The sequence below is a fragment of the Hyalella azteca genome, unplaced genomic scaffold (genome assembly GCF_000764305.2).
Source record: "Hyalella azteca isolate HAZT.00-mixed unplaced genomic scaffold, Hazt_2.0.2 contig14876, whole genome shotgun sequence".
NCBI classification, from domain to species: Eukaryota; Metazoa; Arthropoda; class Malacostraca; order Amphipoda; family Hyalellidae; genus Hyalella; species Hyalella azteca.
Genome location: NW_025944746.1, coordinates 27964 through 91024, shown reverse-complemented (window position 1 = coordinate 91024; position 63061 = coordinate 27964). Strand labels below are relative to the sequence as shown.

General features: G+C 38.8%; 4 protein-coding genes across 4 annotated transcripts; 2 read left to right on the top strand and 2 right to left on the bottom strand.

Moving 5' to 3' along the window:
- Nucleotides 1-47: 47 nt before the first annotated feature.
- On the top strand, nt 48-1505 carry LOC125179071 (the record flags this gene model as incomplete). The annotated part of the gene is made up of 1 exon (XM_047884209.1): nt 48-1505. A coding segment is annotated over one exon (1458 nt), but the record flags the coding sequence as incomplete, so codon positions are not given.
- Nucleotides 1506-4719: 3214 nt separating this feature from the next.
- LOC108666492 (Bardet-Biedl syndrome 7 protein homolog) lies at nt 4720-15284 on the bottom strand. Its single transcript, XM_018153378.2, has 17 exons — nt 15080-15284; nt 14870-14993; nt 14431-14545; nt 13904-14033; nt 13341-13537; nt 12827-12948; nt 12013-12116; nt 11032-11116; nt 10365-10470; nt 9122-9239; nt 8621-8773; nt 8235-8372; nt 7450-7662; nt 7070-7135; nt 6211-6358; nt 5412-5551; nt 4720-5278 (listed from the first exon to the last, which is right to left on the bottom strand). Exons 1-17 carry the CDS (start codon nt 15179-15181, stop codon nt 5276-5278), a joined length of 2064 nt encoding a protein of 687 aa, XP_018008867.1. The 5' UTR covers nt 15182-15284; the 3' UTR covers nt 4720-5275.
- A 411-nt stretch (nt 15285-15695) lies between these two features.
- LOC108666491 (cell division control protein 45 homolog) lies at nt 15696-27868 on the top strand. Its single transcript, XM_018153376.2, has 14 exons — nt 15696-15787; nt 19344-19496; nt 20623-20760; nt 21338-21409; nt 21728-21874; nt 22051-22112; nt 22671-22835; nt 23244-23375; nt 23727-23806; nt 24307-24490; nt 24910-25042; nt 25807-26009; nt 27068-27144; nt 27519-27868. Exons 1-14 carry the CDS (start codon nt 15737-15739, stop codon nt 27581-27583), a joined length of 1662 nt encoding a protein of 553 aa, XP_018008865.1. The 5' UTR covers nt 15696-15736; the 3' UTR covers nt 27584-27868.
- Nucleotides 27869-29156: 1288 nt separating this feature from the next.
- LOC108666493 (apolipoprotein D) lies at nt 29157-32531 on the bottom strand. Its single transcript, XM_018153379.2, has 4 exons — nt 32147-32531; nt 31814-31947; nt 31044-31234; nt 29157-30125 (listed from the first exon to the last, which is right to left on the bottom strand). The coding sequence occupies exons 1-4, from the start codon at nt 32279-32281 to the stop codon at nt 29989-29991; spliced, it is 597 nt and encodes a 198-aa protein (XP_018008868.1). The 5' UTR covers nt 32282-32531; the 3' UTR covers nt 29157-29988.
- Nucleotides 32532-63061: the final 30530 nt, after the last annotated feature.

The window sequence follows — 63061 nt, the reverse complement described above, 5'->3', positions numbered from 1 at the left end:
CACAATGAAAGTTCACGAGGTCGCTTAGATAATATATATTTTTTCAGGTTTTACTATCGACGGGCACGACGAATTACAGACCGCCCCTGGAGCGCTCCAAGAGCGCCCCCAAACTCGGTTCCATCGAGGAGACGATAGAGGAGGAGGAAGAGGAAGAGCAATCCCCTATAGAAGAGGAGGACAGCGACGAGACCAGCGTGCGGGGTCAGAATTTCCACGCGTCCCCTGTGGGGAGTCTTGCGATATCCGAGACGATGTCGGACATCGTGCAGTACGGTAACCGGACCACGGAGCTCGGCACGTCTCTCGCCCTCAGCAGGTCTACGTCACAACGCGGCAAGTCTGTCGACCAGGACGACGAGTTCGCCTCGTCGGAGGACTGCGTCTCGTCGGTGACGTGCAATGGCGGCGAGCTCACAACTAAAATAAACATCACTGATAGTCATTTAACTGTTAATAGGCAATCAAGTTGTAGTAATAGTCTTAACACATCCAGTCATAAGGAACCTATGAATTTTTCTTCCAAACCAACCCACAACATGAGGCCTCCTGTTATACGAAGGCGATACTTGAGGTCCATCAGCGTTGACACAGGCAGCGATAACGGCGATATCGACGACTTCGACGATAGCGACGATAGCGGCACTCCAGTTCGCAGTCCCGCCTCTGCGCCTCCATCTCACGTGACGCTTCGCATCGCTTATTCTTCAAGTCAGCCCTGCAGGGTGGATGATTCTGCGGACGAAGAACTCTGCAGTTCCTTGACAAGCACGGACACAACAGAGACGGTTTTAGACAGAATCTTACCCGCACATTCTAGCACTTACATAAGCAGCGTCGACCACACCGAAGCAGTTTTAGAAAGAATCTTGCCAACACATTCCAGCACTCTTATTAATATTGAGAGCAGTTCTCGAAGCTCTTCCGGAGTAGATTTTAGAAGTAGCACTCGCCCTAAAACATCCCATGCTTCTTCCATTGAGGTTGACCCCGAAAGCCAAGTTTTGAGCGACCCCCAAACAGTAGAAGACACAATCACGCTCATCAATTGCTTGAGTCACTCTTTCTCACGGCAAATGAGTCTTCCAGCAGAGTCCCACCATCCCGACGAATCTTTAACATCTGACCAACCTGAGTCTTTGGGATCACATTGTGATTCTTGTAGCTCCTCTTGTGGCGGCTGCTCCGACGCTGGAGGCGGAGGCTCGGATGCTGGAGGTGGCGGTTCTGACAACGGCCATTGTGTTCATGCAGACAGAAGTTCAGGACGAGGTATTTCTTCGTCGTCGTCCGGTGTGTCTGGTCGGCTTCTTGGTGTAGTTGTCATTGGTAACTTGGAGAATCTTGGTAACCTGAGCAACTTGAGTGCTCAGGCTGAGGAAGCCGATAACATTAGTGAAGAAAGTGGCTACGCGGAAGACAAAGACTTCCTGCAGTGCGCTGCNGACCATACCTCTAGAGCGCATACCTCTCTACCGTCAACCGCTTGCGTTGGTTCATTTTAAGCTAGCAGTGCATGTGAACAATGTAATCTCTGGCTTACTCATGCTTCACTTTGTTACTCGATGCTAAAGTGACTCATCGGTGAATGAGTGTAAGGATGTTTAAAGCTATGCATCTATAAGAAATCTAGACTATTTGCATGAAGCTAGAGTTGCGTCATGGCGCTGCGAGTTTCCAGATCCGAGTTCTTATATTCAACAGTTCCTCGAGTTGAACATTATTGCCGAAACATTCCGGTGCTGTACCCACCTGCAGCACAAGAATTTTTTTGCATATATTACTTGACCAAATATTTTCTTCCATAGTTATTGCATATGTGTTCATTGCTTATTTGTGCCCATGCATGGGTATTTTGTATTTGATTTCCAAAAATTATTATAAACATTTTGATTTTCTTAACGTTCAGGAATATCGTTTTATTGTGACCTTTCTCAATTATACACGCATAAATCGTGAGCTTACATGATAGTTCATATTCCAAAGACTATTCCATAGTTCAGCCTTGTATAAGCTTGACTACTTTCACTGGATTTTTGCTCTTCGTTTCATTCTTGCATGGCCGAGAAATAATAAACATTTATAAGCATGCAACGTTATTGTGTTTAATGATGATGAATATCTCGGTAATATTACATGAAAGTTCAACCTAGCATACCAAGTACCAGGAATTGTGAAAAGTTAAATGTTGCTTATCGTTCCCCACGCGTGTTACGATTCTCGTATTTAAATTTAAAACATAATTGACGACCTAGCGGAAAAATAGTACTTAGTTTACTGACCAAGGTAAGATTTAGCAGATGTCTGTTGTCGTCTAACTTGTCACATTATTGTACGTCGAACGTCTCCCTCCTTATATTAACCAAGTATGATGAGGTTTAGCTCGCTTGAATGAAACCTTTGAGGGTCCCGCGTTGTTGGCTTCATTGAAGTATGACTACCACAAAAATTATCCTAACCATTAAATAACTCCCACAAAAATGATCCTAACCATTAAATAACTCCCACAAAAATGATCCTAACCATTAAATAACTCCCACAAAAATGATCCTAACCATTATATAACTCCCACAAAAATGATCCTAACCATTATAAAATCGAGTCGTAAATTGACAGTATATATTATAATTCGTTTAGATTATATAGTATATAGCGTAGCAGGTCAGCCCGGCTTTGTACGAAATAAATGCCTCTTTTTATTTGATGATCCCGTAAGTCAGAGTCGCGTCATCCCGAATCCCTTCACCCGGAATCCGGAAAATAAGTTAAAACTTGAGTTCGATATATAAGACAACCCCGTTAAAATCCACATTTAGCACGAAACTCCCATTCATCCCTTCAGCAGTTTAACGGTCGCTGGAACTGTATTATATACTATTTAACCTCATGGCAGTAAAATTTTGTAATCGAACTCTTTTCCGGTTTTCATGATATAATCACTTGATTCATGATATGAATCATGAATCACTTATATCATTCATGAATCACTAGTGTCATGATATAATAACTATAAATAAAATTTCGTTCCCAGATAATATCCAGATACCATAAGTACCTTGGACACGCTCTCGCTCTGCCCTCTTGTTATGTTCTAGCGCCAGGCTTCACAAACAATCTTTCACAAATATACAATTGGTAATTTACCACCAAAGGTATTTTATAATTTAAAAAAACACTCTTTCTTGGTACAGACTCGTATATGACGTGCCAGCATTTACATCTCGCAAAAGACCGGCGTAAAAATTTCCTCCTGACGCCTGAAATATCACGTAAGAGCTTAAGGCCGCGGTGATAACTGTCCCGAACAACGATTTTTGTGGTGTTTTTAGATCCACTGCCTGTGTAATGTGTTTGTACTGTGCGGTTCTGTGTGCCCAACTCTTGCTCGTGCCTACCGTAAAAATATGAAGTATTAGGATCGGGTCCACACTCGTTATAACATTGACTTAGCTTCACCTTGAATCTGCTGACAATATGTTTGTGGTAGAATGTGTCACGCACTCTTGTGTCTTTTTTGGACTGAATTCTCGCTGAAATAGTGTATGGAAATAAAATTTCGTTTCAATTTAAAATTAAAACTGATGAGTATTTCACGTGAGGCTTATTTGTAATTCCGTTGTGGTTTGAGACGTTTGCAACGGACTATTCTTTAAATAATTATGGCTCATTAGAATAAATGCTAATCTTATTATTGTCACTCGTTGCGGAGCGTCGTGTAGTTTGCGCAAATCACTTGTTTCACTTGCGTAAAAATTGCCTCTAGGAGGTAAAAATTTTTTAACATTATATAAAATTTAACATAAATTGCGTCTTTTTTTGAAATTGATGTAGGGTGTGAAGATAAGTGTAAAAACTGTACGCATCAATTATGTACCTGTTAGTTCTATCGGTTGAGCCACCGTCATGATGGCATGATTAGTCTTGTCCAGCGTAATGCTGACATTCCCACTTACATTCCCAGAAGTCTAACATTCCCAGCAGTCTAACATTCCCACTTACATTATATACCAGCAGTCTGACATTCCCACTTACATTCCCAGCAGTCTGACATTCCCACTTACATTACCAGGAATCTGACATTCCCAGTTACGTCTCTTCTTACACTGGCCGGATGACTGTCATAAATATGTGATTATTGTCAGTCTTCTTTCTTTGGGAGAATCGATAACTGAATATCAAGAGGTATTTCTCCATTATATAGTCTCATTAAAAGATCTTGTCATCTTAACTCTACAAAAATTTTCGACCTGAGGATGCACCAGCTATACGCTGCGGTGGTCGCTCTAAGCGCATATCTTACAAGACATACCAGAACATCTGGCCTGTACTGTTTGTTTACAAGTCAGACTAATTTAATATTATATCTATCCATATTATATTATTTTATTCATATGATGGTATCTATTCATAGATATTACCTATAATATCTATTCATAGATATCCTAGATTTGTGGCCGCGCTCTCGTTCTTATGAAGGTCCGAAGTTAACAAATACTTCAGCGAAGCAAGCAAACCTGGGCGTAAATTTGGAATATGAAGTATGGACAAGCAATGTACATAGCGCATGTAATTTTTGTATCAAGTTACCCAAATGTATTGTACTCTATTTGACGAGTAAATATTGAACCTCTACTCCTTGTTATCCCTGACATTCTTCTGTTTGTTATTTCAACCGAGTATCTAATTCTTCTCCATATGTTACGTCAAATACAAAAAGAGTTATTATGACGAACTTTTATTTATACGTCTGTAGTCGTCCGTTAATTTGCCACATAATATTGTGACTGATTGACCACTTTAAGAAATCTGATTTGGTTATAGCGAGACATGTATGCACTTTACTAGTTGTTCACACCTGTTCATCATTTGTGCATTTATTCTCATTTAGTACAGAGAGGCGTCTAATTAACTAAACAGCGGGATTCATAAAGTGGTTAAATGACTCTATGATATAACAGAAACGTCCGTTGATATACATAAACACAAGTCAGGTGATAGAAATAAGAACTAATTCTAGTTTATGAAATCATATTTTCGGCGGTAGAAAACTCAAACTGCAGAAAATGGAAAATTAAAAACCATGAGAAATATAGTGATAAATTGACTAGTTGGAAAACGAGCGATATTAATAAATACACTAGAGAATAATTCGATTATCTTTTTGTATAAGATTATGTAAAAGCGATTGCCGATATAAATAACAGTAATAATAGTAGAGAAAAATCTGAAAACTAACTTGAATTTTAAAACCCCTATTTAATCATTGTAGAGAAGACTATGATATTCATAGTCTATCTGTCTATGATATTATTATTATTATTAGTCTATGATATATTATTATTATTATTATTAGTCTATGATATATTATTATTATTATTATTATTAGTCTATGATATTCATAGAGAAGACTAGCTGGCCTGGAAGAAGTTAATGAGATGCTGGAGGTCCAGAGAGCTATAGTTGTCGAGTATTTCAAGCAACTGAGGCACTCTACTCTTCACGTTGATGCCTTTGAACTTATACTTGTCTATGTAGAGGTCCGTGATCATGCCTGTATGTCGGGCGAAACAAATATCATCAGTTTGATTGAACTGAAAATAAAAAATTAGATCAGTACTCACTGAAGTGAATGACAGAGAGTGCATTTTCTCTCGTCCGTTCGTCCGTCACGGACGGACGGACGGTCATGACGAGCACAATAGCGCATTTTTTTCAATAAATGAGAAAATGCGCTAAAAACTACCACTATTAATAGCGGTAGTTTTTCGTGATGGAATTAATAATAACAACTGGTAAATTAATAAGTTCGTAACTCATTACAGATATAATCACGAAAGAAAAATACAGCGCATGAACTAACGCTGGAGACTCCTTTTGTATGGCTGACACCGTTAAATCAGTAGAGCGTATGCAATTTATCCACTATCAAGACGTTAGCACTGAAAATATGAGCGCAATTCTGTAGTTAAAGCTTAAGCTGTGTTACGTACATTATGTCAGTACCCGTGAATCGCTCACCGTATAGATAGATGTTCGAGATGGCAAGGCTGTTCTGAAAATATGTGCATAATTCTGTAGTATAAGCTTAATTTGTGTTACGTACATAAGGTCAGTATCAGTGAACAGCTCACCGTATAGACGTTCGAGATGGCAGGGCTGTTTGAGGTAACTGTGTGACGTATATTAGGTCAGTATCAGTGAACAGCTCACCGTATAGACGTTCGAGATGGCAGGGCTGTTTGAGGTACTGCTGCTGAAGGTTGTCCGCGTTCTGCAGGATGTACTGATACTCTGGAGACAAGAAGCTCGTGTCTGTCTCGTGCGCCTCCAGCTCGCGTAGTGCGTCGATGAGGGAAACCTGCAGTTCATGTGGCGAGTCAACAATTTTTTATGACGAAACCGTTTGGTACGCAAGAACTGAGAGTGTTTATTATTATTATTATTATTCGGATTTTAGGACATAACGAGCTAAAATGAATTCATTTCTAAGAAATGTAAATGAATTAGTCGATTGTTATGAGTTATTGATGGTGGAATACGATAAAATATAAGCCTTAAGCGTGTTTGCACTAAATATTTGCGGCAATACAAGAAAATGCATAAATATTCCTATAATTAAAAACTGTTTTGCAATTCAATCTATAACTTGGACTTTGAATTGCTATGGCAAAACATCACGACGGGGGCAGTTAAAAGTAAAAAAAAAAAACAGAAGAAGTCATAACAACGTCTGTCCCTTGAAAATTCATTTGTAAAGGTACAGAATTTTAAAGTAAAGAAATCGAGATATGTAAAGAAATAAACAGCAAGATGATAATTACGGATACATTGCAGCAAGTTGAGCGTGTACACAACGGACTCTTCGTTCACTTCACAGCTGATGCTTAGATGTACCTGCTCCCAACAATCTATTCAACTTTATTGTTTCAATTTAACAGTTTATTTAAAATTGGTTTTAAATGGTGATATTTTCAAGTGAAAAATTATAGTTCACAGATGGATAAGTTTGCATCAAATTGGGTAGATTACATCTTCCCATAATTAATTGGAATTAATTGGGTAGACGCACCTGATTATCAAGTGCAAANTTGTCTGACTTAAAGACCGCCTCGCCTGCTCGGTAGCGACAATTCAGCTGCAGAATCAGAGTCCAGGTATGATTACATTTTCTGCTGAGCAATTTTATCTAAGGGATATGTCATAATTAATTCCATGTCAACAAAGGTAAATTTCTGTCTAGAACCAAGCATTAGTAGTTTGCGATAGATAAAATTATTTATCTAAGGGATATGTCATAATTAATCCATGTCAACTAAGGTAAATTTCTCTATTACCAAACTCTAGTAGTTTGGGATAAATAAAATTAATGTTAATAATTAAAATTATTAAAATTATGCACTAAAACTAATTCACGGGATATATAAACTAAAGATATGAAAATGTATGTACCTGAGTCTGTAAAAAGGTTGATATGAAGGTAAATTCAGCAGTTTCTGTAGTTGGCGCTCGATCTGGCAGTTCGGGCAAACAGAAACAGACCCAAGCATGCATTTCTGGCAGCGTGAACTGGCCTCTGAGCGTGAGCACGCTAACCGGCCGCATTGTGTCGAAGTTGTGGATGCGAGAGTGCAGCGACAGCGGCTTGATGTGGAATTGTCGAACCTGAGAGTGAAATGAAAGTTGAGAACTTTTTGAGCGTTGCTGAGAACTTTGCACTAATATAATAGAATAGAAGTGTTGGCACTGAAGAAATAGGCCCATGCCTGTTGCCGATTCTTGTACTTTTCGTGACTTGATTCCACAAGGGATCCGGCCTTTGGAATCCAATCTTTCCATAACTGACGACTGTTTGAGATTGCAGCTGGACTTATTGCCTGGTAATATTCAGGTAGAGAAGATATAGAAAGAAGAAAGGAATTGAACTTCATGTGGAAACGTGATACCTACTTGACGGCACTAGAGTAAAGACCAGCAATTTGAGATATATCATTATTCACGTGTTTGCGAAGACCAAAGCCATAGAATCCACATGTTTAACTTTCTGATTTAGTTTAGACTCAGCAGGGATTAGTAGCTTCATTATTTACTAAATTAAACATTTTTTCATGAAACCGAGGTTTGATATATCGACTCGAGTACTCAAACTGAACAGTCCCCAGGCACCAGAGGCCGAGGCACCAGACTCAGAGGTAACAGAGGCAGAGGCAGCAGAGGCAGCAGAGGCAGGATCAGACCTGACAGCACTTGGGCTGCAGACGCGGCGTGATGTAGGCGTGCAGGCTGCCGAACTGTCCCTCGATGGTGCGGATGCGGACCTCCAGCCTCGTCGTGTTGGCCTGGCAACGGTAAGTCGCCAGCAGGAAGTTCCCGCTCTGAAATTGTCGGAATTATCGCGTAGTATGTGGCGGATCGGCATGTCGTCATTATCTTCACCAAAATGTTGACCATTAATTCTCAAAATCACGGAAAATTCACCATCGCAATCAAGAGGTTATAGTAGAATTCTATAGTAGAGTCGTAGAACTTTGTACCTGGCAGTACTTTATCGACGTGCACATTCTCGATAATAGTAAATTATCGCCATTGTTAGTAGTCAATTAGTGGAGGAAATTATTATCACCTCAGGGTCGCATGTGGAGTAGCTAACAACGGACGCATTGCGCTCCACATCCAAGAGGTCAATGGGTACGTCGCTCTGCAGTAGCACGTTATCGATGGCAGTCTGCACCTCCAGACATAGCAGGTACGAGGCGTCCGAGGTGTTCAGCGACATCTACATGGTCGAGATATCATCATAAATGTAAATTATTTTTGCATTTTGTGTTACACAACTGATACGAACTTCGTTTTTAAATTTTAAATAGTAAGTTACATGAATAAAAAACAAGTAAGGAACAGGATAATCCGAGAGATGAAAAAAATACATATCATTTCCAATAAATCGTTGCGTTACATCCGCAACTCAAGCAATGAAAATTTTAATGCTATGGTAAAACTAATAATATTATGTTACGGCTGATATTTTAAAAATTAAAATTATTTTCACGTGATATTGAGGATTGCATGCAACTGTTTACATATAACTCTACGTTCATTTCAAGATGAGTGACGTGATCGCAACCTTTTCGTTGACGGAGAACGTGGGTACAGCGGAGATGCCCGGGAAGGCGCTCTGCGTGGAGTTCTGGTAAGCTTCCCTCTCTCGCACCACAACCTGCTGTAGCTCCTCTACCTCACGCCTGCGTGGAACTCAACAGCTCTCATGTTCAGTTTAAGCGGTCAGTAGTTGACATAAATAGAATATCTTTTCTTATTTATCAAAGTTCACGCCTGCGTGAAACTCAACAGCTCTCATGTTCAATTTAAACGGTTTCAATAGCTCTCATGTTCAATAGCTCTCATGTTCAATAGCTCTCATGCTCAATAGCTCTCATGTTCAATAGCTCTCATGCTCAATAGAATAGAATAGAAGTGTCGGCGCTGGAGAAATAGGCCCATGGCCTGTTGCCGATTCTTGAACTTTGAATAAGCTCTCATGTTCAGTTTAAACGGTCAGTGGTTGCATAAATAGTATATCTTTTCCTTTTTATCAAAGTTCATTCCTGCGTGTAACTCAATAGTTATCATGTTCAGTTTGAACGGTCAGTAGTTGACATAAATAGAATATCTTTTCCTAATTATCAAGGTTCACGCCTGCGTGAAATTCAATAGCTCTCATGTTCAGTATATCTTTTCTATATATCAAGGTTCACGCCTGCGTGAAACTCAATAGCTCTCATGTACAGTTTAAACGGTCAGCAGTTGACATAAATAGTATATCTTTTCATATTTATCAAGGTTCACGCCCGCGTGAAACTCAGATAGCTCTCATGCTCAGTTTAAACGGTCAGTAGTTGACATATATATAGTAAATCTTTTCCTATTTATCAAGGTTCACGCCTGCGTGAAACTCAACAGCTCGCATGCTCTGTTTAAACGGTCAGTAGTTGACATAAATAGAATATCTTTTCCTATTTATCAAGGTTCACGCCTGCGTGAAACTCAATAGCTCTCATGTTCAGTTTAAATGGTCAGTAGTTGAGATAAATAGAATATCTTTTCCTATTTATCAAGGTTCACGCCTGCGTGAAACTCAATAGCTCTCATGTTCAGTTTAAATGGTCAGCAGTTGACATAAATAGAATATCTTTTCCTATTTATCAAGGTTCACGTCTGCGTGATACTCAATAGCTCTCATGCTCAATTTAAACGGTCAGTAGTTGAGATAAATAGTATAGCTTTTACTGTTAATAAAGATCATTTGTTTCTTTTGATAATTAGCAATATATTACACTGCAGGCATGAGATCTCATCGCAACATGCACCTGAGTTTGTCGATTTTCTCGCGGGATTCGCTGGACAGGTTGACGACGCCGGACTCTGACGTGACATGGCGGTCGACGGGCTCAGTCGTCAGGCCAAACACCCAGCCTTTAGGCCAGCAAACAATTAATTAATACCTTATTATGCGTGTGATAATTGTGTCTGATGATTAAATATTGTTAAAAGCAATTTGAAACAGGAATGTGATTCAGCGAATAATGGAAATTGTATCTTATGAAAGAAAAAACTTTTAAAAGCAATTTCAAACAGGAATGTGATTCAGCGAATAATGGATCGGTCAGAAAGACGGAAAATATTTTTACGAATTGATATTTCATAATCAGTGAGTCGCGTTGTTCCGATAAAATTGGTTGGAACCCTAATGTATATACATAACCTTATGTGTATAAAATCAGCTCGAATAGTTAGTAAACAATTCATCATCATCGAATGTACTTTAAATTTCGTGCTCTTATTGTATTTACTCAAAGATTATGTGCGTCTAAAAGTAGCCTTATGCCATTGCAGGACTCGTGCTATTATAAGCAAATACTATTATAGGATATTATTACAACAGATGACAATGGTAGGAACACAAGAGCGATAATCAAGATAGTATTCGATTATTATAAATGCAAAATATATGAGCACCGTCGTGCCTACATATACCCGTGTACGTGGACGCAACAATCTCATCGTAGTCAGCGTTACCGACCACACCTCCGGCCACCGACGTCACGCTCTCACTGATGGCCTGCGCACCACATAATAATATTAATAATAGTGGTTTCAGCGTATAGTAGGCCGTAGGCCTGTCACCGATTCTTAACATCGCAAAACATTCACAGCATTTTGCGGTCTCGAACTCGCAACTCACTGCTACAATTCTGCTGTGCTCAACCGCCCGGCCTCCTCGCCGATTTTGACCAGAAACTGGCGCACAGAGCTGGGATCGAACCCGCGCCTCTCTGCTCCAATCTTGGTACTCTGAACTGTAACCACTGGGCCACCCTGCCAACGTGCTGATGCAGCTTCAATATTCAAAGCTAATTTTTACTTTATAATCAAGGGAATTGCTTGGGGACAGATTGCATGAAAAGAACCTACATTTTAAACGATATTCAACATCTATAATCTTTTCGATGGAAAAATTTCATGGCCCCTGAAGGAACATCCTCATTATTTAATAATAAATGATTAGAAAGTTATTCTCATAATTAATAAAGTTTGCGCTTGGTTTCAAACTCAGTCAAAATATTGCACTGCACGTTACACACATAATACAAGACTGAAAATTAATTAAAAATTAACGCAAGTTTGATCTCCAACTAAGTTTAGAATATCGAATAAGACAGCCAGCTAATTCATTTTAGTTCCTCCTGCATTGGACGGCCAGCAAATTCATTTTAGTTCCTCCTGCACTGGACGGCCAGCAAATTCATTTTAGTTCCTCCTGCATTGGACGGCCAGCAAATTCATTTTAGTTCCTCCTTCATTGAACGGCCAGCAAATTCATTTTAGTTCCTCCTGCACTGGACGGCCAGCAAATTCATTTTAGTTCCTCCTGCACTGGATGGTCAGCAAATAATTTATTTAGTTCATCCCGCATTGTTAATAATTAACAAGGAACGCAGGACACGCGGCACTGACCGTAGTGAAGCGCAGCGTGGGCTCCATCTCGTCGCCGTCCTCGTAGGCGAAAACCTGCACGGCGCCTCCGTCCCGCCCTACGATGAGGTCCTTGACACCATCACCTGCCGCGTGTGTTGTGGTCATTGTATACGACGTGTGTTGTGTTGATGGCAGCCGACGTGTGTTGTGTTATGGTAGGCCTGTACGACGTGTCTTGTGTTGATGGCAGCCGACGTGTGTTGTGTTATGGTAGGCCTATACGACGTGTGTTGTGTTGATGGCAGACGACGTGTGTTGTGTTCATGGCAGTCGACGTGTGTTGTGTTCATGGCAGCCGACGTGTGTTGTGTTCATGGCAGCTGTATATTCTTTGTGCGTTATTTGTTCATATATTTCAAGCGTATGCGTAACACAAAGAACATTGTCCGTGGTAATTTTTTTCAGATTTATATGCATATAGGTACGTAATATATATTTTTGTTTAGAAATTAAGTACTTTGAATTCGCAGCATCTGTATTTAGCATTTATAATATTATTTTGATGGAACAACTAATAATTTCAAATTAAACTGTAATTATAAATAAAGTCATATTTCACACAGTGTATCGTAAGACCACGCGAAATTTTGTTGATGCTCAACAATATTAAAAAAACTCTGCGAAAAAGCTAGGCTCATTGATGTCATTCCAGCATAAAAAGAATATATTAATGCTACATTAAAATCATTGTTGCATCATAAGCTCATCAAAAAGACGGCCCCTGACATGTATCATCCACAATCCTGCCCAACAAATAGCGTTATAGTTATAAAAAGTTAACAAAATTATGAACCCGTCATGTCGTGGTGATCCATGCAGGTGATGCCCCCCGCTGTGGTGGTGGCTGCTGCCCCGCCTCCCGGTCCACTCCCCAGGCTGGACGTGTCGCACACCCAGCGGTGACTGGCGGCGCTCCTTCAGTTCCAAAGAGTTCAGAGTAGTTTGAATTAATTAAAAATATAAAGCAAGAAACACATGGACAGTATAAATGTGTTAATTGAAGTCATTTGTGGTTTATTATTGGCTTTACTTTCAGCTTTTACTTAACCCTTTCGTCACGGATACATTTACATTTGCTATTCGTGCTTCGTGGTTTGGGCTCGAGAAGCCCGGCCAGTCACGAAAGGGTTACACTTACAGTACTTAGGGCATTGTAGATTTTCTCGTACTCGTGCCTACATTGATAAATTATTTTATATAAACATTCAAAGCAAGGATTACCTGCCAAGTTGGATGAGCCCCAGCCTGCCGTCAGTGGTGCCGTAGAGCACCAGGTCGCCGGTACTTATTACCTGTACTTATATTACCTGCCAAGTTGGATGAGCCCCAGCCTGCCGTCAGTGGTGCCGTAGAGCACCAGGTCGCCGGTCTCGCCAGCGTCGCCGTAGAAGAGGTGCAGGGCGGAAGGAGTGCCGGGCAGCTCGAGGCTGTACAGGACCTCGTGATCACGCAGCACCCGCACCAGGCGGTCCTCGCCTGCGATGACTGGCACCATGTCCTTCACCTGCACATAAAGTGATGTATTTTAAAAGTATTTTCTGATTTATGGCGAAAAGGCACTGTTGTGCTCGTCATGTCCGTCCGTCCGTCCGTCCGTGACTTCACGAACGGACGGGCGAGAAAATGCGCTCGCTTTCACTCGCTGCAGTGAGTACTGATCTAATTTTTTCAGTGAAGGTTTGATGTGTCGTGCCACTTGCTTATGAATATGTTGTCCTAGTTTTGAAGTTGAATGTGTGAAGCAGTTAATGTTCATATTTTTACTTAAGAATGCGGTCGTAAAATTTTATTCATTTCATTTTTTGAAGTGAATATTCTACCCGAAGTGCAATATGAAGGTACCGGTGCAGCATATATATTGATTATTTACTTTTTCGGCTGGTAGAGAAAGAACATCGGAAATTTTGTCTGGACATAGAAAGTCGTTGGCTTCCTGGCAGTCATTGTAGTGGCTGTAGACGTAGTCCCCGCACACCAGGAGATCACTGCCACTCACGTGCCTTGGAAGCGATTCATTCTGGATCAGTTATAAACCAAAGTTTTATGGTCATTAAAAAACAATCTCACATAATGATGCAGCACGCCCAGACCAGCTAGCCAGCTGTAACATTATAAAATATCAACTCAGAGAGTCCACTCTTCAGCATGTAGGATATCATTATGGACAAGCGCGCCTGGATGAGGTCCCTGCTCATTATATACACAGTTCCGTTAAAGTTTATCAATGATAATAGATAAAAAATTTTTAATGGTATCAAACATGACGAGGTCTATTTTGTGTAATTAATTTCATGGTATACATGTAATGGATCAAATTGAAAAATATTAAATGGTTCATTATAGCCCCTCTAGTAATTGTCAGAAATCTCATTGGTGAGGAAAGTTTTATGAACTCACATGGATTTAATGTCTTCTGCGAGGTTTGTGTCGAATCCTAGAAACTGTTTCCCTTTCTTTGTGTAGCCGCGAACTTCGTTGCCAGCTGACACAAAAATCTTGTCCTTGGGAGTGTCTGTAATAAAAGATAATATGACTGTGATAAATTATGTTCTTCGGATCTGCTCGACTGTGACTCCATAAAATTTGATTCAGATAACAGATTTATTTACTTAATGTAGTTAATGACCTAATGAACCTTTCTTACTGTGAAGTTGTGAACACGTACGAACGAATGTATTCGCATTTCGGTCACGAGAACGGAGATGTCGGACTTTCTGGGGGGAAGTTCCCTACAACAATAAAGAGCAAGTAACAACTTTAAAGACTTCTAATATAATTACTAGTGGCAAGTTTCTGTATGCATTCCGTCATGCTGAAGTTAAAATAATTTACTCACTCAGCGCGCCTCCGAGCTCAAGTCGAGTAATGGATTTGCCAGGTACGGTTTTAAAGGCTAGCTGCAACGCTCCCCTTTTCATTGAGAATAATTGCAGCAGTCCGTCGCAGTCGCCCACAGCAACCTGAATAAAACATAAATTAGTTTAACGAAAGTCATGCATATGGCAAGGACAAGTATGACAATATGTCTTTTCGATCAAGGGCTTACTTTTTGTTGAGCTCGAGATGCACTTGCGGGCAAAATTTTCAAACATTTTGTTGCTGTTAGACCGACTTGCTGATAATCGACCCTTGATAGCTGTAGCTCCATAATTTTTCTGACAAAAAAGACACAAAAATTTCAAAGTAATATAGCAGAATGATAAGCTTTTTATCACATCTATTTGATTATAAGTGTACACCGTGCCACCGCTGCTCAGCCATTTGTGTTTTGTTTGATTCTGTTGTCATGGCATCTTAGAATTCGAGTTGAATGATGACGGATGAACACTTTTTTAATTAGTTATGTTATTACAGGGATTTGATTATAATTATTGCTCAATTTAAATATTCATTTGATTATCAAGTTCATAAAAATTGTTTGGTCTTAATGGAATTATATTTCTGAAATACGATAGACCTATAAATTTGGTGTATGAAAGGCACATGAATATATTGAAATAAACTATTCGATTAGGGAATAGAACTCATTTTTGAGATAACATTCAATATGAGTAATTAAAATCTAATTGAAACGTAAAAAATTATACTCTGTTAAATCTCACATCATTAATAGAAAAACTGATCAAAACAAACGTTTCTTTCGTCTATAGTTGAAAGTTTAAACTGCGCGCGTGTTGTTTAATGTTGCTATTCGTACACTAAAATGTTCGTCACGAATATCATTAAAGAATTTTACGATTGCATATCGGGGAAGGTAAAGTACTGTAAAGGATCAAAATCTTCCTCTAATATTTCAACTTTTAGACTAATTTTCACGATCCTTAGTTGAATTTAACGTCAAATTTTTTTCATTAAGATTTAGACTACCGGTAGTGGTACTCTATTAGTCAATACTATAGCTACTAAGACCTAAGTCAAGTGAGTAGTGACTATTATACAAGATGAATACTCCCGTTTCCTCACCTCATCATTCATGGGTCTTGCAGGCTGCAGCCAGGCAGAGATTGCTCTGGTTACTGGTAGCTGCCATGGTTGTGTTACAACTTACAAGCTTTACTCATATTGATATGGGACATTCTCTTTCATTGCAGCAAGTTGAGAAACTAGGTAATTGAAAATTTAGAACTTCTATCAGTTCTCTGAAGTTGTCTTATAGACTATAGTAATAATGTTATTTTATTTAATATTCATTTATCCCCATTCTGAAATATTTGGTAGCCTACAATTTACCAGTAAACTGCCAGTATAAAGTCTATAAACTATCAATTGCTGGAGATTTTTTTACAAATTCTATTTAAAAACTGACCATTTTTAATTAAAAAAATAAAAATTGGTCATTTTTCATTTTCTACTAAAACAAAGCTTAATATAAAGGAAAAACTAGAGAAGTGACGGAATTACCTACGATGTCGGAATATACCGCGTTTACCCTATTGGGTACAATTTACCAGTAAACTGCCAGTATGTATAAAGTCTATAAATTATCAATTGCTGGAATTTTTTTTTTACAAATCTTATTTAAAAATTGGCAATTTTTAATTACAAAAAATAAAAATTGGTCATTTTTCATTTTCGCTAGAAATAAATTGGCCATTTATTTCTAGTGAAAAAATTAGTCAGAGACAAAAAAACTTGGATAAAATTGACTGCTAATATTAATAGGATTAGAATTTCCTAGTTCTGAATGAAATTTTGCATCTCTAAAGCAATCAATTTTGTATAATTTAGAATCTTGCTACACTTGCCCTTGGTGCTTGGTGGCAAAGCAGAGACTTTTTATACTCTTTCTGTCCCTCAATCCTAACTGGAAGAAACAGGATTATTTATGCAAATATGCTTGTTTGAACTCTTGCTGTCTTGCATACTTTTCAAGTGAAAAAATTATGTATGTTAATTCAATTTTTCAAATATACCTGGACAGCATCATTCAACAAAATTGCAATTGGGAAATAAAATCTGTTCAAAGCAAGGAGTAAGAAGGATCTCACCAGTCACCACCAATACAGCATGGCCGTTTTTAAGGCATGGCTGTTTACGTCTCTGACTGGTTGGCAGTCAAGAAACTGGCCGTGGCTCCTGGCAAGTCCTCGGTCATGCTCTTCACCCCAGATACGCACCAATCCCGTTACCACCCAGCTGCCACCATCTGCAATGTCAGTTCGACTCGCGTAGTCAATATACTCGCGTATATTGTCGACTAAAATAGTAGAACTATTTTAGCTTTCTAAAGTACGGCGCACGGCGCATTTTTTTACCAACGTAGTATGGCGCACCGCGCAGATCGTTAAAATGACAAAATAAATTCCCGCGCACCTGGCACATCTTCCTGACCATGAACTGGAAGAAACAGGATTATTTATGCAAATATGCTTGTTTGAACTCTTGCTGTCTTGCATACTTTTCAAGTGAAAAAATTATGTATGTTAATTCATAGTATGTTAATTCAATTTTTCAAATATACCTGGACAGCATCATTCAACAAAATTGCATTGGAAAATAAAATCTGTTCAAAGCAGGAAGCAAGGAGTAAGGAGGATCTCACACTCACCAGTCACAACCAATACAGCATGGCTGTTTACGGTTCAGAGTATACCAAGAATCCAAGCTGGCATGAAATATATCTACTTGGCGAGCCGCAAATGAATTTTTCGAGCCGTGGTTTTATAGATTTGCCAGCCGTGATTCCATTTCTTTGAGCCATGATTCCATTTCACCGAGCCGTGAATTCCATTACTCAGCCATGAAAAGCCATTTACAAGGCGCGAATTTATTTACAAAGTCCATGCACGTGTTACCCCAAATCTCTAATTTTACCCTAAAACAGGCAAATTGCAACAATAAAATTTGTCTTTACTGTAATTTGAGCACGTGTTAATGCAGTCTGACCACTTTGACATGACTGCAACTATGCGCGATCTTCAACAAAACGTTTAGTTGATTTGTTTACATTACGATGTTTATGTTTTTTCTGCAAGATATTTTGGCGGGAACGGTAAAGCAATGCGAATTGCGCAAGTTGAACATTTTATGAAATGACATGTTTGCAAAGTGCAAACCGCGATTTTTCAATTGAACAAAAATTTATGACATTCAAGCCACAAGATTTCATACCTACTGAAATTATATGATATTAGAGCCGCAATATTTCAGACAGAAATAGGACTTTTCCAGCCCTGTGACCAAGAATGTCATAGTCAGAGAGGTGCGGGTTTAATCCCAGCTCTGTGTGCCAGTTTCTGGTCAGAATAGGCAAAGCGGCCGGGCGGTTAAGCATAGCAGAATTGTAGCAGTGAGTTGCGCTTTCAAGACCGGCAAAATGCTGTGAATGTTCTGCGATGTTAAAAATCGGCAACAGGCCTGCGGCCTACTCAACGCTTAAACTGCTATTATATAATTATTATTAATAATATAGTGAATTCCTATATAATTAATATATTCTATGGTGAGATGTAGTTATTCCTTCTAAATCCATTATTGTATGGTAAAACCCAAATCCCTTACAAGTATGAAAATTATTAGGTCTGTCAGCAAATTAAAATTTCCAGTTGAGCTCTCATTTTAAGTACTATAAGGACCAATAAAGTGTCATGGTTACCAGTATTATCGAATACATAACACAATTATGGTACTATAAATCTGAAGTAGATGAGGAAATTCAAAATGTACTGACTGTAAAAAATGTATGCTTTTCCACCATGTCTCCAATTTGAAATATTGGGCAGAAGTTTCCTAGAATTGTAGGTAAAAGGGAATTTTGCAAATTGCAGAAATTTAAAATAGATTAGCTGTTTTTCTTATTTTTCACTGAAGAAATTGTAATAAGGCCTTGGGAATGGATGAAATTAGCCCAATTTACAGGCATTTTTGACTGATTCACAAGTGGTTTCTGCCAATTTTCTACTTTGGCTATGTCCCTCTGCCCAATTATGCCATGGTTTTGACTTTGGCAAATGTGTTGCCAGGATATGGTTTTTAAGCCCAAAATGTCACCAGCATTATTCAGGATGCATTGTGACATTGCCAGCAGTAGGTACCGACATTGCCAGCAGTAGGTACCGGTATTCAGGATATGTTGCCTCATCACCAGCAGTTTTCAGCCATCACCACATGGCACATGCAATGCTGCCATGGCATAGGTATATCTCCCACTTGTTTTGATTGCTTGTATCTGTCACCCACACCAATTGTAACACACCCATGTCCATGCTGATCATCTCAGGGATGTAGTGTGCTCTAAATCCCATTTAATTATCAAAACATTCTTTTGGTGCATTTTTTTTGCATATCTTCAGCAGAGTTTTTATTTACAGAGAGTGCTGGTGTTGGTGCATTCTGACCTGGATGCCATCTGCTCAGGCAAGATACTGCAAGCTCTATTCCGAGCTGATCACATTCTCTACACTCTTTGTCCAGTCCTCACATTATCAGATCTACTTACAGCTGTTAAGAGTCATAAAGAACAGGCAAGTTGAACTGTGCAATTATGAATGTTAAATATCATCTTGTATGTATGATTTTTACCTCATGATGTTTGAAATTTTGTTCTATTAAAAGGCTGGTGGCAGATATTTTGTATTTTTTATCTACATCAACTATACCTGTATAAATACAACTGTTTGTCTGGAATATTAGTAGGTACCTATGAATGTGATTAGGAAATTGTTCATATATGTAGGTATATAATATGGCTTTCATGAATTGTGAGGAACTTTTCTGGGATAATGTGCTTGGTTTGATTACATTCTTTCCATTGACGAGTAGTATATATTTGCAATATTGATTCAAATAAACTCTGGAAGATAAAATGAACTTGAGACAGGAAGAAAACTGGATTTCAAGTTGTAATTGGTTTTGTGTTCTTGTAGAAGTTTTGTGTAAAAAACATGGACATAGGTAACTTTCTCATTGGCAATCAATAGCTCACTGTTTATTTCTTGACATCATAAAATTGAATGAGGTCATATACATATAAAACAAATTGGTCTTAATGAACAATCTCTGTTTATTCTGCAGGTGTGCAGTAATCTGACTGCCAGTTTGTCAGAACACCAGCTAAATTTTCAGGAATCAGAGCATCTTGCTCAATAAATCATGTCCAATTCTGACAATTAAAAAAATTTCTTTCAATATTGTCAGTTATGTATCTGGAAAAGGCTAGCAAATAAAATAAATAGTTTTTTAACTAAAATTTGAAAAATTCAAGAAGTGTTATTGCTCCATCATGAAGAGATGTCTAAGGAATAAAACTGCCTTAATGGTTCTTGATAATTGTTAGGTTTTTGCAGTGCTCTCATACTTTGCTTGGTAACCTGGTTTGCACATGTTCAAATGTGATGTCAGAAATACATGCATCTCTGCAATTAGGATTTTTTCTTGATCACTAGCAAAATACCACCTTGCAAGATACATTAAATTTGGGCTCATCTCAGTAACATCTATCAGTAATGGAAATGTTATAGAGCTTTTACATTATTTTCAGAGGGAGTCAAAATTTAGAATTTGTCAGTATTTGCCATATAGCTGCTGGCAAATGCTTTTACTGTACTTTAATAATACATTTTCATATAACTATTACTTGTTTCCTTCCAGATAAGTTCAATAATTCTCATCAATTGTGGAGGAACTTTAGATTTGGTTGAGTTCCTGGAATTACCCCCACACATCAAGGTATTTCTTGCAGACACTCACCGTCCTCTCCATGTTTGCAACATTTACAGTGATGATCAGGTGAGATGTCATTTAGATAATGAAATTATTCATTTACTGACATAAAATTACTTTCTTCATTAAAGCACAGTTTTGATTCACTATCTTTTACAGTGGTGCCCCAACTGAAATCTGTGAGTAGGTACATTTAGTTTCATTAATTATTATTATTTAATCATTTTTAATTTCACTATAATGTTTAATGCCTTACATGAGTTAATTTGGTGATGATTTGCAGCAGTTGCCACATGGCAAGCACCTGGTCCCAGTGGACCAATATTGAATTCAAACAGTACACATAATTAATGCCCTGATTATTTTGCTTATTATTGCGATATGCAAGTAATTGTGAACATTCTATTATTATTTTGAAAATGGGCAGTATGAAAGAGAACTTGGTGCATTATTGGGTTAGTGAGAAAGGAAACCTGTTATGATATGGCCTGTGTTAGTACCATACTGTATGTTAAAAATGGTGCCATAGTTTTCATAAGATTATTTATTGTTCATGTTTAGGGCTGTTTGTGCAAAGTTTTTCATATATTATTTCTCCTTTGGTCCATATTTTTCATTTATGGCTCATTTTTTCTAATTACAGATAAGGATTTTGGGCCAGTTGGATGATGATGAGGAAGTTCCTGCTTTTGGTGATGTTTTCAGGGATGATGAGGTAAACTTGCTCCATAGGTACACATACATTAAATTGGTCAGATTAAATGCTATGATTTATATGAATTTTGTTTGGTTTTGTGGAATTTTATTTTATTTCTACAATTACCTATCTCAATAGTTGTGGATTTTCATTAATTAGGAAATAACTGATTTGTATAATAAAACAAAGTAGGTACTCGCAAATATTTTTTAATACTGACGGTCAATTTACGGTTTATTAACAGAATTTATATATAGATATTTCCTTAACAACGGAAAAATACATTTGGTTCAAGCCTTTCTCTGATTAATGATGCTATTTTATTGATGTGTGCAGACATCTGAGAGTGAGGAAGAGGATGAAGATGGTGTCAGCAGAATATCTGAATCACGGTTAGAGAAGCAGCGGGAGCGGAGGCTGTGGGAACAGAAGCGCAACAAGCTACTTTTTGACTACTCACAGTTCTCCTACTTTGCTGGCTCGGTTAGTAGCCAACTTATTGCTGTTTAGCATTTATTGGAATGTTACATAATTGCTATTTAATATAATTTTCTGTCTGATTAACTTGCTGGCATCCAAGTATACATAATTTTTTAAGTGGAACTTCTACTGGTTCGTATACATGTTATATTTGCTAAAATTTATTTCATTTTGTGCAGACTGCAACTTTGATGTTTGAACTGGCATGGAAGCTCTCCAAGGATACCTCTGATCTCCTGTGGTCAGTGCCTGCACTAATATTTTGTGGTATATTTATATATATTTTCAATTGCAAACCATCTTGACATTTTTTGTTTCCAAAAACTGTTGAATGTCGAATATTGGCTAGTGTCATATTCCAACTGAGAAAAAAACATTAAAGCTTTACCCTTGATCTGTAAACATTAAATATACTGATGTAGAATAAAATGGTCGAAAAAATTCCTGAAACTTTTTTTATTTGAGACCAGCTCTAACATTAGTTCTAAATTTAATAATACAAATATACGGTAATCAATTGACTACTTAATTTATAAATCAGAGATTAAAACCTTAGAGATCAAAGACATAGTATTGTGAATACTTAAATTACGCTCTTGTTGACAATTTCAAGCTAATATTATTGATATTATGCAGTTAGAAGTCATTCAGACAAGGTTTCTATTTGAAGACATGCAAGACTTTCGAAATCACCAAATCAGAAAATAGGCTGTGTGATAGGCGTATGTAAGTTTGTTGGGGTTAAGCAAAATGTTCACCCCATGTCAGCTGTCAATGATATTCCATCTGATGTTTGCAGGCTGGCAATTGTGTCTCTGAGTGGTGAGCAATTATGCAGTATACGCGAGCAGCACAAGCTGGCATTGTGTGCTGCAGATCTCAACACTCACGTGGCTCGTCTGCACCACACCAACCATACCGACACCACAGAGCCAGCCGCTGATACCATCACATTCCAGAAAGAGTGCGTGATTGAAAAGACTTATATATCCTGAGTCTGTTTGTATAGCGATCCTAGATTTCAAACATTTGGGTTATTTTTATCTTACTTTTTAGTTTATTTTTAAATCGTGTATATCAATTAATTGATTCAACTTTTTTTTCTTGTGTGCTTTATGGTATAGCAAGATGTATCCACTTGATTGGTAGGGTTCATTCAATGAATTGATGTTTTTCTTGCTTTTGTGTTAATTACTTATTATATTCTAAATCTTTATCAAAACTTGTACTTGTTAAACTTGCATATTTTTTTGTTAAATTGATCTTTCTAATTTAATAATGTATTCATCTGCAGTTCCAATATTCTAAGCTATGATAATTGATCCCATGAATTACCAGACTCACAGCACTTATGATGACATGATATTGTTAGCGTGCAGTTGTCACTCTACCGGCACTGGAGTTTGGTGGAGAGCATGAGACATTCGCCGCTCACAGCCACATCTCTCAAGCTCTGGACTCACAAAGGAGAAAAGAAAATGTTTGAGCTGCTCGCAGAATTAGGGTGAGACTCTTCAGTTAGCAAATGATTTTCTGTGTCATGTGACAGAAACTTGCTAGATGTGTTGAGGTGACCACGAAAAAACTTTGATTCAATTGTATTAACTGAAATGGCCTGAGCTTTCAGTGGTATTCATTGTTTTTATTTTTTCTTGTGTCATCCAATTGTTCTTGATGATTCATTGGCTTTGAATGACTGATTTTATTTATTTTTTCAACATTTGAACTAATAATTTTTTAAAGCTTGATAAGAACGCCTTGATTGACTTCTCCGATTCTCTTCTAACTATCACTTTTATATATGGTTCAACCAGTTTCGCGCATAAAGTTTATGGATTTGACTTTTTTAACACAGGTTACCTCTCACTGAGTGTCGCCAGCTGTTTTGTGGCATGGACGTCAAACTCAGGAGTGAATTACCCACTTTACTAGAAGGTAATGTCTTTCACGCATTTCCTATTTCACATAGAAATGCATCTTCATTTGTGTGCGACCATGTAATTGATTGCATTATTATTATTTGAGGTAGTTACATTTCGCCCTCTAATGTTATTTCATTCTACTAACATTTATTGAGATTTCTCAGTGCTAGTAACTAATGTTATTTTTGCTACCATTTTCTTGGGTACATGGCTATTATTGTCACTTATTTGTAGTTAGTGATTAATGCTGATATTTCTTTTTGTTTCAATTTTTCTGTAAGACTTCATATATGCTCATTTTGGTGTTCGTTCATTTGCATATCCACATTAGTTATCAATAGAAAGATCTTTTTCATTTGATGTTCACACCGTACAGGTAAGGCAGATAAGTACGGCCTGGGCGGGCTTGTGACGCCTTCGTTCTCGCGCAGTTTTTGGTGTTCGTTCATCTGCATATCCACATTAGTTTTCAATAGAATGGTCTTTTTTTCATTTGTTTTTCACACCGTACAGGCAAGGCAGATAAGTACGGCCTGGGCGGGCTTGTGACGCCTTCGTTCTCGCGCAGTCACGTCTTCCACTCGCGCTGCAGCGCCAGCGACTTCGCGCACGCCGCTCTCGCGCTCCTCGAGCCGCCATCCACCGACGGCCTGTCCATGAGTCATGCCTTTCTTGACGCTTCCGACTGCTTGAATGGGTGGGAACTTGATATTTAGTTGCCAGAATGATCGTAAAATGTGTTTAGCTTATAACGGTATGCAGACGTAAGGTACCTAAATCAAAGTTACTGATTGGTGTGGGATTTGAAGATCATATATTTACTAACCGAAAGTGAGTAATAAACTCACACGACGCTTTTGTTACTACTAATGTTGCCCTATTATGCCGTTTTCCTTGCATTATAAAATTTTAGCTGAGCGAAAATCTTGACCGTTTTCAAATCTAAATTTACTAATCTCGTGACATGCAAGGAAGGCATCTAAATTTCGTGCACAATTAAACCCCAATTTCAACTTTCTCCGAAGGGCGATTATGGGAATCAAGTTTCACATTTAATAAAGTTTTAGTGTTATCATGAACTGTAATTACGTTAGATTGACTGCAGCCCATCAACAGGTCTACGGTGTTCGCAAAGGGCATTGCAAGCGCCAGGAAGCAGCTGGAGGCTGTGTACCGGCAGATGCAGACGTTCCTTGATATGAATCAAGTCATCTCCGCTGGCCCCTTCCTCTATGCCACCGTCCTGCAGGTTACTCATATACCGTATTTGCCCAGTTTTCTGTATAGTGGGATAAACATGAAGGGACTTGTTAGAAAGCTGTACAATTAACTGAAAGCTACTACCTGTACCTATGTAGTTTTTTTGTGATCTCGCCGGACATGTGTCTGAAAATCTTGGCAAAGATAATTTATGTGAAATGTTACAATAAAATCAAACTATACTAGTCCTTTTTCATTTCAAATGAACCGCCACAGAAACGGCAATTTGCCGTTATTAGTGTATTGTGTTTTGATGGATGTTGAAGCTGGAACTGAGGATTCGTGCTCTGGATTTTTAGTATAAATAATTTGGAATATAGTACATTTATGAACAATCAATCTGTGGCATAGAATACCTTCATTTGAATGTTTCTGTATGTGCAATGAGTTAATATGCCACCAGTTTTTCAATGATGAGGATATTATCTTCGATCATTAGCACTCACCAATGTCTACCAAACGCAAATTCTGTACATAACATTTGAAACGAGGCGGTTCTCTTAAACAGGGTTTTCTTAATGAATTAATGCTGGTAGGATCTTTATGAATTAATGCTGGTAGTATCTTTATGAATTAATGCTGGTATTATCTTTATGAATTAATACTGGTAGTATCTTTATGAATTAATGCTGGTATTATCTTTACACAGCGTAAAGTGATCATCATTTCCCTATAGCAAAACACCTCAATTTTTATGCCTAAAACTTTTGTTACCAAATTAAGACGTGTGGTATTAACGACGATGTGGTGCAGGGCTCGCCGCTCGCCGCGTTCATGAGCGGCCCTCACGTGCTGGGCGCTCTGGGGAGGTTCACGCTGGGTGCTCATGTGAGCGCCTCTCGCAACAAGAAGGCGCGCTCGCTACCGCTGGTGCTCACCACGCCAGACTCCAGCCAGCCCCAGGACTGGTGCCTCGTGTGTGGCATTCCGCCCCTCGCTGACACCTCACACAGGAAGTGCGTCCTTGTTACTAGTCTTATTTTCGCCAGCAGTAATATTGGGGAATTGATTTATGAGTCCTTGCTACTAGTCTCATATTCGCTAGCAGTAATATTGGGGAATTGATTTATGAGTCCTTGCTACTAGTCTCATATTCGCCAGCAGTAATATTGGGGAATTGATTTATGAATATATAATTTTTTTGCATTTTGTACAGTATTTGTACCGGGAATGTACCACTTGGCCCATGCGTGACTTCGTAAACTCTGCTTGGATGTATTTTTGTTTGAATATGGAGAGAGCTATAAAATGGAAACCTTTGTTCAGGGAATTTAAGCTGTCTTGATCAATATTATTGTGGTCATAAGAAAGTTATCTGGCTGAATGATGACTGTCTATTTATCATATTCTTGTTTTAATTTGCAATGTTCATGGGTTGCAATGATTGTAACAATGATTGGGGGAAACTTATATTATCGTGTTTATTGATGAATAACTAGCGGAATTACGAATGGCGTGGCTGAAGAGTTTATTTAGGCTCAAATTTCATCTCCATTATTAATTTGAAATGTATTTTAGTATGGTTTGAAAGTTGGTGGTTGACGCCTGACTTAGTATAAATTCATCTTCGTTCTAACAGTAGTTACCGTATTGGGATATTACCAGTGTCTGGAAACCCATTTTTTTTGGTGGAATTATGAAGCATTATAAAACTGAGGTTGAGAAGGTATCAAAACGAGCACGAGTTTTACGTTTTGAAAAAGAGGGATTTAATTTTTGCTTAGAATATTACAGTTCTTTAAAAATTTAAAATCTGAGTTTAATTTTAGGGTAATTTTGGTTTTGAAATGATATTTTTCGTATTGAATTTTCTTTCATCCAAAAATTATCAACAGTAGGTATTTAAATAGTACCTATAACAAGATTAGCTGCAACAAGATTCTTAAATCTTGAATTATCCATCGTGGATAATGCCTCATCAAGCTGTGCTAGCATTAAAATAACTTCCACCATTCTAGCAAGTTTCTAATGCAATAGAACAGGACAGTTGAGCGACATATCTCGTGTTTTGCAGTTTTTTTGGCAAGGCGTTCGAGCAAGCTGTGTCCAAAACTCAGTCACGAGCCCAACTCGAATTTTTCGACTCGCACGGTAAGTACATATGGTCAAGCTTGGTGTGGTCTTTAGAACAGTTCTTCCTTCATGTTGAGGGTTGTTGCTGAATTGGTTATGAAGTTTTCTTATTAATAATTTGAAGGTAGTGACAATAGCGCCGTGAAATAGAAAACAAATACCTACAAACTGAGTTTTCATTTGTTTACAAACAAACAGTAATGATAAATAGTAGGTAATCTCTGTAATGAAATTATTATTATTACGTTCCATTTAGAATCAATATACTATCAATGTAGAGAAATTAGTCATGATTTACGTTTGTTTTGCTACAAATGTTATTAATGTAACAATTCTAACTACTTTTATTGAAGCAACAGAATCCTCAATAATAAAGATATTTTTGATTGCAGTTATTCGGCTTCATGTGGAAGACAGAAGCAAGTTTTTTGATGCCCTCATCTCCCTCCTGAGTTGATGCACGAGAAGCTCCTCCAGTCTTGAACGCTCATCACCTTTGTACTGTCGGCTGCTGCTGCTGCCTGTAGTTACCTCATGTCTTGTGTGTGTCTGTATACTTGCTTAAAGAGGGCGTGCTTGTTATTAACTTATTGCACTGACCACTCCTTAACGAAACGAGTACAAGGCTGCACTGTTTGACACTTTTTTTGGGGGCATTTATGATGTTGCACTGTAGACTCCCTAACGAAACGAGTACAAGGCTGCACTGTTTGACACTCTTTTTGGGGGCATTTATGATGTTGCACTGTAGACTCCCTAACGAAACGAGTACAAGGCTGCACCTGTCTCTTATACACATCTAGATGTGTATAAGAGACAGCAAGATTACAGTATGAGAAGACATGGTTGCAACGAGAGAGTAATGATTGAAAAGTCTAGTGTGGAAAAAGATCTCGGAGTTTATGTCGACAAGGAGCTGAAATTTTCTAAGCATGTTGAAACGCAAGCTAACACATCCAACAAACTTCTTGGACTAATCAGAAGCTCATACGCTGTCTCTTATACACATCTAGATGTGTATAAGAGACAGCCTCGTGGCTGTCCTCGCGGCTGTCCTCGTGGCTGGCCTCATCACCATCGCTCGCAGGGCTGCCTCCATCACAACTCTGTGTCCTGCTGTGTTTGTGTTGTCGCACGCGCCAAAATCCATTTTTTTCGATGCACGTCGTGGGGTTTGGTGTTGAATGATAACTACATGTTTATTGTACTCTTTTAAGCTGAATATTTTTACTTATAATTTGATGTTCTCTCGCTTTCTCCAATGGCTCGGTTTTTGCAGGGGGATTTTAGCGCGCGTTTGCCTCGCCGAATGAAATGCATGTGCGTTGTGCCTTCTATTATTGGTTCTCTATATTTCTTTAAATCATTTGTCTTTGTGGAAACGTTTCTCAGATGTTGACTAGCTGCCAAATACTCCTTGTTCTTTGACGGCTGACTCTTCAACAGCTGTGTTTATTACATATTAACCTGTTTAAAGTCATGCATGTTGCCGAAAAGACGATGTTTCTGACCGTTTATTTTTTCTACCAGAAGGTTTTTAAACTTCCCGTAAAGCTTGTCATACCAAGTACGATTTTAGTGCCCCGCATATCTGATTCTTGTATTTATTTTGAGAATGTGCTGTTCATGAATGTGTGGCTTTTATTTCTGTTTACCTGTGATGGTTGGTTAAATGTATCGTTGAAATTTTGTACTTATCATGTTAGTAAAACTTTTCATAGTGAGAATCTGCTTAATATCCTTCTCGATGAATTGTCTTCATCAATAGTTTGAATACCAGGCATTTCTGCTAGGTGGTCGAGCGTCTTAAGTTATTGTTTCTTCAAATTTCAAATAGCGATGATTGACGAATTATAATAAATCAATTAAATTGAGAAATGCTACATATTAAGCATGATAATTGGCGATATAGCCACCAGCCAGCTTAGGCTGGAATTACGTTCATGTAGTATCGAGGTGAGACAAGTTGTAATTTGAAGCGTTTTCCTTCTTCATGAATAGAAAAAGTCTGATATGTAATCAGTACGATTTATTACGAGGTTTATAAATAAATAATATTTAATTGCAGCTTAGCTATACTTAGCTTTTTTCTTCGGTTTTCACGTGACGCGTCGGTCATTAATTTCAACGAGCATGAATTGTTCCTATCAATTTTTCTCGATTCGATGTTTTGATGTATTCTATCCGTTGAACGCTGTTCAGCTTATGAGCTGAGCAAGCGATTGTTTTTTTTTTTTGAGGAAATTGAACATTGATGATGATTTGTTTGTTTCATGAACCTTGATGATAATTAGTTATCTTCTAAAATGCCGTGTTAATCTGAAGTTTAAAAGTTTCCTTAGATGAGGAGCTCCGTTTATTTACACAACGTCACAGCGATTTGCTGTGAGGGTCGACGTGATTGCTGTGAGCTTAGGTCCGCACTATCAAAGTACACGTAGCGGTCTAAGTAAACGGAACGGACTAAGTACGCGTAGCGATCGATTTCTCGTCAGTAAAAGGTGTGTTTAGCTTGAAAAGTTTACCCTCCAGGTAAATGACGTTGAAGCGATGTTGATTACCAGTTATTTTTGTTGAAACAACCTTCAGTCAACGTAATTTTAATGTCATATGCCTGGTGAGTAGCTAAAACGTAAGTTTAGCTTGATGAGTTAGGTTCTCTTATCTATTTTTGAGATTTTTGAGGGTGAGGCTCTTAGTTCTCAGTACTTGGGCACGCAGGTGTTCTTATGGCGCTCGAGGAGGTGGAAGTCGATATTTTTGAGAGCAAGGCTCTTAGTTCTTAGTACTTGTGCACGCAGCTGTTCTTATGGCGCTCCAGGAGATGGAAGTCGCTATTTTTGACAGTAAGGCTCTTAGTTCTCAGTACTTGGGCACGCAGGTGTTCTTATGGCGCTCGAGGAGGTAGACGTCGATGCCGAGCGCCACCATGACGGCTTTGGCCTTCTTGATCACAGAAGCCGGGGGGTGCGGCGACCTGGTCAATATCCACGCGTATCCTGCTTGAAAAATAATTTTTCTTAACTTTTGCAAATTGACTAATTAATGAAATAATATTTTTCTCGATATTTCCCTTTTTCAAACCTTGGGTTAAACCATATTATGAACTTTAAAATTGATTCAAATATTAACTATAAACTTTTCAACTTGGAATGTTGCGACTTGCTTTCTATTTTAACTAAGATGATAGAGTATTAATATGAAAGAGTATTAATCAAAAGATGAAAGATATTAGTCATTGTCGAGAGGGTTCCGGGATTATTAGTTGAACTTCTGTTGCTCTTGGCGTTCGAAATATAGAGCGCTGAAATTATTTCACAATATGGCTTCTAATAAAACACGCTAGGTCTTCAACGCTCTTGCTATCACAAGAAAGGATACCTGAGGTTCATTGATAGACAAATTATTATTGTTAGAAATTGATTGATATAAAATGCTCCTCTAACATGATTAGCTAATATGAATGTTCCTAGAGCCTCACAGGCTGATCTAATATTTTTTGAAGAATTGGATAAAAATAAAACATTACCCATGCGACTCATGATCTGAAATTAAATTAAATTAAGACTATCATGGCTGCACTCAATTTTTTCTCATTGCATACCGTGTTAATATAAAAATGTTCAGTACAAATGTATGTACTCACGTAGGCTGCCAAAAGGCACGTTCTGGCAGGAGTATTCGATGGTCCAGGACTTGTAGTCAGTGCCTGAGACCTCGTAGTGTTCAGTAGGTAGGTACATTTTTATATTATATTTTATTTTATATTATAACATGTACTTACGTAGGCTGCCAAAAGGCACGTTCTGGCACGAGTATTCGATGGTCCAGGACTTGTAGTCGGTGCCTGAGACCTCGTAGTGTTCAGTAGGTAGGTACATTTTTATATTATATTTTATATTCTAATATGTACTTACGTAGGCTGCCAAAAGGCATGTTCTGGCAGGAGTATTCGATAGTCCAGGACGTGTAGTCGGTGCCTGAGACCTCGTAGTGGTCGACGAAGATCTCCCTCGGCACGCCAGATATGGAGTACGACAGGCGGTTGGGCGCCGCGTACGCGTTCTTCCGGAAAATGTCCACGAAGATTTTTGCCGGAATTCTCAATCTAGCCGGCGAAAAAGACGAATGCTTATGAAGTGCTGATTTTAGCGATAGAAAAATGAAATTTTTGGGGAAAATAATGCCACGAATTATGATTCAGCCACTGAACTAATGAATACATTTTCATTTTGCTAGAAATGCAGTTAATAAAGAATTTTAAAACGAAGAAAACGCTAAGTATTTTCACCATGTCAGCATCGAAAATGTTCCGGCGACGAAACGCCACTTGCCTCCGTAACTTTGACAAAGATACTGAGAGTTGGCTAGGCGTTTTCTTTGCTTTGAAATTCTTGGTAAAATAAAGCAATTTGTTTATTTGGTACAGACTTTGACGTGCAGTGGAGTAAAATCGTTCCACTTTGAGATGGTATAGTAAAATTTTGTGTCTAAAATGAAAACAATGCATCTCAGGAAGTGAATATGTTTTCCTGAAATTTTTTTACTAATACTTATATGAATTTAGCTTTTTTCAGATGCATAAATACTGCTTACAAATTCGAATAAGCAATTCATAATATATTCATTTGAAAATGTTTCAATGATCGATCATTGAAACATAATGAATGTTTCTAAACAGACTTACAAGATGTCTTCGAAGTCAAGTCTGACGGAAACTTTATTGGAGTACTTGTCTTTGATGTAAGTGCCGGACCAGCAATACCCGATGTTCTGGTACGCGGTGAAAAAACGTTCCTGCTCGTACCATCTGCCCAGGTACTGGCACGAGAAATGCCAGGGTCACCCAAACATTTGGGACAAACATTGAATATTTTTAAAGAAGCAATTTAAAAATAACTTTTGTGTTAAATTCTCAGGAAGGAATTTATTTATTGGTGGGACTGAACTGCATGTACTTGCATGACACTTGAAAACTTTTGACGTAATTCTAGAAGCAAACGCAGGGAAAATGACTTACTCTGTCAAAGTCGAAGTTTTTGATGACGGGCATGTTGGGGCACGGCTCCCTGTAGTGCACCTGCGCCAGTGCCCAGCTCGTCATGAGATGTAACGTCGCAGCGATCCACATCCACTTTCCCATGGCAGATCTCATTTTATTTTAGAATTGTGTTGAAAAGCTTGTGTTGTCAGAAGCACCTCCCAGCCTGATCTCTGGCAAAGATTCTTTATTTAACAATTCTTCACGAAGAGCAGCACGATCATTAGAAACTCTTTTTTCGAAACTCTTTTTCGCAATTTTCAGCTCAGTGTCAAATATTGTGACTGCTTGAAATAATTAAATGATTAACAGGAATTAACGAATGTATGTCTCTGCAGAAAATTGCAAAGTATAACTAGACAAGTTCAGAATTGATTTAAATGAAGAAGTTTCGGATTTCCATCGACCTCGGATCAAATAAATTTCGATTCATTTTCTATCATTACAAATTCAAATGTACATATTTCTAAAATTGTCATGGCGCAAGTTCATTGTTTGCTATATTACTAATTTATTGATAGTAAAAAATATTGTCATGCCTTGTATACATAAGGATTATTTCCAACATTATTATTAATTCACGTCCTAGCTTATACAACTGCTGTGGAAAATAGCCGTCGAGCCTCACGAAAATGTCTTCGTGAAGAAACGCTGCGCGAGTGCAAAAATTTCCTCTCATATTAGTTTAAAAAAGTAAAGAATTTCTTACAAGCTCACCACTTGCCGCTGTCGAGCACATGTTTTTTTTTAAATTATATGTCATCTTCGAAGAAATAATACTTAAACTTTTTTTACAGATTTTATCAGATTTAAAATTTATTACAACTAAGATAAACATTGCTAATAGAATTATTGTAGATTTTTACCTTCATGCAGAACTAGGTAATTTATTTTAGTAATAAAACTTCGTTCGAAGCCTCGCAAGTTTTCTAAGTCTTATTCTCGCCAGCTTTGCGTAAGTAAGGCGCATTAGATACTTTTTCCCGGACGCGGTAGAATTTCACAATTTACGGATAGTTTGTTGTATTAGAAATTTAATTGATAGATATTTTGAAAGTTAAAATGTTAGAATTTATATTTATAATTTCCATCTTTCTTAAAGTGAAGAAAGAGTTAACTTCGCTCTGTACCTTCAATTTCCAGGAGAGCCTTGATAGCCGCCGGTTTTGCCAGCGAATCTTGCCTCTATTAAATCATTAAATTTCCTCTTAAATCATCAACCTCCATCATTTGCATGCCATTCTCTTATTATCTTCATTAGTCCAGTGTGTTCAAATTAAAATCTTAGTTGCTTCACAGCAACTCTTATCAATTCCAATTAACCGCATGCGTTAAATTAAACGGTCACTGGACTAATCTTTCTTACTAACTTAAAATCGGCTCAATTACTTGGCTACAGCCTCTTAAATGGAATTTTCATTTAAGGTAATTATGATCGCATTTAACTATTGAATTATTCTTGCCAATTATAACTCGATTATTTCGCTAATTAGTTATTTATATTTCTTTATAAGCAGCAATTTAAGAGTATTTTTCTTTTCTACTTCAGAACAAACCGGGTCGACGGGGCATAACTTACGTGCGTTTCACGTATACGCTGACGACCCGGCAGCTGCCTCGATTTCTTTATATTGGAGACGGAACCAAGACAACCTTGTCCACACCGTTCAATTAATAGCCAGAAACAAAGTTGACAGCAAATTTGATCCTTGAACCTCGTTTAAATAAAAACTGAAGAAATTTCTAATGAGCTACAGTTGTTTTATAACCATTACCACTAGTTGTTGTCGACGTGTCCTGAGCTTTTTATAATCTCGTAAGATTTCCCAACTATTCTTCTGAGCTTTTCTTCAATGCAATTCTCTTGATTTTTAAGGCATTGAAGCGCATCGCATTCAAAGATGAACTGTTTAATTGATTGTCTTAACATCCTAGCGCGTTCAGTCTTTTGAATGTGAACGCGCTTGCATGACAGAACTATTTTCCTGGCTTTCATCTTCACGTTCATGTTAGGCACGGATGCTACTACATTTGTTGATTGCTATGTTATGCATGGACGGTAACATTAAGATCGGAGCTACCATTCCATTCCTGCCTTGGTTTGATTACACGTGTGTGAGCAATACGTGGTGGTTGTTTTTAAAACTTTCGGCTAGTTATTTGCTGTTTGCATTGTATGACTTAAATTGCGAGGAGCTCGTTATTTTGTTATGTATTTATGCCCTACTCTGATCCAATTTATTTTATTTAGTTGGACCTCTTTTCTATTGCGAATCTATGTGTATACATCGAATACTTGTATACATTCGTTGATACGAGCACATCCAAGCCACATTTCCTGTTCACTGTACTGTGAAGCTCGAGTTTAGGCAGCCAACAACAATTTCAAAGCGTGTACCGTGTTTCCATTGCATGCAAGCTCTCAATACAAAGGCGCTTTACCGTACAGCTATCGTTCGTTCGCCATACACGACAGCAGCAACTGTCGCAGATCCAGGTCACGCTTATACTGATTACCGCTGATCTAAAAATTTCTCTCTTCTACGTCCTCAAGCTTTCGAGTTTATCTAAGCTCTGATATGGGCTTATTAGCTTCTTGATCTAAGTTTTGGTCAAAATAAAAAATTAAATGAAAACAGTCGCATGATCGTGCTAGATTCAAGCAATAACTAAAATATTTAATTTCGAGCATACATGAAATTGTTGATCACGAGGCATACATTACATATGGAATTTTTCCTGAGCATAGAAGTGTCTACTAAACCACCCGTAAATCTATTAAAGTTTGAGGCGCTGCGAATTATGAAGAATTTAAATGCGTTTCACTTGGAAATTCTAGATTTTCCGCTCGTCAGCTTTATTGGTTTCCGCTGTGACTCTGACTTCTCGTTTCATTTTAAAAACTCGAATTGAGATGAAAATAAGACGAATTAAGCTCGATTTTTTCTTAAATTTGAAAAACCCTTGTGGAAGAATGTATAACGATGGTGTTTAATGAGAGGCGTTATTCAGCAGCCCGATGAGCTCAATGGAATCTTAAATAATTTTACTGTAAATAAATATAGAAACAAAATCAATAAATTAACTTCCTGAAATTTCTCAAATGGACCCATTACTGCTTTAAATAACTCAAATAAATAAATGGAGTAATTTAAAAACCCAACATATTCCTTCAACTACTTTAAATAGCGCAAATTACTAAATTAGCTGCTTTAAATCGCTCAAATTATTACATTGATTAATTTAAACAATTCAAAGTCATACTTCAAAGCAAATAACTCAGTCAAATTAAAAAGATAAATGTTTAAATATCCCAAACTAGTAGCTACATTTACTGCTTGAAATAAACCAATTGCTACATTAAATACTGAAAACATCTTAAATTAATCCATCAACTGTTTCAAATATTTCAAAGTAAAACATTAACTGTTTCAGATAATTCAAATTAACCTGTTTCAAATATTTCAGATTAATACACTGTTTCAAATAACTTGAATAAATTAATTTAACTTCAAACAACCATTGAGTACCATGCGTCAATATTGCGTACAGTGTACAATAATTGAGCAAAACATCGACAAGGTCTCATGACTTGATATTCATTTACGTACACGAGTATACCCTGAGATTTTGGTCTGTCAGAGGCTTATTATTAAAACGTTTTTAACACGTTTTTCTTAGCTTAGCTTCGCGTTTGTTTGTTTGTTTGTTTGTTTGTTTTCCTGCACTAATGACTCCAGCAGCAGGCGTTCGTGACGCTTTTACTCCATGCGCCAGCCGCCCACAATACTTATTGTTCAAGGGAAAACGAGAGACATACTCTCGTTATAGAATGCAGGTCTGAATGAGGTACGCGGCAACGCCTACTGTTCTTCATCCGGAACAGTTTTTTTTGTCTGTTGTTCAATATTAAGTAGCACAGGCCCCTAAACTAAAGACCTGTGTAGGGAATGAACGAAGAATTGTAGCATTAAATAATAACGAAAGTATTTTTTAGCCTGGATGATCGGCTTCCATTAATAGTTGTGATAATAATAATGCTACGCAGGCATCAAGAAAGGGTTCAACGCTCCTCGAATTCTGATAAAAATAACGATCTTTATATATTTGTATATAAAGATTTTAAATCTTTATACCCTCACACTTTCAGCCCCGTCAGCAGGGGAATATACGAATAAATGTAGCACCAATCCCTTGCCTCCTGCAGTCGTTACGGCGGATGCTGTTATTTTTTGCATAAAATCTTGCATAGCTATTGTGATCACTCGAGCGACCCTGGCGTCGACTGGAGACGGCTTCCGTTGTGCTACTCCGGTATAATTCATCTACATTAATAAACCATAAAAATATTTGTATGGTTTACAAATTAAAAATAAACATTTTTCAAATTGGAGCTTCCTCCTCGGCGTTAAAATAGCTCATTAACTTTCTTTGGTGCTATGATGCTCAGTCGCGAGTGACCAACCTTTTCACCGATGCCGGTTGGAAATAGAATGCCATTCTTTCAATGGCTGAGGTCAGAGGTTAGTCGCAGTAGTGCTGAATTTCACGATGCTAACTGCGCGCATAAAGCTGAGGTGCGTGAGAATCTCGACCAGTTAAATGTGTGGTCTCTCTTTTTAATGTATTCCGCAATAAGCGCCGTGTCCGCGCTGCCCAGCAATAAACAACGAGCCGCTGCAGGTTGTGTTCAAAATTGCGCCCGTTTGAGCGTAGAAGATCATCCGTCGCGGCGGAGCTTAAACGCGCCCAAGATTTTGCGGTATGCGTGGCATTTACTCAAGGCTTTGCCCCCAACGAGCCGCATTCTTGGGCGTTCGGGGCAGCCTGGAACCGCGGCATTCCTACTGGGAATGGGCATTCTCGTGGGACTTCATTTTGATGGCCCAAGCAAGTCATTGGAATGAGAAATTTTTATTGAACTCGGTGGACGGGAAATTTTTACGGAACCCGTAATCTTGGAAAATAAGAAAATGCTATCGTACATATTTTTTTGTGGTCGTAGTTGACTGAAATTTCTAACATTAATAGAGGTTAAATTCATATTTTTTTAATTACCAAAATAACTGCAATCAATAGGATCAATTGCTAAGCGACTCAATATTTATTGTGACTATTTGAACTCTTCCTGGACCCTGTAAATCAAAAAGCCGTAATGTATTGATGCGTAGTATATAGACTGCTTGCGTATAACAAACAGAAATGAATCGAATGCAAATAATTCGATGCAGCATATTTCTCTATATAATTATTATTCATGCTGTAAATTTGTAAAGAACATACATTACTGAAGAATTTGAATGCGTTCGAAGAATACTATGGATCTCACGATAGACGTCACCTTTGAAAACTCCGACATCACGTCAATGTATTCAACTAATCTATTCAATGTTGAACTCGTTCTATTTCATTCCCTATATATAGTGTCATCGAAATTACGGAAGTCCTAGTGACTCCAATAGAAAGTCAACCATATGTGCTGCTTGGCAATCGTCACTTTTAAAGGTAGGAATTTCAAAGCATGAGCCTAGTTTCCTAGTTGAAACGTCCCTCAGTTGCAAAGTGTTGCAGATCCTCACAGAGATTGCGAGAGGAAGCAAATAGTTACGCAGACCAGTCATGCGCACTTGATGCGTATACCCTTTGGTTTGTGAATAGCAATCTTGCTGCAATCTGCCTGCGTCCTCTGGGGAAATGAGCTGACCTTGTGGGAAGAATTGGGCAATTGAGGGCATTGTACATAGCATAGGCAAGCTTCATGTAGGTGAACGTGCTTCGTACTGCGTACGCGTGAGCTCTTCTTTAGTTATGGTCATTGTGGAAATTTGAAGAGCTGATATCATTAAACACGGTAAAAATGTTCATGGTATGACTTCTCCATGCTTTAGATAGTGTGGATACGTTGCAAATTAAATACTTTTGATTAAATCAATGAGTCAATGTTTTTGGTAACTGCGATTCCATCAAAGGGAACCTAATATAACTCAAAATTGAACAATATAATTTATAAATCAGACTAAAATATTGTTTAGAGCAAATTCGCATTCAATTATGATGTTGAATGTTACTTAATTAATGCGCGTAGTTTTTTATCACGCACACGCGATTCAATTACTATAACTAATATTATCACCGTGAAAAATTCGTTTAAAGTATGTAACGAAGCTATCAGCGTTGTGTAGCCACCAAAGCGGCAATCTATCGACTGCCGTGCAGTGGAGACTCACCGGACGCTTTTTGCTCCAGAAATATTTTATATCCGAGTTTTGAAGCGCATACGTTAATTTTTGTCGATAGGTCTTCAAAATTGGAAGCTCTTTGAAGCTCCGAAAAATGTTGGCAATCGACCAGTTTTGATTGGATGTCCGTCGTTAGTAATTTGGATGTTCAAAGGCCGGCTAGCGCTGACTGAAGGCTTAATTAGTGACGCGAACGCTTCCATTAGTGCAGCAAATGCAGGTGTGAAGAGTGCGCTAGGCTGTGCGAGTGCGTGGGAAATTTAGGATTCAGTAGAAGCTTGACCAAAAACTTCGTTTCGCATGACGCCAGCGCTGTAAAATGTTATTTTAATGGTTATTTAGAGGTACGAAGTGAAGCATGGATACGATGGTGCGGATACGATGGTGCGGATACGATAGTGCGGATACGATGGTGCGGATACGATGGTGCGGATACGATGGTGCGGATACGATGGTGCGGATACGATGGTGCGGATACGATAGTGCGGATACGATGGTGCGGATACGATGGTGCGGATATGATAGTGCGGATACGATAGTGCGGATACGATAGTGCGGATACGATGGTGCGGATAATGTGAGAAGTAATAAATGACCTTGCTAAGCTGTTGATGCAAATGTGAGGAACAAATGATCACGACAACGCGAACAAGATTCTTACATAAACTTAATTACATAATATCGTACATAGACTTGCAGTTGTGTCAGTTGTATTCTTTTTTTTTACAAAAGAATGATATTGAAAGTGGAATGACGCATACAAAAGTGGTATAACTGAAAGTGGAACTTTATTATAAATATCAGAGTGCTTGTTCCATGGATCACTGCAAGTTCATGGACTGATATTAGAAACTAATGCGATAAAATTTCGATGGGAGTGAATTATAACTTTTGCATGAAGATCAAACCATCGATTGTTTGGCATGCCATGAATGGCAAATGCTTCATTTCGTGACTTCGGTGGTGTGGCTTTGGCGCTATAGCGCGGTTCAAATGGTTAGACTTGCCGCTATTTTGTCCGCAGTTTAATTATTGCCAACTATGGGGTCGATAAAATTAGTCTTCGTTCATAAGTCAGAATAGTTATTAATTATTATTATAGTATTAGTTCTTAGTTCTTCAACGAGAAGCCAAAGCCAAAAATTATAGCATCTTTGTTAGTACGATTGATACGCCACTTTTTGAAATTGGAATTCAGTAAAAATTTTCTTACTAGCATGCATTAGTGCTCGAAGGAAAGCAGCAAAAATTTAAGATAGAACCGTTCATCGAGCGTTTACCAAGTAAGTTTAACAACGATTCGATAATTCCAGGGAGCTTGGATGTGTATATTCTTAGGGTCGCCTGCCGAAGACCACCACTGCCCTGGATGTAATGGACCATCATGATTCCTGCCTTCCGGGACGTAACCTTCAGCACTTCAAGCCGTCCGTATCGGGTCGCCTGCCGAAGACCACCACTGCCCTGGATGTAATGGACCATCATGATTCCTGCCTTCCGGAACGTAGCCTTCAACACTTCAAGACGTCCGTATCTAGGCCGTGGGTCGAACCAGCCCTCGGTCGAACAGCCACTCGTCGAAGGACGATAAATTTTGGAACAGGACTATGCTATCTGAAACCTAACCTCAGATACGGCGAACGTAAAATTATGTAATTTAACGATGCCCGGAAGTCGAATTCAATCCGCGGCCTGGTGGTGCACGGCATGGTGGTGGTCAAGGCCGGAAGAGGACAAAGCCGAGTGGTGCACGGCTGATTGGTGGATGTCCGGAGAGATCCAAGGCGTTCGATTCAGGGCTTATTGGTGCACAAAATTAGTGGTGCACGGCTGCGCTCCCAATTCTTAACCTGTTAAGTCTCGAGCTCAGGGTGTTTGCAATAAAACGGATTGGTTCAAGTTTGGAGCTGTCAGTGTGGAGCCGGCGTTCGTAGGGGTAGGTTGTCTGGCCCTGCGGCGCTCGACTGTGAGGGAAGCGAATTTTTTACCGGCGTCCCGTAGACTAAAAACCCGATTTTTTTGTGATGACACCTCCTGCTTTATTAAGGTTTTACGGTAGGGGGATGGACTGTAATAAAGTTTTAATATATTCAAAGGAAGAAAACTAATTAATTTATTCGGTTATTATTTCGATTAATTTGAAGATTGTGTTTTGTGTTTTGTGTTTTTAATTGTGTTTTGACGGCCCAACTTGAAAATGTTTTTCTAAAAAGAACACTAAAGATTTTCATTATTGTGATATTAATATAAATTCATTTGCCTGCAGAGAAAGAAGAAAAAAATTATTCGCTGTTTGCAACAACACGGTTGTTTTTATTAATCAAAACTTGATTGCCCTTTCATATCCTACAAGTACTACAGATTGCTTGAGTGGAAAAATGCCATAGCGCAATAAGAGAAGTGAACAATATGCAATAAAAACATTTAAATGGGACATTTTCATCAAGCAATTCGTCTATACGCGAGCACGTGCCTCCTCCTGCCGCGGAGGCACAGCTGGTGAAGCCGCGGGTCGGTTGTGGCTGCTAGACGTTCAACGCAATGTTATAGGAATTTATAGTTTTTCTGTCAAAGCTCAAAAACATTTCGTTCTTGGCTGCTTTATAGTTTTAAAAATCAAATTTTAATACTTCAGAATGAGCTGTTTTATCTTTCATTTCAATGCCTGCGTGCATGTTAAAACTAAATTATTTGTGTTGATAACTTTGCTCACCTTGGGAACTAGAGTTAGTCTGACTGAAGGACAATTATCCTTTGCCCGAGCTAATTAGGGTCAATGTACTTATATGGTCTCAATGTTTGAATATTTATGCAACATACTAACTTCTATATTTATTTAATGTGACATCAATGTTATGTTGTCACAATCACTTGTGACTCAAGCCACTTGCACGCAAAGTTAACCACTGAGATCATAATTTAATCAACAATAATACTATAATTCCATAACTTAATTTTCATTCATACTCATCGATCGATTGTTATTTTTCGATCTGCTTATTTTTAGATAAATTCATTAATTTTCAACGACTAGGCTTTAGTTTTTCATGAAAAGAAGCAGTTCAGTGAAGAGACAATACGGTGAAGAGACAAATGAAGTTAATTGTATGCAATATGCCAATATCTAAAAGTAGGTTTTCCAGGCTTACATTTTTCTGCTTCATCTGAAAGTATTTACTACAATGCATTCGCGAGTGATGAAAATATTGAACGTAAATATGTTCTATAATTTAGTCTCGAACATAATTTCACTCATCGACACGTACCAAACGAAATCATATCAATTTTATCCAACAATTAAATTATTTTTGCGACAAAGTTATTTACAATAGGTTGAGTCAATGCTATATCTAATGTTGTAATTTGCAGACAAGAAATTATTGACTTTTTAAACTTGAACATATAATTTATTCAAAGTTCATGTACAGTGTATGCTGCGCTTATGCTGCATTTAAATATGCCTTCATCCATGGTGTGCGAGTAGCACCATAATTAACACAGTTAGTTGTAGTGACTATAAGAGTCCTTGGAGCAAAGTCGATGGTAGTGAATAAATTGCCCCGGTAACTATGAAAACAGTTGTGTGTCCATCAGTCCCGAAAACCAAGTTATTGGTAGGATCTCTATTAGCCCCCGGTATCCAAGTTCACGGTAGATATCCATAGTTCTGTGGTCTCTCAATTAATGAAGGTGTATCTTTAGTTCTAGTAACCATGTCAGCGGAAAAATCACCGTTGTTCGGGCTGCCAAGTTTCTAGTAGTGTTTCCGTAGAGCCGGATCTAAGATTATTGTTACATTTCCATAGTCCCGTTCTCCAAGTTCATGTTAGTGTCTCCATCGACATAAGGAAGATGTCCGACACTTCCATCATGCGAGCAGCTGTTCTTCTCTGCGCTCTGCTCTGGGCAGGTGAGTTACTCACATGTCTTCTTAGTCCAAAATATTTTAACTTGGGATTGACGTCTGATTAGCGAAAAACTTACTAAATCTACTGCAGTCGCAAGTGTTATGAAAATACATGAGTGGCAATGGAGCTTGGACAAAGGACAGTCTAATTGCTGTGTTCTGACATTCAAGGCAGGATTATGAATTTACAGTTAGTGTTGAGGCTTGAAATCACCAGGAGCTACTATTTGGATTAGAATGTATACTTGGCAATCTATTCTATCTTGCAATCTATTCGTTGCATCATCAGAATTAGAAAGAAATCTAAATAACATGCGAGTTACCGTATTTGCCTTCAAGCCTGGCCTAACAGGCCTCAAGTTGAAGTCTTTGTCCGCAGTCACCCATAAATCCAACATTCGCAATGCGGAGACATATATATTCGCATATATTCGCAATGCGGAGACACTTGGCATATAAAAAAATAATAGACACCGCTCCTATAATCTGTTATAGATTCCACATTTGCTCGCTATTGTAAATGCTGCTCATGCAACGTGGAATAGATATAATGTCAGCTCCAATTTTGCATACCATGTCGGTAATCTACACGAGATTGGCATCCGCAAGGTACAATAAACTGGCCATACAGCAGGGGCCGAAATTTTGCTCAAATAGATGAGCTACGCGAAAATTTTAATTGTGGTAATCTGAGCGAATGACATCGCTCAAAGTGAATTTTTTGCATACGTTGGAGAGCAGATTAGCGACTTCAGAGGGCAAGGCCTGTAGACGCTGCATGTAACCTTATCTATTACGCCACCATTGACGCGAGCTGCAGTGGTCTGCTGAAATGCTCTGCGATAGGCGCTGGATAATTCTAGCTGTCCCAGAAAATTTATTTGTTGCGACTGTCATCAGGTGCGTCAGCTTCTATTAACGTAAAATTATAAGTTACTGCTTGCGCTGCCACTCGTGTGAACGTTTAAAGCAACAATTTACAAAACTTGTCGCAATTATTAGTTACTGCCTTCACTGGCATTCATATTAAAGATTAAAGTTAAAGTTTACAATAGACATTGCCATTATCAGTAATTGCATCTGCTGCAATAGGCATTTAATTCTAAAGCTTTCTTTATAATAAATGAATTGTGGAGGAGAACAAGCGTATCCAGGAACTATACCGCCTAATGAAGTTGCGAGCAAAGTTTCGCCGCTAAGATAACTTTTCAGATTACCAACTTTCTAATTCCGGGGGACTATAATGACCAAGCTTTTTAACGATAGGGCGATTGATACCATCATTGTTCCTACCCGCAGCCTCCTTAGACGTATACTATTTATATAGTTTATTTGATAGCAATTATCTGTACAATTGCTCCATCTTTGAGCAGTCTTTGAGTGTATTGGCTGTTTGGTATTGAATCTCATTAACTTTTATTATTGTCGGTTCGGTGAATCTGTCTATTATTACTCATGAACATATGTTAAAGTTTTACACGGATGTTTTTATTCCTAAGTGTTTTTCTTCTTTCATTGCTCAAACTTCAATTATTTAAGATGCAATCTTTTGCTAAGCCTAACTAAATATAACAATTTGCATTGCTCCCACACTAAGTTTCAATTTTCTTTAAAGTCCTGGAATAGCCTTAGCTAAGTAGCAGAACATACCCTCACAGTCTGAGCTGTTCCAGCAAAATGAGAGCTGCCGTAGCTAAGTAACTATAAGTGCCACGCAAGACCTAGTATTAGCTAAGCACTATCTAAGTGCTGATTAGCTAAGCACTATCTAAGTGCTGAGATTGTGCAGGCAGACGCATCCGATGCTAGGCCAGTTACCCCTTATGGAGTTTTGGCCAAGAAGTGTCGGCCTGACGTAAGGCGGTGATGGTCGACACAACAGAGATACCGTAGCCGCTCTCATGCCCTCACAAAAATCTCCTTGAGTGGAGACTCTCATTCAAATTCTCCTCAGGAATCGCAAAAATATCGAGGAGTTCGCCTTCATCCCCAAGGACCGAAGGAAAATTCTAGAAATATTTTTGGAAGTAGATACTTGTGGTGAGAATCCCCGAGTTTGGTTCGGAAAATTCTGTGCCGAGTCTCTGGAGACTTAATTTATTTCCTGAGACCGCAGTAATGGAGTTAGAGGCAGACAAGCACTGATCATGCTTGGCTGCCACACTGCATCGCAAACAAGTTGATTGCGTCAAAAAATTCTTCCCGAGAACTCGGGATATGTACTCGATGTTCAGGATTATTTTCATGAAACAAATAAGAGGATAGTAATTTACCTTTATTCATATCTAACCTTCTGTCATTCTGAGATTATTTTGAAATATTTTTCCAGTCGACGTGTTACCTCAGAAGCGACATTCTGCGTTAGGATCAGTTCACGCGGCCTTATTTATTTCGCTCGATGTTCTTTTACTCATGAAACTACGCGGTCGATTCTTCCGACCGTACAGCAATTGTTGCCCAATAAGTTTTATAACAATTTTTAAATAACATGTAGACATTATATAACATCGTACGCTTTCCAGACTTTTCAGAGCGGAAGAATATTAACTAATTAAATTTTTATTACAAATTGGTTTGCATATTCACCTAAGCCCTCGCCTTGCCTTTGAGCTTTTTGTAAAGTCAAGGAATTTGCATGGCCAACGCATGAGTCCGGGCTCGACTCGCCCACTTTTCCCAGCAGAATGCATATTCTGATCACGCGGCCGGAAAATTTGACATCTTTTGACAAAGGTTGGCGGTTTTTTCATCAAGTCTATTTTGGAGCACCGATTGTTTCGCTGCCAAATGATTTCTATCAAGCCCTCGAGTCGCGCGTCGCATTGCAATATCTCAGAAAATTTAGAGGCAGAAAGCAACTTCCCAACAAGATCGTTGCGTTCCCAAGCCGTATCTAGCGCTGCAAATACCGCGAAGTTATGGACTTACAGTTACGTCGAGCGCTGTCTGGGTTTGTTTCCTGACGAGTTTAACGCCAGTGAATATAGGTGCTTTGTTTAGGTCCAATTCAGCGTACTGCCTTAGACAGCTTATATTAGTATGCGAATTAAAAAATACGGTCGGGAAGTTAAATTTCAAATTGAATTCTGCTTTTGGAGGTGTCAACTATATTTTGGCCTCTGGTTCAATGAACATTGGATGTTCTTGCAATGTACACATATACTGAGACGCGCTTTGAAGATGTCTGCACTCTGGAGGCTCGTCGCCAGCGCCGCTCATCAAACAGACTCAGTGCTCCAGCTTGAGGGAAGTGCTCGTGCTCCACCTCTCCTCTACTCCACTGCTCCACTTCTCCTCTACTCCACTGCTCCACCTCTCCTCTACTCCACGGCTCCACCTCTCCTCTGCTCCACTGCTCCACCTCCCCTCTACTCCACTGCTCCACCTCTCCTCTGCTCCACTACTCCTGTCTCTTATACACATCTAGAGATGTGTATAAGAGACAGGTCCATATCAGTCCCGATAACCAAGTTATTGGTAGGATCTCTATTAGCCCCAGTATCCGAGTTCACGGTAGATATCCATAGTTCTGGGGCCATACTTTCAAAATTCGCTAAGTAAACGTTAGTACTTACGCTCTATTTTCTTGTCTATGATTGGTGGATTTTGCTTGAAAGGCCGTCAATGATTGGCTGATGAACTTACGATCTCTTAACTTTTTTTGAAAGTATGGGCCCTGGTCTCTCAATTAATGAAGGTGCATCCTTAGTTCTAATAACTATGTCAGCGGAAAAATCACCATTGTTCGGGCTGCCAAGTTTCTGATAGTGTTTCAGTAGTGTTTCCGTATCTGAGATTATTGTTGCGTTTCCGTAGTCTTGTTCTCCAAGTTCATGGCAGTGTCTCCCTCGACATAAGGAAGATGTCCGACACTTCCATCATGCGAGCAGCTGTTTTTCTCTGCGCTCTGCTCTGGGCAGGTGAGTTACTCACATGTCTTCTTAGTCTACAATATTTTTTTTGGGGTTAGATTCTGATTAGCGAAAAACTTACTAAATCTACTGCAGTCGCAAGTGTTAAGAAAATACATGAGTGGCAATGGAGCTTGGACAAAGGACAGTCTAATTGCTGTGTTCTGACATTCAAGGCTGGAATAAGAATTTACGGTTAGTGTTGAAGCTTGAACTCACTATGAGCTACTATTTGGGTTAGAATGTATACTTTGCAATGTACAGAAATTTTCGTTGCATCATCAGAATTAAAAAGCAATCTAAATAACCCACGTGTTACCGTATTTGCCTTCAAACCTGGCCTAGCATTGGTTGTTAAAGAAGTCTTTGTCCGCCTGCAGTCGCCCCTAAATCCAACAACATTCGCAATGCGTAATGTACTTGGCATATAAAATAAATAATATACACCGCGCCTGCAATCTGTTATAAATTCAACATTTGCGTTCTTTTGTAACAGCCGCTCATGCAACGTGGAATAGATATAATGTGAGCTTAAATTTACATGCCATGTCGGCAATCTTCACGAGATGTGGCATTCGCAAGGTACAATAAACGGGCCATACAGCAGCGGCCGAAATTTAGAGGCTCATTTAGACGAGCTAAGCGAAAATGTTAATTGTGTCGATCTGAGCGAATGCCATCGCTCAAAATGGATTTTTTGCATACGTTAGAGAACAGATTAACGACTTCAGCGGACAAGGCCTGCAGACGCAGCATGTAACTTTATCTTTTACGCCACGATCGAGCTGCGATAGGCGCTGGATAATTCTAGCTGTCCCAGAAAATTTATTTGTTGCGACTGTCATCAGGTGCGTCAGCTTCCATTAACGTAAAGTTATAAGCTACTGATTCCGCTGATATTCTTGTGAACGTTTAAAGCAACAATTTACCAAACTTGCCGCAATTATCAGTTACTGCACTCACTGACATTCATATTAAAGATTAAAGTTAAAGTTTACAATAGACATTGTCATTATCAGTAATTGCATCTGCTGTAATAGGCATTTAATTCTAAAGCTTTCTTTTGTAATAAATGAATTGTGGAGGAGAACAAGCGTATCCAGGAACTATACCGCCTAATGAAGTTGCGACCGAAGTTTCGACGCTAAGATAACTTTTCGAATTACCAACTTTATAATTCCTGGGACTATAATGACCAAGCTTTTTAACGATAGGGCGATTGATACCATCGCATTGTTCCTACCCGCAGCCTTCTTAGACTTATACTATTTATATAGTTTATAATTGACAGCAATTATTTGTACAATTGCTCCATCTTTGAGGAGTGCATGAGTATATTGGCTGTTTGGTATTGGATCTCATTCACTGTTATTATTGTCGGTGCGGTGAATCTGTTGATTATTTATCATGAACATACGTTAAATGTTAACACGAATGTTTTTATTTCAAAGTGTTTATGTTATTTCGTCACTTAAACCTATTATTTAACATGCAATACATAACTACGCCTTACCAAATATAACACTTAGCATTGCTCTCACACAAAGTTTCAATTTTCTTAAAAATCACGGAATAGCCTTAGCTAAGTTTCAGAACATACCCACACAGTGTCAGATGTTCCAGCAAAATGAGAGCTGCCGTGGCTAAGTAACTAAGTGCCACGCAAGTCCTGGCATTAGCTAAGCACTATCTAAGTGCTGAGATTGTGCAGACAGACGCATCCGATGCTAGGCCAGTTACCCTTTATGGAGTTTTGGCCAAGAAGTGTCGGCCTGACGTAAGGCGGTGATGGTCGACACAACAGAGATACCGTAGCCACTCTCAAGCCCTCACAAAAATCTCCTTTAGTGGAGACTCTCATTCAAATTCTACTCAGGAATCGCAAAAATATCGAGCAGTTCGACTTCATCCCCAAGGACCGAAGGAAAATTCTAGAAATATTTTTGAAAGTAAATACTTGTGGTGAGAATCCCCGAGTTTGGTTCGGAAAATTCTGCGCCGAGTCTCTGGAGACTTAATTTATTTCCTGAGACCGCAGTAATGGAGTTAGAGGCAGACAAGCACTGATCAAGCTTGGCTGCCACACTGCATCGCAAACAAGTTGATTGCGTCAAAAAGTTCCTCCCGAGAACTCGGGATCTGTACTCAATGTTCAGGTTTATTTCTATGAAAATAACAAGAGGATAGTAATTTATCGCTCCTAACCTTCTGTCATTCCGAGACTATTTTGAAATATTTTTCCAGTCGACGTGTTACCTCAGAAGAGAAACTCTGCTTTAGGATCACTTCACGCGGCCTCATTTATTTCGCTCGATGTTCGTTTGCTCATGAACCTACGCGGTAAATTCTTCCGACCGTAGAGCATTTGTTGTCCAATAAGTTTTATAACACTTTTCAAATAGCATGTAAACAATATATATAATCATAAGCTTTTTCCTACTTTTCAGAGCGGAAGAATATTAAATAAGCAAATTATTAAAAAAAATTGGTTTTTATATTCACGTACGCCCTCGCCTTGCCGATGAGCTTTTTGAAGAGTCAAGGAATTTGCATGACCAGCGCATGAGTCCCGGCTCGACTCGCCTACTTTTCCCAGCAGAATACATATTCTGATCACGCGGCCTGAAAATTTGACATCTTTTGACAAAGGTTGGCGGTTTTTTCATCAAGTCTATTTTTGAGCACCGATTGTTTCGCTGCAAAATGATTCCTATCAAGCCCTCGAGTCACGCGTCGCATTGCAATATCTCAGAACATNCTCCTCTACTCCACTGCTCCACCTCTCCTCTACTCCACTGCTCCACTGCCCCTCTACTCCACTGCTCCACCTCTCCTCTACTTCACTGCTCCACCTCTCCTCTACTCCACCGCTTCACGCTCCTCTACTCCACTGCTCCACCTCTCCTCTACTCCACTGCTCCACCTCTCCTCTACTCCACTGCTCCACCTCTCCTCTACTCCACGGCTCAGTGCACTTGATTGGAGCGCCGGCATGCCAGACGTCACGCTGGTTATTCCCTTTGCGAGACTCGAATACACGTAAAACTTTTCAGATTCTTTTCGATGTATTTGGAAATTTGGTTTGAGAGTGTATGATGAATGCCGAAAGGAAGCATCGGAGCATTTGTTTTCGAGTGTGGATTATGAGATAAATTCAAGTACATCTCCCATGCAATCCTCTGTTTGTGTTCATATTCTAAAATACAGAGTAAATAATGTCATAGCCCGAAAAAAGATTTTGTGATATAAACGTGGAGCAATTCTTTGTAGTACAATTTAATACAACTTTGCTCGTACTCGTATTTTCTTCGTATCTTAATTTTTATGTTGGCAAAATTTTACCGTGCGCTGGTATTATTGCTAGAAAATAATCAACGCAGCGTCCGCTGTTGGACAAACATTTCCCCGACGCCGCGGTGACCCGATCGCTTATTTTTTGCAAACAGTCTCGCCTATGTTGACCTTGTCATGTAATTGTTGACCTTGTCATGTAATTGTTGACCTTGTCATGTAATTGTTGACCTTGTCATGTAATTGTTGACCTTGTCATGTAATTGTTGACTTGCTTCCCTCAGTGAGGGGAAGGTGAAGGGCTCGTGTGGCTTGTGATCAACGTCAAAATGTGTGTATTTTTAAGGCATAGTGGGGCGAACGACGGCAAATGGGGCTAGCTGGAGTGGGCATGCTGGACTATGATGAATTTATGAAGATAAATGGGCTTATATCAGGGTGGAAAATGTGGCACTATATTTAAAGATATTTCTATTCTGGATACAACTAACAAGTAGAAACGGTAGAAGATATGTGTCAGTGGCAAGAGGTTTGGGGCAATGATAGTAGATTAACTGAAATTATTCAGCTATTAACGGTAGGAGGTATGTACCTAAGAATGACAGAAGATACGAATTTAAGCACTGTTATAAGATATGTAGCAATGGTAGATGATAGGTAGCAGTGTTTGGATATATCTAGCAATAGTATATGATATTTAGCAATTGCAGATGATGTGAATCAAAGATGAATGATACGTAGCAATGATATATGTGAAATAGGAGCAAAAACATGACGGAGGCGGGATAATGTCTAGCGTATGGCAGTGGAGGAAGCGTGGCGTGAGAGGCCACAATTGTGAGCTGAATTACGTGCGGCCTATGCCTTATTTAAGAGAACTTCGTCTTTTGCATATAGTGTCTTTTATAGACGATATGGTGCCATAGTTGAGAATAATGAATATAAGTCTGAGCATCACCATATCGGTGTAAGCAACGCCTTAAATTTTGTTGATGGTGGACGCCGTTTGATATAGCGATCAGACTTCCGTTCCTTCCCGATGGAGCTAATAAAAAGGATGAACTTAACGAGCTGAAGCAAAATGGGAAGCTTTTATGTATATTATTTATAACTGAGTGAAATTTTTACTATTGTTTGATTATTGTTCTAAAGTATTCAAAGGCCATTTACAATGCCATACTTGAAATACAAAACGGTAGCTCGCATTTATTGCTTGCGATGAAGTTTTTCAATTCACATTTCACTATATCGTTGATAATTTCCAAGTCTCGGACGTATACGTATACGCAACCTTTTTAGCAAAATGCTTCAAAAAATCTCATATGGAAAAGAAATCAATGTAATAGAGTAAGTAGATCCAGTTAAAAATAGACAATAAGCATTTCATCGTTAAATTTACCTGGAGAAACACACATGTTCATTTTTAGGGCATTTTCTCATTTATGACAAAAGGCGCTATTGTGCTCGCCATGTCCGTCCGTCTGTCCGTCTATCTGTCTGTCCGTCTGTGACTTAACGTTTTCGTCGACAAAAAAATGCGCTCTCTGTCACTCACTGCAGTGAGTACTGAGTTATATTTTAGTTGATTACGTCGGTAGGGGCGTGCGAGCGGCAGTTAGTGTTGTGCACGGCAATTGCCTGTAATTAGCTTCGCTTATGACGCGCCAGGCAAAGAAGTTCCGGGCAAAAATTCTCCGGCGATCACTTGGAGCGCCTGGCGTCTGCTACTGATAGCGGGGGCTTATAATCAAGGCGATTACCGAGCCTACGGGTGCATCTGCTGCTGATGGCGGGGGTATTTAAATAATTATATTTAATTATTAAAAAAAAATAATTCAAGTAAAGAAGAAGAGTTTACAAACGGCAGGTTATTTTCAGTTATTAAATCGAGCCATTGTACGCCATATACTGCAAAGAAATTGAAGCTTGGCATTTCGAGTGAAGAAGTCGAGACGCATTACACCGCCATTCACCGCTTACACACCGACACGTAGCACACATTTTACATCAAAGATATAGTGGCGCTGCACGTGCCACAGCGGACTACTAAGGCATAGTGTACCATTGATGGCAAATAACTTAAAGTATATCTCGTCACCCTGTTTCATAATGGAATATTCTTTATTTTCTTTCCATGGGAAACGGAAAATTGTCCAACACACAAGTTATTGATGAGTGAAGGATGAATGTTCCAAGAAGAATTTAAATATATTTAGATTTTGTGCACTAACATAAAAGGTCGTCAAACCCAGTCAAGTTGGAGAAAAGTTATATTTCTGTGGACGTGGCTGACGTTATCAAACAGACTTGGCAGGAGGTTCGCGCAGGTCAAACAACGTCCCCGGCACATTACCACTAACTTTTAACTGTGATACCAAAGTCCATTAAGAGTCTGATGACAGCTGTCAGAATTTGCTGGCCTTGTAAAACGAGCTGCAGCATTTAGGGTCTGCACTTCTAAGTTCAAATTCCCAACGCACGAATTTAATTCTGAACCACAATAAAAATTTTCTCGTTTGGTGTGATTGAAATTAGTATAAGGCGAGTGAGTTTGAGATGACGATAGCCATGGTTGAGCGAAAAAATATTCATCTATAATTTTATATCATGAATTTGTTCTTTAGATTATGTGATGCACATTATACTCGCGTCCATTTCTTGTTCAGTTTATCAATCTGCTGTTATTCTCAGAATTATAATTTATTTCTTCTTAATATTTTCTGAATATTGGCAATTAATAATCATATTCAATCCCAATTCTTACGACAAATAAAATTAAACTTTCTCTTAAATATCTGCTTCGTTCACTTTTCTGTTCCTTATTTACATTCCCTTTATTGATTCTTTGCGATTAAGATTTTCATGTATTTGATTCTTTGGTTACCAATATCAATTATTGTTGACTATATGAATATTAAACTTGCTCACAGTTTTGCTATTCATGCTCGACTTATTATATATTGTAATCAACGACCTCTCCCAACAATGAGACCCTGGCAGCGCGTCTCGACGACGGTTGCCTGTAGGACAGAAGACCGACCGAGCTGTCATCCGGCCATTAAAATCGCCTCATTGAGTCGTTTGGCCGTAATGTTACTATCAGGAACCACGATATTGCGGCATCAGCGACGCTGCCTCTCGGCCGATCGTTTTATGGAGAGGTTCGCTGGCGTGCGCACTCGAATGGAGCCGGCGGCAATAAAGGGGTAGAGGGGTTTTCTTAGGTCATATCTTTGATTGATGTGGTTCTTATCATATATATTCTTCCTTCCTTCTCGAAATACTTTTATACTTTACAGAGAAAATTTCTCGAGTGAACGCTTTAAATGATGTTTATCAGATCATACATGAATATTGTACCGTATTTGAATGATATAGTACTTGATTGTACCAGTTTTCCTTTGCGGTGGTTAGGGTTTTTACTGGAGTCGAGCTCGAAATAATGAACACCTCATTAACGACGATAATTTCTTCTCCTTAATCGTCATGATCGAGGTTTTTGATTGATTGTGTGTCAGGTAGACACAAAATCTAGATTTTACGTCAAGATTTTACGTCAAAATGTTACACCTCAACTAAAAGCGATATCAACCTCNAATTTGTCTAAAGGTTGATTTGTATTGTAAGCTTGATTGCTTACAATAGTCATGAGATACTTTCGTCGCAAGTCAAAATAAAGATGAATGATACCAGAAGTTGATTTTGATGGTTTTCGGAAATATTTAAAAGCGTCTTGAAATTCTTTATATTTTTTTGGAGAAAAACAATGTTTCTTCTCCGATTTCATGTCATTTTTGTGCTGCACTCAGGGTGGGGAAATAATGATTTATCGCGGTCAATGTCCAAAGAGTTTTGTACATTCCTGTTGGTTTGGTGATAGTGAAACGTCAGTTCCAATATCCGCATAGTTTTCGATGTTTCGATCCGCGTTTCGATCCGCGAATAATAATATTGACCTCTAATATTTCTTCAAAATTTGCTAATAATTTCTTTAAAATAACGTATTTAAAATACCTCTTGCCATCCGTACTTTTACAAACGTCAGCATTCATATAAGATTTTCTGTGGTAGTTAATAACAAGGCGTATTTTTTTAAATACTATAAAAATGGCCCTGCACCCAACTCAACACATTATAATATTTTCTAAGATGTCATAAAAGATTTCTTCTATTATCTCGACAATTTTGTATATTGTAATATTATGAGGTGCTATTCTAGCACTTCCTTGTTATAATTCCTTTCATTTAATTCTGATTTCTTTCTTCGACTTACAATTCGTTTAACCTACATTTCTTTTTTATTTTCAACCATTTTTACCTTCCTCCCTCTTTAGATGCTGATTATTGCTCATATAACCCTAGGTTTGCTCGTTCATGTTCATCACGCTCGTCAACATACCTTATTGCCCATGAAGGTCTGGGATCGATTACTTGAAGAAATGACGTGTCAGAAAATTAAGCACTTGGAGTACGATAGCCTAAATAACTGCAATGTCCAGTTAAAATGTCTTGTTCATGTATCGAAGCAAGGGCCAAGACGTATTTGTTGGTAATCGCATGTAACATGAACTGTATTTTAGTTCATGTAAAAAGGGCCGAATGTTTCGCAAAACGCACTATTTTGTGTTTCCACTTCCATCCGTGAACCAATAAAATATTTTTGGTTGTAACTTCGATAGATGGACTAGGCATTCGTGCTGCCATTAGCGCAGCATGTATTTATTTAGACTTCGTATGTGAGTACCGGTTTTTCATTGTAATATTTCATCAAGTCATTTAAATATATTTTAAATGAAAAGAAAAAATAACACTACATGCAATTCAACGGCCATGTCAATATTGAACGCAAATGGAGCGCGACAATAGCCGCGCAAATCGCAATAATGGATCAGGATAGTAGCGAGACGCAGCATAACAACCTCTATGGTAATGCTTCACAATGCCTGTTGATCTCCACAGACATTTCGTGTCAGGCAGGAATCTCGAGCATGATCCCATTCCTGGATCACAGCCACCTGGAACGCCCATGATAATTCCCACTACGCTAAGCCAAAATATCGTCAGCCTAATTCATGCATGTTTAATATGTAATGATGTAATAATTCATAATAATACTGTAGTAATTCAGGTATGTTTAATATGTAGCTCCAGGCCGCATTTAATGTTAAAATTTCAATTCGCCGTAATCTTTTCAATTTTTGTCGTTGGTCTCAGATTAAGTTTCTATGAACATACCTATATTCTTAGCTACTTTTCATATACTTTTCATAATTGGCAAAATGCTTATTAATTCATTTGAAAACCAGGTTAAACTTTTGAGCTAGCCCCCCACCGAGGGTAGACTGCAATCTTCAGAGTACCGCGAGTAACGGCGTTGTTGGTAATCATTTTCATGAGCCATCCTGTGATGAGCTGTTGCGACAGCGGCTCGAAATGAGGCATGCGGCGGCTGTAAACAGCGCAGCCTGACCTGCACTCTAGAAACAAACGCTATGTAAAACAGTGGATTTGCTTATTAAGCAACAAAGCTAACTATGTAATTCTACTTTTTTTCAAAACATATCAATGCAACTTTATTGCAATTAACCTAACCGAACTAGCATGGGTTAAACACAGTAAATAAAAGTTAATTATTTTTATGTTTTACCTTCCCTATATGGATGTCTACTTTAATCTACCAATCTTAAACATTATCCATATACATATAAAAAGGTTATTTATTGACATGTCATTATAAGCTAGTGCTAGTGGACACGTCAGCCAAAGGAACTTAGTGATATGTCATTCAACTACTATAAAGTATGTATAGTAGATTAATATTTTTTTCGCAAAATCATTATTTATAACAAGTAATATATTGCTGATAATGATGAATTTCTATTATCACGAACTCCAAATTTGCCTGTAGAGCCAAGCATTGCATGTAAAAGATACATTTCAACAAATAACAACGGAAGTGCATCTACTGAGCTACAGTGTTCAGTGTTGCACTTTGCAGCCTAATGTCACAACTCGCAAAATCTGTCACTTCAGTTGCAACCATTTACTACCGGGACTCTCAAGTCCCGCTTGTAGAATTTTTACCATTAACATATATTTAATTATTTTTCAACAGAAATGCATTATTTGGTCCTAATTTACTGCGATTCTGTAAAAAAAAGTACAATAAAAGTTTGTAAAACGCATAGCCGTTACGAAAGGGTTAAGAACGGCCACAGGTATGTCTGTCACCGGTCAGAGCTGACGAAATACTCCTGAAACAACGTGACACACGTTAATTTTTTTATCTCAGTGATATAACAGGCGGAACAACAAACTCCATTCGCAAAGCTGAGCTTCTCGTGGGTCAACCTTCTACTAGTACAACCATGAGCTTAACAACGATTCGATAATTCCAGGGAGATTGGATGTGTTAATGCTTAACTTGTTAAATCTCGAGCTCGGGCTTTTTGCGATCAAACGGATTGGTCCACGTTCAGGTTTGGAGCTGTCAGTGTGGAATCGGCGTTCGTGAGGAAAGGTTATGTGGCGCAGCGGGCTCGTCNTCTTAGTTCTAGTAAAAATGTCAGTGGAAAAATCTCCTTCATTCGGGCTGCCAAGTTTCTGATAGTGTTTCAGTAGTGTTTCCGTATCTGAGATTATTGTTGCGTTTCCGTAGTCTTGTTCTCCAAGTTCATGGCAGTGTCTCCCTCGACATAAGGAAGATGTCCGACACTTCCATCATGCGAGCAGCTGTTTTTCTCTGCGCTCTGCTCTGGGCAGGTGAGTTACTCACATGTCTTCTTAGTCTACAATATTTTTTTTGGGGTTAGATTCTGATTAGCGAAAAACTTACTAAATCTACTGCAGTCGCAAGTGTTAAGAAAATACATGAGTGGCAATGGAGCTTGGACAAAGGACAGTCTAATTGCTGTGTTCTGACATTCAAGGCTGGAATAAGAATTTACGGTTAGTGTTGAAGCTTGAACTCACTATGAGCTACTATTTGGGTTAGAATGTATACTTTGCAATGTACAGAAATTTTCGTTGCATCATCAGAATTAAAAAGCAATCTAAATAACCCACGTGTTACCGTATTTGCCTTCAAACCTGGCCTAGCATTGGTTGTTAAAGAAGTCTTTGTCCGCCTGCAGTCGCCCCTAAATCCAACAACATTCGCAATGCGTAATGTACTTGGCATATAAAAAAAATAATATACACCGCTCCTACAATCTGTTATAGATTCCGCATTTGCTTGCTATTGTAAACGCCGCTCACGCAACGTGGAATAGATATAATGTCTGCTCTAATTTTACATGCCATGTCGGCAATCTACACTAGATGTGCCATATACGCAAGGTACAATAAACGGGCCAAACAGCAGGGGCAGAAATTTTGTAAATAGGCGAGCCACGCGAAAATTTTAATTGTGGCGATCTGAGCGAATGCCATCGCTCAAAGTGAATTTTTTTGCATACGTTAGAGAGCAGATTAGCGACTTCAGCGGACAAGGCCTGCAGACGCAGCATGTAACTTTATCTTTTACGCCACGATCGAGCTGCGATAGGCGCTGGATAATTCCAGCTGTCCCAGAAAATTTATTTGTTGCGACTGTCATCAGGCGCGTCAGCTTCTATTAACGTAAAATTATAAGCTACTGCTTCCGCTGCCATTCGTGTGAACGTTTAAAGCTACAATTTACAAAACTTGTAGCAATTATTAGTTTATTAGTTACTGCACTCACTGACATTCATATTAAAGATTAAAGTTAAAGTTTACAATAGACATTGCCATTATCAGTAATTGCATCTGTTGCAATAGGCATTTAATTCCAAAGTTTTCTTTTATAATAAATGAATTGTGGAGGAGAACCTGCGTATCCAGGAACTATACTGCCTAATGAAGTTGCGAGTGAAGTTTCGCCGCTAAGATAACTTTTCGGATTACCAACTTTATAATTCCGGGGACTATAATGACCAAGCTTTTTAACGACAGGGCGATTGATACCATCGCATTGTTCCTACCCGCAGCCTCCTTCGAATTATACTATTTATTTAGTTTATAATTGATAGCAATTATTTGTACAATTGCTCCATCTCCATCAGTGAGTGTATTGGTTGTTTGGTATTGAATCTCATTCACTGTTATTATTGTCTGTTCGGTGAATCTGTCTATTATTACTCATGAACATATGTTAAAGTTTTACACGGATGTTTTTATTCCTAAGTGTTTTTCTTGTTTCATTGCTTAAACTTCAATTATTTAACATGCAATGCTCTGCTAAGCCTAACTAAATATAACACTTTGTATTGCTCCCACACCAAGTTTCGATTTTCTTTGAAGTCCTGGAATAGCCTTAGCTAAGTAGCTGAACATACCCACACAGTCTGAGATGTTCCAGCAAAACGAGTGCTGCCGTGGCTAAGTAACCAAGTGCCACGCAAGTCCTAGCATTAGCTAAGCACTATCTAAGTGCTAATTGGTGATTGCACCAATTGCACTTAAGTGATTAAGTGCAATTGGTGCTAATTATTAATTAATTAAGCACAATTGGTGATTAAGTGCTTATTGTGCTAATTGCACAATAAGTGATTGTGCAGGCAGACGCATCCGATGCTAGGCCAGTTACCCCTTATGGAGTTTCGGCCAAGAAGTGTCGGCCTGTCGTAAGGCGGTGATGGTCGACACAATAGAGATATCGTAGCCACTCTCAAGCCCTCACAAAAATCTCCTTGAGTGGAGACTCTCATTCAAATTCTACTCAGGAATCGCAAAAATATCGAGGAGTTCGCCTTCATCCCCCAAGGACCGAAGGAAAATTCTAGAAATATTTTTGAAAGTAAATACTTGTGGTGAGAATCCCCGAGTTTGGTTCGGAAAATTCTGCGCCGAGTCTCTGGAGACTTAATTTATTTCCTGAGACCGCAGTAATGGAGTTAGAGGCAGACAAGCACTGATCAAGCTTGGCTACCACACTGCATCGCAAACAAGTTGATTGCGTCAAAAAAATTCTTCCCGAGAACTCAGGATCTGTACTCAATGTTCAGGTATATTTTCAGGAAAATAACAAGAGGATAGTAATTTACCGCTATTCATACATACCCTTCTGTCATTCCGAGATTATTTTGAAATATTTTTCCAGTCGACGTGTTACCTCAGAAGCGACATTCTGCGTTAGGATCAGTTCACGCGACCTTATTTATTTCGCTCGATGTTCTTTTACTCATGAAACTACGCGGTCAATTCTTCCGACCGTATAGCTATTGTTGTCCAATAAGTTTTATAACACTTTTTAAATAACATGTAGACAATATATATCATCGTAAGCATTCCACAATTTTTCAGAGAACATTAAATAATAATAAATAAACAATGGGCGGAATAACATTAAATAAATAAATGATTTTTTTTTGTAAATTTGTTTGCGTATTCACGTACGCCCTCGCGTTGCCGATGAGCTTTTTGAAAAGTAAAGGAATTTGCATGAGCAACGCATGAGTCCGGGCTCGACTCGCCTACTTTTCCCAGCAGAAAACATATTCTGATCACGCGGCCAGAAAATTTGACATCTTTTGACAAAGGTTGGCGGTTTTTTCATCAAGTCTATTTTGGAGCACCGATTGTTTCGCTGCAAAATGATTTATATCAAGCCCTCGAGTCGCGCGTCGCATTGCAATATCGCAGAACATTTAGAGGCAGAAAGCAACTTCTCACCGAGATCGTTGCGTACGCAAGCCGTACCTAGCGCTGCAAATACCGCAGAGTTGCGGACTTACAGTTACGTCGAGCGCTGTCTGGGTTTGGTTTCTGACGGGTTTAACGCCAGTGAATATAGGTGCTTTGTTTAGGTCAAATTTAGGGTACTGCCTTGTGCAGCTTATATTAGTATGCGAATTAAAAAATACGGTCGGGAAGTTGAATTTCGAATTGAATTCTGCTTTTGGAGGTGTCAACTATATTTTGGCCTCTGGTTTAATGAACATCAGATGTTCTTGCGATGCACATATACTGAGACGCGCTTTGAAGATGAGTCTGCACTCTGGAGGCTCTTCGCCTGCGTCGCACATCAAACAGACTCAGTGCTCCAGCTTGAGGGAAGTGATCGTGCTCCACTGCCCCTCTACTCCACTGCTCCACCTCTCCTCTACTCCACTGCTCCACCTCTCCTCTACTCCACTGCTCCACCTCTCCTCTACTCCACTGCTCCACCTCTCCTCTACTCCACTGCTCTACCTCTCCTCTACTCCACTGCTCCACCTCTCCTCTACTCCACTGCTCCACCTCTCCTCTACTCCACTGCTCCACCTCTCCTCTACTCCACTACTTCACCTCTCCATTACTCTACTGCTCCACCTCTCCTCTACTCCACTGCTCCACGCTCCTCTGCTCCACGGCTCAGTGCACTTGATTGGAGCGCCGGTATGCCAGACTTCACGCTGGTTGTTCCCTTTGCGAGACTCGAATACTCGTAAAATTTTTCAGATTCTTTTTGATTTATTTGGAAATTGTGTTTGAGAGTGTATGATGAATGCCGAATGGAGGCACCGGAGCATTTGTTTTCGAGTGTGGATTATGAGAAGAATTCAAGTACATCTCCTATGCAATCCTCTGTTTGTGTTCATAATCTAAAATACCGAGTAAATAATGTCTTAGCCGAAAAAAGTTTTCGTGATGTAAACGTGTAGCAATTCTTTGTAGTACAATTTCATACAACTTTGCTCGCACTCTTCTTTTCTTATCATCTTAATTTTTATGTTTGCTAAATTTTACCGCGCACTGGTATTATGTCTAGAAAATAATCAACGCAGCGTCCGCTGTTGGACAAACATTTTCCCGACGCCGCGGTGACCCGATCGCTTAATTTTTGCTAACAGTCTCGCCTGTGTTGACCTTGTCATGTAATTGTTGACTTGCTTCCCTCAGTGAGGGGAAGATGAAGGGCTCGTGTGGCTTGTGATCAACGTAAAAATGTGTGTATTTTTAAGGCATTTTGGGGCGAACGACGGCAAACGGGGCTAGCTGGGGTGGGTATGATGGACTATGATGAATTTATGAAGATAAATGGGCTTATATCAGGGTGGAAAATGTGGGTTTATATTTAAAGATATTTCTATGCTGGATACAAGTAGAAATGGTAGAAGATATGTGGCAGTGGCACGAGGTTTGGGCAATGATAGTAGATTTACGGAAGTTATTTAGTTATTAACCATAGGGGGTATGTATCCTAACAATTACTGACGATACGAATTTAAGCACTGTTATAAGATATGCAGCAATGGTAGTTGATAGGTAGCAGTGTTTGGAGATATCTAGCAATAGTATATGATATTTAGCAATTGCAGATGATGTGAATCAAAGATGAATGATACGTAGCAATGATATATGTGCAATAGGAGCAAAAACATGCATACGGAGACGGGATAATGTCTAGCGTATGGCAGTGGAGGAAGCGTGGGGTGAGAGGCCACAATTGTGAGCTTAATTATGTGCGGCCTACGCCTTATTTATGACAACTTCGTCTCTTGCCAGCAACGCCTTAAATTTTGTTGATGGTGGACGCCGTTTGATGTAGCGATCAGACTCCGTTCCTTCCCAATGGAGCTAGTAAAATGGATGAACTTAACGAGCTGAAGCAAAATGGGAAGCTTTTATGTATATAATTTATATCTAAGGGAAATTTTTACTATTGTTTGATTATTGTTCTAAAGTATTCAAAGGCCATTTACAATGCCATACTTGAAATACAAAACGGCAACTCGCATTTATTGCTTGCGATGAAGTTTTTCAATTCACGTTTCACTATATCGTTGATAATTTCCAAGCCTCGGACGTATGCGTATTGTTGTAAGTCAAACTCGAAGCGACTCATTGAGAGCTTTAATCCACAAGAACGCAATATTCTGAAAGAAGATAACACTTCTATAAAAAATACAAAGAACGAAATAACTGGATCTATTCATACATGAAATGTCACACGTAAAGCGGTAAATAGCTGGATACTTACAGAGAATGAGAATAGCTGTGAACATTGCAAGAGTCGAGCCAGTTCTGCTGATAGTCAATACTTTTCGATCAAAGTAACTTACTGGCATCCACTACGGTACGGAATAATATGTACATATGAAGACCACCCTAGAAACTTCACGACACGTATACGCAACCTTTTTAGCAAAATGCTTGAAAAAATCTCATATGGAAAAGAAATCAATGTAAAAGAGTACGTAGCTCTAGTTAAAAATAGACAATAAGCATTTCATCGTTCAATTTACCTGGAGAAACACACATGTTCATTTTTAGGCCATTTTCTCATTTATGAAAAAAGGCGCTATTGTGCTCGCCATGTCCGTCCGTCTGTCCGTCTAGCTGTCTGTCCGTCCGTGACTTCACGTTTTCGTCGACAAAAAAATGCGCTCTGTCACTCACTGCAGTGAGTACTGAGTTATATTTTTGTTGCTTACGTCGGTATAGGAGCGTGCGAGCGGCAGTTAGTGTTGTTGCACGGCAATTACCTGTAATTAGATTCGCTTATGATGCGCCAGGCAAAGAAGTTCCGGGCAAAAATTCTCCAGCGATCACTTGGAGCGCCTGGCGTCTGCTGCTGATGGCGGGGCTTATAATCAAGACGATTACCGAGCCTACGGGCGCATTAAGGCGCCACTTGCCATTTGCTGCTGCCAGATTTGGGCTCTGCAGGCTTATATACATATAGCAGACAAATAAAGCTGTAGCACGCTATTTATGGCAATAAAGTTAATCTGCAGCACGCTATTTATGGCAATAAAGTTAATCTGCAGCACGCCATTTATGGCAAACAAATTAAGCTGCAGCTGTCATTTATGGCAAACAAATTAAGCTGCAGCTGTCATTTATGGCAAACAAATTAAGCTGCAACTGTCATTTACAGTATGGTAAACAAATTAAGCTGCAGCACGCTATTTATGGCAAACGAATTGAGCTGCAGCTGTCATTACAAATTAAGCTGCAGCACGCTATTTATTGCAAACAAATTAAGCTGCAGCTACCATTTATGGCAAACAAATTAAGCTGCAGCTGTCATTTATGGTAAACAAATTAACGACGTCGTGCGATAAATACCCTTTGTTTAATTCTACGTCGACAGTAAATACCATTTGTTTAATTGCTGCAGCACGCTATTTATGGGAAACAAATCAAGTTTGCAGCATTTTTTATGGGAAACAAATCAAGCTGCGGCACGCCATTTAAGGCCATCAAATTAAGCTGCAGCACGCTATTTATAGCATCAAATTAAGATACAGCACGCCATTTATGGCAAACAAATTAAGCTGCAGCACGTCATTTATGGCAAACAAATTAAGGAAAATCTCCATTTCTTGCAAACCAAATAAAAGACAACTTGCCATTTATTGAAAAAATATCAAGCTAGAGCTCCGTTTGTGGCAAAAAAATGATCCGAACTTGCCATATATATGAAAAAATCATAGTAGAGATCAATTTCTGGCAGACGAATAACTGCAAATATTCGCTATAGAAGACGGACAGATTGTTTGAGGGTTTCATTCCTAGCAAATAAATTAATGCATTTTTC

Excerpts from the sequence above, each read along its gene's own strand:
- LOC108666493 (XM_018153379.2), bottom strand. The coding sequence starts at position 32,281 with ATGAGATCTGCCATGGGAAAGTGGATGTGGATCGCTGCGACGTTACAT. Across the intron at positions 31,948-32,146 it reads AAAACTTCGACTTTGACAGA|TACCTGGGCAGATGGTACGA; the intron begins GTAAGTCATTTT and ends TTCTCGTGCCAG. Across the intron at positions 31,235-31,813 it reads CTTGACTTCGAAGACATCTT|ATTGAGAATTCCGGCAAAAA; the intron begins GTAAGTCTGTTT and ends TTCGCCGGCTAG.
- LOC108666491 (XM_018153376.2), top strand. The coding sequence starts at position 15,737 with ATGTTCGTCACGAATATCATTAAAGAATTTTACGATTGCATATCGGGG. Across the intron at positions 20,761-21,337 it reads ACATTTACAGTGATGATCAG|ATAAGGATTTTGGGCCAGTT; the intron begins GTGAGATGTCAT and ends TTCTAATTACAG. Across the intron at positions 26,010-27,067 it reads GCTGACACCTCACACAGGAA|TTTTTTTGGCAAGGCGTTCG; the intron begins GTGCGTCCTTGT and ends CGTGTTTTGCAG.